We start from the raw sequence: 72,089 nt of genomic DNA, 5'->3' as shown, positions 1-72,089 counted from the left end.
GAATGTTATGTTGCGCGAAATCTGAAAATTTTAGGGTTCAGGGTTAGAAGTATAAGAATAAGAGCCAAATATAAAAACATTTAGCGCGCGCGAAAATTTTTAGAGCGCGCGCTCTTTAAAACGTCGAAAGAAAAACCATGGCGAAAGTTCTACAAGAACCGACGTAAATGTAATATTCCACGACGGAAACACTGAACGTAACGCCGTTTATTTTGACGCTTCATTTTTCGGATTAATTTTAAATTTATTTTGAATATTTTGATATAAAGACGACTGAAAAACCACGTCGGGGTTAAGAAAATGAAAACGTTGTAAATTATAATAGACGACTTACATATTAAAATGACGTCGTTTAAAGTGGAAACCATGTCGGATATTTTACTGCACGACGTAACATATGTATTCCACGACTCAACCACCGTCGTTAACAATTAATACCCTAAACCCTTAAAACTAAATTATATAATTTTAAAAATTAAGTTTATAAAAGGGTTTATGGTTTTACAGCCTAATATATACCCTAGACTACCCAAAAATTATACTTTAAAAATAAACCCCAATAAATAACAACCCTAATCTCTAAACCCTAGACTCTAAACCCTAAACCATAAAACTAGAAGTGATTTTATGACTCATCAAAACAATTTTATTTTGGATGGTCATTTTAAATTTTTGTTATTCAAAATGAATTTTTTCAAGGTTTAGGGGGAAGAAAATATATCAATGACTTCATAGGAGTTGACTTTGCATTTTTCTGATTTATTTTAAATTTATTTTGAATATTTTGATATAAAAATAATAAAATATTCTTATTACAACAACAAACCACGTCGGTGTTAATAAATTGTAGACGTTGTAAATTGTAATAGACGACTAAGTTGTTAAAATGACGTCGTTGAAATGAGAAACCATGGCGGATATTTAACTATCCGACGTAAAATATATATTCCACGACTTAACCGCTGTCGTTACAAAGTACTACCCTGAACCCTTAAGAAATTGAAGACGTTGTAAACCATAAACGACTCAATTGTTCAAAGAACGTCGTCTAAATATCCTTTTACGGTTTTTGACTTTATTAGGTCGTTGGAAAAGTAGTACACGTCGGTTAGGCAATTTGTATGTTTGTTTTTTTTTTAATTTAAGAAAACCTCAACAAATTTTTACATTATATATTATAGACAAAATTTGTACATTATACATAAATATCAAGTGTTCAATAATTCCCCTATTCCAGGTTAAGGCAAACAAACTCTGCCCATTCATTCCGGACTTCATCAATTGCTTCTTGGGGGTATGGCGCTTCCTGTTTTCCCTTGGCATACTGCATAAACAATGACTATTAGGGTTTATAAATAAAAAGAAATTCAATCACAGACGACGATATTTTTCATAACCGACGTACTATATCTATTCAACGACGGTAATTTTACATGACCGTCGTTGATAATACAAAAAACGACGTAAAATGTATGAAGGTAATTTCTTCTTACCTTCTTCTCAAACCCCAAGGAAGGATCCATGATGATGTCCCTCATGAAGCGCATCACATAATACCCGCATTCGACACTGCTGGGTTGCTTTGGTGTGCCTGACAGAGTTTTCCAAATTACTGCCTTACTGCCTGGTCTGGCTATGTGAGAATTATAAATTTTTATAGCACTGTTCACGATGTTTTTGGCCTCTTCATCGACCACACGATTTCCTGGCAGAGGATCCAGAAAATAGACGGTTTCTCTCTTTGCTCTTACAATCAGCAAGATCCAATGACGGCTGCACAAAATTAATATAAAAACGACAGTTATTTACAAAAACGACGTATTATAATATTTCACACGACGAAATAAAGTAGCAATCGACGACATTATATATTTATCACGACGATAAATAACTACCGACGTGGTTAGTAGTTTCAAACGACTCAATAAAATAAAACACCGACGTGGTTAGTTTATACGCTGTCATTTATTGAAAATCATAAAAACAAAATCCTGTTAAGGAGACTAACCCTGGATTGTAAGGCATCAGGAAAATCTGTTCACCGTCAGTCCTCTGAAGTCGAGCTGCTAGTAGGCGTGATCTGTCAGCTATTGTGCCAGAGCTGGCACTAACTGTAGCAGGGTCGATAAAGCCAACCATGCTGCACATATTTGCTCGTTTCAAAACATCGTGTAAGTACCTAAATATATAAAATAATATAAACAAGTCAGCAAAAAAAAACACACGACGGTTATGTATAACAAAACGACGTATTATAAAATTTCACACAACGTACTGAAATAGACAACGACGTTATAATATATTTATCACGACGGTACATACTAACGACGTGGTTAGTTAGTTAAGACGACGCAATAAATAAACCAACGACGTATCATTTTAGAATGACAAACCTCATATATACAAAAAAACACACGACGGTTATGTATAACAAAATGACGTATTATAAAATTTCACACGACGTACTGAAATAGACAACGACGTTATAATATATTTATCACGACGGTACATACTAACGACGTGGTTAGTTAGTTAAGACGACGCAATAAATAAACCAACGACGTATTATTTTAGAATGACAAACCTCATATATACAGCAATGACAGTGGCTCTTATTTCTTCCATGCCTGCAAATTGTGTAATATCTTCAGGCAGGAGGAAGGTATCGCGCTCTAGACCAAACACCTCCTTATCAATTGTAAAGTGCAGGGTCTTATCCTGAGGCACGAGTGTCGTTTCCACATAACGACAAAGGGATTTTAAAGAAGATGGCGCCTCCATATTTGAATAATCAACAACTTTCATAACCTGTTTAAAGAAATAAAAAAAATGACGTGGTAATTCAATAAAAACGACGGTTTAAGGAATAAAACGTCGTCTGAAAAGAATTTAAACGACGGTGAAGAAACCGTCGTGGTGAATAATTTATTACGTCTTAAAAAAAATTCCGCCGTCTAAGTTGTAAACAAACGACGGTTTAAAGAAAAATATCGACGTCTGGAATTTTGAAAAACAAATAAAAAAGGCAAAGTTATGTGAACATACCTGGTCGTCATCTTCTTTCTCCTTTTCATCTTGTTTTTCTTCTTTCTTCTCTTCATCTATTACGTCGGGAATGACTAACTCCGTCGTCTAAAAACCACAAAGTTTTAAAAATAACGACGTTTAATGGCGTGTAAAACAAGTAAACTAAATACGACGTGGTATTGAAATACAAACGACGGTTTATTTTTAAAATCGTCGTGGTATGTATTTCAAACGACGGTTTTATTAATAATAACGACGTCTAATGGTTTTAAAAAAAACAGAGAATTCAAAGTTCAGATATGTTACCTTTTCTTCCTGATGTTTCCCATTTTTGGCAGTATCATCCTCAAAATGTAGGGATCTCACATCACCTCCAGAGCAGCTTGCTTTGTCAGACATTGGATTTTTGGGACTTTGGCTAATTCTGGTTTAAGCATGCTTGGATCAAAATTGGGAATTAATTGGGAAAGCTGACTCAGGAAATGCTCCCTCTCAGCCTCTACCAATTGTTTCGTTCTAGCCTCCATCCTTAAAGCCTCTTCCCTTGCCTTAGCTTCCATCTTTTTAGTCTCTTCTTGAAGGAGAACTCTTAAACTGTCCTTCAAACGGTCGTCAAAGCTCACTCTCTGTGGTTTGGGTAAATTGAAATATTGCCTTGGTGAGATCCCAGCACCTACTCCTCTCACTCTGCCTAGATGCTCGGGGCCCAAAGCCATGGTCAGCACATCATTGCTGCCAGATACAGTGACTTTGCCTTCCGAGACTTGTTTTTGCAATTCATCCTAAAACAAAGATATATAAAAAAGTAAGAACAAAAACACACGACGGTTATTTATATACAAACGACGTATTATATAATTTCACATGACGCAATAACATATAAATCGACGTTATTATAATATATCACGACGGTAGTTATACCGACGTGGTTAGTTTTTAAAATGACGAAATGAATAAACCACCGACGTCTTATGCTTTATTTACAGATAACAGAGGGATGATTCAATATTCACACCTTTAACGACCTTGTTTAAAACATTTCGACGTAGTAATTCAATACAAACGACGCGAAAATGAACCACCGACATCTTATGCTATAATTACAGAAAACAGAGTAGTGATTCCTGATTTAGACCTTTAACGACGTTTTTTAAAAAATTTCGACGTGGTAATATCATTCACACGACGCAAAATATAACATAAGACGTAATAAGAATTATTCACAGTTTAATAAAAATTTAAAACAGAGTGAGTAGGCTTACAATTAATTTTGCTTTCTCTGCCACCTTTGGATCCGGGATGTTACCATGTTTGTCCTGTCTAGCTCTCTTCCATAAGGTGGATCGATCAATTTCTACCCCAGGCATGGTTTCCTCCAATTGATCCTCCAAACCAGCATATCCTTTTCGAGACAATCGATGATTGTACTCAAGTTTCTCCCTAATCTGTGCATGTTGAGAATGCACAGACTCAAAATCTTTGGATAACCTTGAAGCTACAAAGGCATCCCATTGTGCTTTCTCTATGAATTTATATGTTTCAAGGGGTTGGCTTAATCTCTCCCTGTCATTGGTGTATGGAAGGATATAATGCCTCGTTAGTGTAGACTTGAAATCCTTCCATTTCTTGGCAGCAGAAGCTAACACAGAGTTCTTGCCCCCTTGACCTACCACAAAAGCAATGTCAACTGCTTCCCAAATCTGCTCCTTTATATCCTTGGGGATTTGAGCCCATTTCATGTCCACAAGTGGAACTCTGGAGCGTGCCAACACACCAATGTAGGACTGCATCTCACTATGTGCTTGGCCAATTCCTTTCCCCCTTTTATTGTACTCAACAATTGGCCTCAGTTTCTGAAGTTTTCTCTTCACAACACGAGGCATTGTGCTCATACCTCGACCAGACTTTGAATCATCAGAGATTGTTGTCGTGCTGGTTGGTTCTGTCTCAGCAGATGATGAAGCAAACTTCATCTCCTTCGAAGGCTTCACTTGAGGAGGTACCATTCCAAGCTCCTTACCTCCATTTTTCTTGGAGCCAGAATCCTTACTTTGGTCTTGGTGAGAAACCATTTTTACAGACAAAACTGCAAGTGAAAATATTTCAGGAAAAGATTAAGAACACAAACGACGGTTATTAATAAAATACGACGTATGATATGATTTTAAACGACGCAATGAAATAATCTCAGACGTAATAAATGTTTAAAACCAAGGTAATTAAACAACAACGAAATAATTAACTATAAACGACGTGATAATTAACTATAAACGACGAAATATTTATATAACGTCGTGGTATTGATGTTCACACGACGTCAGTAGTAATATACCGTCGTCTATATAAGGATCCGAAACCCTTCTTTCTTTCTCTGTGAATGTTTGATTGCAGATTTGATTTTTCTGAACCATGGTTTTTGTTTTCTAATTTGATAAAATACAAGGCCAAGAAAGAAAGTTTCGGAATCTTATATAGACGACGGTATTTTAATATGACGTCGTGGTATTAACATTCACACGACGTAAAACAATAAGATACTGTCGTCTATATTAGATACCAACCCTACTTTCTTTTTCTTTATATTTTATCAAATTAGGGAAAAACAAAAACCATTGTTCAGAGAAATCAAACCTGCAATTAAACAAGCAAATAAAAAAAAGACTATAATTTTAAAAATAACTTTGTCAATTTTCAAACGACGCTAGAACGACTGACGAACCGTCGTGGTCTACATATTTAACCACGTAAATAAGAAGCTACCGTCGTCTTATTTAGTTGAGGTAGTTGTCTTCAAAGTTAGAAACTTTCCCTCTTTGTCTGTATATTTTATCGAACTTGGAAAGAAGTAAAATGATTTTGGCCAGAAAAAAGGTAAACAGATTTTTCAAACAAAAAACGTATGAGCATGCAAAACAGCAACCAAAATAGTGAAAATGAAAGCTTACCTTTTGCGTGCAATGAAAGCAAGAGGAAGATTATGTTTAAGTTCAGAGACGACGAAGAAGACGAGAGGAAGACGATGAGATACTCTGACAGTGCTCTGACAAGGAAAAAAGTCTAAAAGTTTTCTCTGGGAGATTGAAATTTTTAATCGGGTTTGGAAACAACGCATGTGTATGTCAGGTAGACGAAAAGTTGCTTACATATAAAACCATTTCAAAAAAATAATACGGCGGTTACATATAACTTCGGACGTGGTAAATAAATACGACAGTAGTGTTGTAGGTACCGTCGTAGTAAACTCAAAAATTAAAGTACATAAGTAATAACTCGCGTCATGGTAGATTATTTAACACGTCGTTTTTATTAATGTACCGACGTGGATTTCTCTAATATACGTCGGTAATACCGACGTTGATTTTACAATTTAAACGGCGGTTTGTTTGTAAGGACAGCCGTTGGTTTTAAAAATTTATTCTATAAATTTGTCGCTTTCATTCATTTTCGGTTTACATTTAGGGTTCCAAGTTCTTCCTCTCTCAGTCTCTCACGTCTCAAAGACAATAATTTGGATGTCTTTCTCAAAGATAAATTGAGCTTACTCGCATCAAATATATGTCCACAAGAAGAAGCTTGTCAACTAGCCTTCTCACTTCCTTGATCAAGCCTGATAGGACACTTAGTGCTTCTGAATACTCCTTGCTTTCCATCAAAAGAGATGCAAGCCTGGCCTCCACTCGCTGTCGAAGGAAAGTTCGCTTCTCAGGGAAATCTGCTTGATTTTCTTGGCTAAGAAGATCCGTCAGATTTGTGATAGCCTCTTCCTTTATCCGTAGAGCTTCAGAAGAAGAAGATGGGTTTCAAGAATGCGATAAAGAATAGAAATGGCTTCAGATGGCCTCTGAAGCATGAGCAATCGAATCAGTATTTGCTGGGAGATATGATGAAGACATTGTCAATGCTTTGAACTATACAAGTCCTGCAGAAAGATAAAGGACCAAACTGTTAAAGAAACTGAAACAATGGCGGTTTTCTGTTCTACCGTCGTCTTTTCTCGTCGTCTATATTAAGGTAAGATGGCGGTAGATTTATAATTACCGACTTAGATTATTTTGTTAAACGTCGTTAAGTGTACTACAACCGACGTGGATTTTATTTTTAAATTATAAATAGAGTTTTTTTTCCCAAATTCTTTCAGTTTTAGTTTTCAATTACAAAGCGTGATAAATAGATTTTTCTTTCCCGAGAAAATTTAAAATGAGGAAAATTAATGTTCTAGAATTTGTAAACTAACACGACGCAATATTACTAACCCGAGGAAATTATAAATAGATTTTGCTTTCCCGAATAAATTTTAAATTAATTCAGTTTGAAACAACGACGGTTTTTTGTTATGCCGTCGTTTTTAACTAACACGACGCAATATTTGTTTTGCGACGTGGAATCTTTTCATTTAACGTCGTTAGGTTTAATATAACCGACGTGGATTTGAATTTTTAAATTATGAATAGAATTTTTTTTCCCGTGACCTTTCAGTTTATTTTTCAATTACAGTGCGTTATAAATAGAGTTTTTTTTTCCGGAGGAAATTTAAAATGAAGGAAATTAATGTTCTGGAATATGTAAAGTTTCTTTTTTGGATGACAGATTTAAATAAAATAAGAATATAAAAACAACGACTATTTTTGTATTACTGTCGACATTTTTCGTCGTCTTAAGTAAGACTAAGACGACGTAATATATTTGTTGAGCGACGTTGATTTGTTTTTTAAACGTCGTTAGGTATAATATAACCGTCGTTGAAAATTGTCTCTCTGATTGCAAATTTGCAACGACGTTAGGTATAATATTTGTAGATACACAAACGCACACACATCATCAACTTCCAAAAAATTGTCTCTCTGATTGCAAATCTGTGTCATCTGTTAAGATTATGATGTGGAACAGAGTTCCATCTGGTAAGATTTCGTAACCCTTAGGATCTCAGACAAATCTGATTATGTCGGCGGTTTTCTATATAAACCGTCGTGGTTATTTCAATTCTTGTCATTAAGTAGATCTACCGACGTAGGATAAGAAAATCAAAGAAAAAAATTGTTAACAAAAATTCTTATTAAGACGACGGTTTAAATTAAAGGTACGACATATAAAATGAATAAATACGATGTTAAATTTTATTGTACGATTTAAAGATAACGTCGTAGAACTTACGAGAATGACGTCGATATATTTATATTTTCCGTCGTTGTACATTAATTTAATACGGCGATATTTTGTATTTTAAAGCCGTGGATTTGTTTGTAATTATACGGCGTCTTATACGAAAACCTCGTCGTGTTATTTTATAAGTAAAAATGGCGGTTTTTATTGAAATCGTCGTCTTTACTTTCTACGTCGGTCGATTCATAACTTCTGCCGTTCTGTGTTGGCATTGATTTTACACTGCGGAAATCTGTTTCAAATAGACGTCGGTTGTTTAATTAGGTACGTCGTTGTTTTTGAACAGCCATTTGAATCTCCATTTTTTAGTTGTCTAAGGTTGTATTACACGACGGTGTTTTTAGAACCGTCGTCTTTTTAAAAACCACGACGGTTTTCACTTAGACCGTCGTTGTTTTCTGGTCGTCTTTTTCATTTTTTGTAGTAGTGTCATTTGTCTCGAGATCATCCTATTCCACTAGTTTCTAGAATGTGGCATGAACAAAGAATGTAACACATTTGCACTCGAAGTACCAAGCGTGTGTGGATGCATTTCAACAACTTCTGGGAGTGGAGAATGTAGCTACTATAGATACGGTCATCTCAATGACTGACGAAAATGCACCCACTACAGAATTGAGATTATAAATCTAATAATTCTATTTGTTTTCTTATATTCCTTTTTTTGGTGGGACAAACTTCATAAGGGTCTGAATAAGTTCTAAAGTTATAAAGTTCCATGAGTTCTAATACAAACATGCAATAACTAATCAAAACAACAAAAGTTTCATGAGTTCTAAGAGACGCATGCTAGCAAGTCAGTTAACCATGACGACGTAGATATGTCATGGTAGACCATATGTTTGTACCCTCTAAAATATGCTGCAAGGTCTCAACTGCTTGATAAACTTGGAAAGGTCTTGTACGCAATGCAACTGTTTCCCCTAATGCCACGAGCGGCCTAGTAAAGGACAACATATGCTTGTCATGCTCCAGCAAAGAATTTGAATTTAATGCCTTAGTAAAAAGTACAAAATTGAAAAAGTGGAAGTTATAACAAATTTATAATTTTACCTCTGTGAGTCCTCTTCATATCTAAAAAATAATATTAAGTACAAACTCAATAACGAATTTGGTAGATGATCACTGAAACAAGAAATGAATTCACTAGAACAAGAAACGAATTCAGTAGACTACCACTGAAAAACAGAAACAAATTCAGTGGACCACCACTGAAAAACTGAAACATATTCGATGGACTACCACTAAAAAACAGAAACACATTCAGTGGATAGCCACTGAAAAACAGAAACAAATTTGGTGGGCTCCCACCAAAATAAGGTAAGTTAAGAAATGTGGTTCATGAGGGTAATTTAGGAAGAAAATGGGATGTAGTGAGTAATTTTAAATTTTACTAAAATTCAGTGGGATATAAAGAGAATGTGGGGGTGCAAAGAGCAAATGGGGGGGTGCCAATAAAATTACCCTTAAGTTTACAGAGTTCAATATATTTCAATTGATTTCTATAAATTCCACATAGAGTTTGATTGATTTCCTGAGTTGCTTAGAGTTCAAAAATGTTTTTTTTCCTTTTTTTTTTAGGCTATTTATTGTTTTTCCACATTTTCAAAATAGAAAAATACCTTTACAAATGCAGAGCTTCCAAACAGTATACATCAAAAGAAAATAAAAAAAGAGTATATGTTTTGTTCACATGTGCAACCAAATAAGGATTTATGAAAAATGCGCAAAAGTAAAAACATAAAAGTTAATTCATGACCAAAAAAATGATAAGTAAACTATAATTATAAATGCATAAAAACGAATAAGTATCTGCTTCATTGCTCATCTTTGACTCCCGCCATTCATAGCATCTCTCCACATATATGAAGATATTAGCATTCACGCGTTGTTGTTCTAGGTTTTGAAAAATTTGGTCATAATTATTTCCTTCATTTTCTGGTAACGATGACAATGTTGAATGGTCATTGTTTCCTTTCATAGGAAATTCATCATAACGATACTCCTTGCGCAAAAAATTGTGCAACCCTGCACAAGCTAAGACTAACTCTACTTGTGTCTTATATGGAAATGGAGGGGCAGACTTCAAAATTGTGAATCGTGACTTAAATATACCGAATATTCTCTCGATTACGTTTCTCACGGAAGCATATCTAAGAATAAACAACTCGGCTGCATTTTAGGGATCACGACCTTGACTAGCAAAATCCCAAAGATGATATCGAACATGTAACAACCCGATCCTAAATTATTAGTTATACATTAAATTATTCAAGGAAAAAGACAATTTTACCCCGGGAATATTGAAATGATTTAAGAGTTGACTTTTATTCGGGGGAGATTAAATGATTAAAATAAGAGAAAATAAATTTAAATGAAAAAAATAATAATAAATCGAAATAAACAACAAAATAAAATGATTTGAATTAGTTAAGGTCTTTGAAAATTAAAGATATTATTTAATATAAAAAAGGGGCAAAAAGATCATTTTAAGTTCATGAAGGAATTTGGAAATTTTGGTTCAACTGTTGCGTAGAGCACGTCAAAATGAGTCCGTAGACACGTAGTGGACTCGAATCGGAGTTGTAATGAAGAAATGGATATCAAAAGAAGTTCAGTGGTATAACCGTAAATAATTCGAAGTTCATTTTTTTTTAAACCCAAAATTTCTGCATTTTGGGGGTCTCGACCAGCCGACTTCAAGAGGTGATTCCTCTTAACTCTGACCACCAATTCAAGCAAGACCGGTCCCGTTAGAACAACCGCACTTCTCTCTTCCAGCCCCAGTCCTTCGCAGCCTAGATCTGCCGCCGTAGTCGCTAGAAACAGTCACGAAACAGGCTGTTTTGCATAGTTTTTTTTGTAAATTTTCAATGGTTCGTTCTCCTTCCTCCGGCCACCGTTTCATGCGAGTGAGGTATGATTTATTACATGTTTTTCATGATCTAGCTGATGGTGAGGTAATAATTTATCAATTTGGAGCATAGGTAGTTTGATTTTCGAATTGGATTTCAGCCAGTTTTGGGGTAGGCCCACGCACAAAAGTAGTTCCAAATAGGGTGTTTTACCTAGGGTAGGAAGCTGGGTCTTCAGTTTTGAACATTTTCGGTTTTCAAAATTTGATCAAGCCACCCACGTGCTGCCGGCGCGTTTGGCGGCACATGGGCAGCCTGGTGAGGTTACTCTCAATCCTAGAACGATTCTCATGTTGTCGCGAGCGTGTAGGAATTCGCGGATCTCAATTCAGACAACGTTTGAGCCCCGATCGGATCTCACATATTGTGCGATTTCTGGGTTCGATACATTTGAACAGTTGGGTCGTAGTTATTCTCGTATAGGTCGATCTAGAGAATTCCAGGATCGTGTAGAAGTTGATGGATCGTGAACTGGAGTCCCGAATACTCCAAAAAGGCCAGCCCTAGGGCTCGAGTTATAGAAACCGTCCGATCGTGCAATCATGATCAATCCAACCGTCCGATCGAGACCAAACTTTCAGGACATGTGTCCTAGGCATATTCGAACCTTTAGGGACTGTCGGATCGGAATTTTGAGGTCATGGACCCCATAGGACCCTGGTTGACTTTTTGGAACTTTATCGCTTTTAAGTCCCGAGATCATTTTAGACTGCTCTAAACCTTGGGAAAAGACATCGTGAGCATAGAAATGACTTAAAAGTTGGTGCATGTACTTCCAGGACCCAGGGCTAGGGTTTCGGATAAAATAACTCTATTGTTGTGTATGAGCTTTTAGGAAGTCATGTATGTGCGAGTGTTCATTGGTTTAACTATGGCATTAATTTCATGAATATGAATGATCCCGGAATGGGCACGCCTAATTGGAAGCATATTCCACTATGCGAGGGTATACCTGAGGGTTTTTACAGTGCTTGGTATTAATGCTTAAGTGAAGCTGAGGAAATCTCTAAGCGTATGAGTGTTTATTTATCTGTTTAGTTACCACCTGTTTATATATTCATATGACTAATTGTTTGTAAGATTATAAATGTAATGTTTGAATGGTATGTTAATTAGAGATCGATATGGTTAACACACTAGCTAAGTATTTAATATATGTATATCCAGTAGTTGAAAAGGATGAGTCATAGCCTTTGGTTGTTATCAGATTATGGCATATATTTATGCATATATATTCTAAGTTCAGTTAAGAACCAATTTATTGGAAGTTGATATGAGACGAGTTATGGTTTTCAAACCCACCGTGAGGGTACCCCTTAATTGCTTTGAGACAGTTTATCTTTTATGAACACTGCCCCCATGTGTTTCGAGAACACCCAAACCGTGTGGTGCTAGGATTGCGGCTCAGATTGAAGTGTTATCTCTGAGACCTGCGAGGAATGCGGCTCGGATGGACTTGGTGTCTACGGGACCTGCGAGGATTACGGCTCAGATTAAAGTGTTATCTTTGAGACCTGCGAGGAATGTGGCTCGGATGGACTTGGTGTCTTTGGGACCTGTGAGGATTGCGGCTTAGATTAAAGTGTTATCTCTAAGACCTGCGAGAAATGCGGCTCAGTTAACTTTATGTTTCTGAGACCTGAGCAGATGGAATTGACGGTATTAAAGGAATTGACGGATCATAAATGGGCGTACGCCTAGGTGGAGAAGATTTAAGCTTTAAGACACTTTTAAACTAAATTGACGATTTTATACGGCTACCTTTATTTTCTTAATCAATACATTTGTTTTATAAGTGACGGACGAAAATATATGTATAGATTCTGATTAAGTTGTTGATATATAAATATTTATTTATTTATGAACCTTACGTGACTTCGATATAAGGGTCTTCGAAGCTTATGAATCTTTAATTTATTTTATTTTATTATGTTTATTTATCTTTATCTTGAATTATTTTATACAGTATTAAATAGCTCAAGTTTTTCCAGCATATTTTGCCCCACGAGTCTTAGAAATATCCGGACCGTGGGAGCGAGGATTGCGGATCAGGTTGACTAGATGTCTCCTGAGTCCAGCGAGGATTACAGGGTAGGATATGTCACGAAGAATTAATAGTTATGACTTTCCAAGTGAGATTACCTAAATCTAAAGGCTTTTATTCCTTCATTTAAATATAGATATTACCATGTGAGTAATGCCAGGAAGCTTGAAACAGGAAAATGAGAACTACGTGTGGCTTGATCTCTTACTAAGGGTACGTAGGCAGCCTAGGGTTCTAGGTGCAGCCACGAGGTAGTAGTCCAGCTAAATTATTATGAAATCTAGTATTGTTCTGGGAATGTTTTAAGAAATTGAGTTTAATGTCATTAGCAGAATGATTTATTCATTTCACTGAGGCCTGAGGCCAGAATGTTGACATGCTTTATTTTTTTGGATAGAAATTGATATATGCTGACCGTTTGGATTATATAAACGTTTATTGACAGGTGGAAATTTCATGTTATGTTTAATTTATAGGGGGGACTCTGCCGGATTTTCGGCAGAAGTCAAACTTGAGATAATTGTATTTTGAATGGAAGGGCAAATAGGTAATCTGTGCCCGACACCTGCAAAAGTGTCGGACACGCGCAGGGTTCAGCTCGGATTCCAAAGTAAAATTTAAATCGGGTCCTATAAGAACACCTTGAAACGGAGCTAAAAATTGACATTGATTTGGAAAATATTTACCTGAATATACGATATAGGTCCAATTAATATTTACAATACTACCTAATATAGACAAAAATACATAAATAGGTACCTTGTGGCACCAAATAGTTCATTATGAACCAAAGGACAAAAGTGAAAAAGCATAAAGGCACATAAAACACAAGCAATACTCACAAGTAACACACATAAATAGGACCAAATATGGTTCATTCTGAACCAAAGTTCAATAAATTCCAAAGTAATAAAGTCTTAACACTTCTCCAAAATGGTAAATACTTCCAAACCAAAGTTATAAAAATAGTTTAAACCAAAATTTCAACATAATCTCAAAGAGCCACACTCATTCCATATTGTATAGTATCCATTCTGAATGCTCTTCAAGTCACATTTTCAGGAACACATTTTTTATTTCCAACTTATGAACCAGCCCAAGCGCTTTCTAACAAGCACGATTATCCAAGTTTGGAGTCTCCTTGATAGCATCCAAGGACGGACCTATAAGATGTACAACCTGGGCTATAGCCCAGGTGAGGTTTTTTAATTATATTTCTTATAGTTAGTGTTAATGTTAAGCCCATTTAGAGCATAAATATCAATTAAACTAATTGGATAATCATAGTCTTACCTCTGGGTGCCGTGTATGTCTATCTCACTCTATCTTTGTGATGATAAATTTTCATTTTTGAATTTTCTTATGAATTTTTTTTCCTTTAATTCATTTTTGTTCATCATGGTAGACCTTAGCTAGCATTGTTGGTGTAAAATACGCCTTTTATGACAGGACCCGATCCAAATTCCACTTTGGAATCCGAGCCAGACCCTGTGCGTGTCCAACACCTGGCGAATGTCGGGCACAAATGACCTATTTGCCCTTCTATACAAAACATGATCAAAATAACAAGGTTGACTTCTACCGAAAAACCGGCAGAGTTTCCCTTGTAACTGGCTCAATACCAAAATATTTACACCTGTCAAAACAAGTATATATATATATACAACCAACTGCCACCATACATATATATACACATGCCAAGAGTTCAAAGCTCAGTCTAGGGCAAAACATCAGAGCGACTACTAAGAATTTACAAAAGAGTGAATCTTTGTACAAAATACAAATCCTACATCAAAGAAAGGCGCGGAAGATGGGAAGTGGCCCGGTGGTGGATTCCTGTGCACGTCTACCGCCTGGGGGCGCAAAACAACAAAAAGGGTGAGTGGACCCAAAAAATAAAGTTTAGAAAATACTATATGAACATACTAACCCCACTGTAAAAACAGTTATACAAACTAGCTTATTTGCTTTATTTCTTAAATCAATGCATGTAGCTAATTATATACATTTGAAAACAGTTTAAACTATCACCTAGGTGTACCCTTACTTCCGTCAATTCCTTGCATCACCATGGGTGACACATACTCGCAGGTCTCAGTGACACGAAGTCAGTCCGAGCCGCAACTCGCAGGATTCAGGGAACCGTAGTCCACCTTTATCCGCATTACTCGCTCTACACGAGTTTGAGTACCAAGGAACTCGTGGGGCAACTGTCAAGCATGCTGACTAAACCGAAGGCAACAAATATAATCCGAAGGCAACATTTAATATCTAGGTACAAGGTAATTTAAGAAAATATAAAGTTTCTGAAGGAAATCTGTTGAATAATTAACTTTCTGTAACCTTTAGAATTCTGCTGCCATTTATCTGATAATAAACAAGAATATCTGTTTCTATATTCTTTAACGGAAATGTCACTCGGCAGCATGCAACATAAAATATTTAACAGAATAAAACAGCTGATAACTGAAACTGAACTGCTTAAATTCATTTATTAAAACAAAGAGTCCACTCACTGATAGTCCGAGCTCGCTAGACCTCTTGAAGGTCCCTCCTGCGGGTCAACTAGTGCCCGGGTGCCTGATTCAATGACCATAATATTCTATTAATACAATATAGTATTAAATTAAAAATCCTACCCCCGGCTCCTAAAAGTACGTGCGTCAATTTAAAGTGATCCCTATGCCCATAATAGCTTTCCTTCCACGTGGGGGTAGTTTAGCAGTATCTTGGGACTCAAAAAGCGCTAAAGTCCAAAAAGTCAATCCGGAACCCCACGGGTCCATGACCTCACAATATGATCCGGATGCCGCTAAAAGGTCTAATATATCTAGGACACATGTCCCGAGGGTATTGGTGTCGGATTGATCACAATCCTGTAATCGCATAAATTCTCAACCCCAACCCTAGGGTTCGCAATTTCGGAGTATCCAGGACTCCGATTCATAATCCGTTGAATCCTACACGTTTCTAAACTTGTCGAGAATAACATATCTAAAATTGATTACGATCCAACGGCTCAACAATATTGAACCCGATAAGCGCACAATATGAAAAATCCGTTCGAGACTCAAACCGTATCCAAATTGAGATCCGCGAATTCCTATGCGCTCATGACGACCTAAGGATCGCATCAGAACACAGTGTCACTGCACCACACTCGCCCACGCGCCACCGCACAAGCCGGCAGCGATGGGTGTCCAAAGCGATAACGCATCGCCGGAAAATCTCAAAACCAAGGCTCCAAACTCCTGTCCTAGGTATAACACCACATTTGGAACCACTTTAATTCTTGGACTAACCCCAAAAACTGACCGAAAGTGGCCGAACACGGAGGCCGAAAACCGGCCAAATTTCAATTCACAAACTAGGCAATCTACGGCTAAAACTGATGAAAACCTATCCAACCATTAGCTAGAGCACGAAAAATAGGTGAGAATCCATACCTTACTCGAAAGATTTGGAGGAGAATTGAAGGAGAACGAACGGTTTGAAGTTTAGCCCGAAAACCGGCGGTTTTCTCCTTTTTCCGGCCAACTCCGGTCGGCTCGTGGGTGGAGAACGGTCGGGTCGTGACGGCGAGGGCGAGGCGGTCCCGTCGGTACCGGCGCCGTAGGTCGGGGTGGCCTATAGTGGTGGCTGGGCTGATCGAAAGGGGAGGGGGCGACGGACGTCGCGCGCGGGAGAGAGAGAGAGAGAGAGAGAGAGAGAGAGAGAGAGAAAAAAAACTGAGGTTATATAAAAAATCTGATTTTTTTGAAATTACCATTATGCCCCTCGTGATATTTTAATCGTATTTTCTTCGTTAAAACTCCGATTCGAGTCCACTTCGTGTCTATGAACTCGTGTCATCGTGCTCTACGCAACGGCGTATGTGAAATTGTCAAATTCCTTTTCGGTCAAAAAGTCAACTTTGAGTTCATAATTTAGTCAAAGGGCAAAATTGTCTTTCCGCATAATAAATTACTAATTAAATATGAATTTTAGGTTTGGGTCATTACAACCTACCCCCGTTATACAAATTTCGTCCTCGAAATTTACGCACCTGTTACTCGAAAAGGTGAAGGTACTGTTCCCGCATTTGGTCTTCGGGTTCCCATGTAGCCTCTTCTACAGTATGACTCCGCCATAAGACTTTCACAAGTGGAATCTCTCTCGATCGCAACACTTGCGTCTTCCAATCCAAAATCTGAACTGGTTGCTCCACATAAGTGAAATCAGCCTCCAACTCCACTGGTTGTTCCTCTAACACATGGGAAGGGCCGGAAATATACTTTCGGAGCATGGAGATATGGAAAACATCATGCAATCGAGCTAGATCTGAAGGCAAGGCAAGCCTGTAAGCTACTGGACCCACACGCTCTATAATCTCATAGGGTCCGATATAGCGAGGACTTACTCTGCTATTGCTTTCTTCATAAAAGGCCACCAGTAGTGTTCTCTCAGAGTATGATACATTTTTGTGCTTCCAGGGTGCGTTGCAAGCGCTGATTCATGAGCCTCCTCAAGAATCTCCCTTTTTAAACTTTCATCATTAGGGACATATAACCTGTTACCCACCATTAACGCTCCATCATTTCTTACAGAACAATCAGTTCTGTCGCCATTTGCAACCTCCACTCGCAGCGTGCAAATCAAAGGATCCTGAGATTGAGCTGCGAGTATTCGTTCTACTAGTACTGGTCTCACATGGAGAGTAGCTAACAGTGCTCCCTGATTATCCACATCTAGCCCAACTCTGAGCTTCCTCATTTCTACCATCAATGGTAAATATCTTCCTCGAAGATAAGCTATAGATCCTGAAGATTTTCGACTGAGTGCATCAGCAACAACATTAGCTCTTCCTGGGTGATGCTCGATGGTACAGTCATTATCTTTTATCAACTCTAACCATCTTCTTTGCCTCAAGTTTAATTCCTTCTGAGTGAATAAATACTTTAAGCTTTTGTGATCTGTAAAGATTTGGCATGTTTCCCCATAAAGATAATGTCGCCAAATCTTTAAGGCAAACACTACTGCATCAAGTTCCAAATCATGAACTGGATAATTCAGCTCATGCTTCTTCAGTTTTCTAGAAGCATAAGCGATCACCCTACCATGCTGCATCAGCACACACCCAAGTCCTTGTTGAGACGCATCACTGTAGATCACGAAGTTTCCACTATCATCCGGAAGTGCTAAAACCGGAGCAGTGGTCAGCCTGGTCTTGAGTTCAATGAAACTCTCCTCACACTTATCTGACCACACAAATTTAACTCCTTTCCTTGTCAAATAAGTAAGAGGTGCCGCTATGGTGGAGAACCTTTCCACGAAGCGACGGTAATACCCGGCTAACCCCAGAAAACTTCGTATCTCGGTAACACTGGTTGGTCGTAGCCAATTGACTACTGCTTCAATCTTTTGAGGATCAACATAAATGTCCACTGCAGAGATCACGTGCCCCAAGAAACTCACTCTGTCTAACCAGAATTGACACCTGCTGAATTTGGCATAAAGTTGCCTTCTTCGCAGAGTCCTCAACACAAGGTTTAAATGCTTCATATGTGCCTTCTGACTCTTTGAATACACCAGAATGTCATCTATGAACACAATCACAAAGCGATCCAAATAACGTCGAAACACTCTGTTCATGAGATCCATAAATGCAGCTGGCGCATTCGTTAATCTAAATGGCATCATCAGGAACTCATAGTGTCCATACCTCGTTCGAAACGCAGTTTTAGGCACATCCTCTTCTCTAACCCGTAACTGATGATATCCAGAACTCAGGTCAATCTTAGAAAGACCTTAGCACCCTTCAGCTGATCAAACAAGTCATCAATGCGAGGCAAGGGATATCTATTCCGCACTGTGATCTTGTTCAGCTGTCTGTAATCAATGCATAACCTCATGGTGCCATCCTTTTTCTTAACAAATAAAACTGGAGCACCCCAAGGAGAAAACCTGGGTCGGATGAAACCCTTATCTACCAGCTCCTGTAACTGCGTCTTTAATTCCCTCAACTCTGCTGGTGTCATTCTGTATGGTGCTTGAGAAATAGGATTTGTTCCTGGAGCGAGCTCAATAACAAACTCAATCTCCCAATGAGGAGGTAATCCAAGAAGATCCTCAGGAAATACATCTGGAAAGTCCTGTACGACTGGAATATCTGCCAATCGCAGCCCATTATCTCTGGTATCAATGACATGTGCTATGTATCCTGAGCACCCTTTTCTCAGCAACCGTTTTGCCGTCATAGCTGAAATGAGGCAAGATGGAAGCACTCGGTGTTCGCCATAAAAAGTTACTTCAGGTCGTTCGGGACTACGGAATACAACTTCCTTCCTGAAGCAATCTACTGAGGCACGATGTCTGGCTAACCAATCCATCCCTAAGATGACATCCAAGTCAACCATGCCCAAAGGAATTAAATCTGCTTCCAAAAACACATTTTCCACCATCACTGTACTATCGCGATACACTGTACCTACCCTAAAAATCTCTCATGTAGGTACTGAGATTGCCAGTTCAGTCTGTAGAGCCGAAAGTCTAACATTGGCATTATGGGCAAAACTAGGTGTGACAAATGAGTGCGTAGCCCCAGGGTCAATCAAAACTCTAGCAGGAATGCCAAAGACCGGTACAATACCTGTAATTACGTCAGGCGATGCATGTGCTTCATGCTGGGACATGTTATATACTCTGCCTGTGGCTTTGGAACGTCCACCACGTCCCCTCTGCTGACTACTGCCTCGACTGGCAACACTGGTCTGGGCACCACCACTAGACGAAGCCTCCACAAACGGTGGTATCTCCTGTGATCGACCCTGCATAACTGTCCCTGGAGTTGGCGCATCTGTGGTCTCTCTAGTCTGCAGGAACAGCGGGCAATCCTTCCGAAAATGTCCAGGTTGTCCACAGTAATAGCATCCAGTAGTACCCTGCTGGCAAGGCCCGGAATGGTACCTGCCACATCTAGCGCATTGGGGGCGACTCCTCCTGCCAGAGCCTGACAGTAACTGTCTTCCAGCACCTCTTGCACTACCCCCAGAGCGGTTTCTAGAACTGCTACTTTGGTTGGAACCTCCGCTGGAGCTGAATCCAAGTCGGTAACCTCCATAGCTGCGACCACTGGATGATCCCGAGCTGTAACTGCCTCTCTTAGATGATCCCTGACTAGGACCACCTATGTCAAACTGCTGCCTACGGAGTTCACCCCGTGGTCTGGCCATCATTTGGCTACTTTCAATCAGCGAGGCAGACATCACCACATCACCAAAATTGGTCAACCGCTGACTAATCACAATATCTCGAATGGAGGCCTTTAACTCCATAGTGAACAGCTGACACTTCTTACTTTCATCCTCCACCAGTGGAAGACAATACTTAGACAGGTCATGAAACCTCTTCTCATACTCTAATACAGTCATCATCCCCTGTTCCAGTTGCAAAAACTCTTGCATCTTCAAATTCTGGTACGCTTATGGGTAATACTGACTGTCAAATGCAGCTCTGAAGACTTGCCATGTAATGGCTAAAGGATCCCTGTATCGCCTCTTGACTGAATCCCACCAATGTCTGGTATTTTTGATCAAGAAGAAGGTGGCCAGAGTAACTCTACTGTTCTGTGGAACAGCCATGACGTCCATGATCCGCTCCATCTTTTCAATCCACTCCTCAGCTACTGCTGGGGTACCATCACCATCAAAGTCAGTGGCCCCTATCCTCTTTGCTTAATCAGCATATCCCAGGGAGGGATCTCTAGGCTGCCCAGTCCTGGCTAAAGCCTGCGTCAGCAACTCCAAGGTCTGCTGAAAGTGGGGATCTCCCTGCATAGGAGGCATAGCAGGTACGGCTCCTGACGAACCTCCAACAACAGATTGCTTTACCGGTTCAGGTACCGGTGCAGGAACAGGAACTTCCTCCTGCCCGAGCTGGGGATCCTATCCCCTCTGTCGGGACGACTGTCTAGTCCCTCTACGGATACCACCACGCTTAGGGCCCATCTTTACTGTCACAAGAAACAGATTTTCAGGAAACGAGGATGCACAAAGTGCGAAGTCTAAAGGAAATTAAACCTAATGCTCTGATACCAAGTTGACAGGACCCGATCCAAATTCCACTTTGGAATCCGAGCCAGACCCTGTGCGTGTCCAACACCTGGCGAATGTCAGGCACAAATGACCTATTTGCCCTTCTATACAAAACATGATCAAAATAACAAGGTTGACTTCTACCGAAAAACCGGCAGAGTTTCCCTTGTAACTGGCTCAATACCAAAACATTTACACCTGTCAAAACAAGTATATATATATACAACCAACTGCCAGCATACATATATATACACATGCCAAGAGTTCAAAGCTTAGTCTAGGGCAAAACATCAGAGCGACTACTAAGAATTTACGAAAGAGTGAATCTTTGTACAAAATACAAATCCTACATCAAAGAAAGGCGCGGAAGATGGGAAGTGGCCTGGTGGTGGATTCATGTGCACGTCTACTGCCTGGGGGCGCAAAACAACAAAAAGGGTGAGTGGACCCAAAAAACAAAGTTTAGAAAATACCATATGAACATACTAACCCCACTGTAAAAACAGTTATACAAACTAGCTTATTTGCTTTATTTCTGAAATCAATGCATGTAGATAATTATATACATTTGAAAACAGTTTAAACTATCACCTAGGTGTACCCTTACTTCCGTCAATTCCTTATATCCGTCAATTCCTTGCATCACCATGGGTGACACATACTCGCAGGTCTCAGTGACACGAAGTCAGTCCGAGCCGTAACTCACAGAATTCAGGGAACCGTAGTCCACCTTTATCCGCATTGCTCGCTCCACACAAGTTCGAGTACCAAGGAACTCGTGGGGCAACTGTCAAGTATGCTGACTAAACCGAAGGCAACGAATATAATCCGAAGGCAACATTTAATATCTGGGTACAAGGTGATTTAAGAAAATATAAAGTTTCTGAAGGAAATCTGTTGAATAATTAACTTTTTGTAACCTTTAGAATTCTGCTGCCATTTATCTGATAATGAACAAGAATATCTGTTTCTATATTCTTTAACGGAAATGTCACTCGGCAGCATGCAACATAAAATATTTAACAAAATAAAACAGCTGATAACTGAAACTGAACTGCTTAAATTCATTTATTAAAACAAAGAATCCACTCACTGATAGTCCGAGCTCGCTGGACCTCTTGAAGGTCCCTTCTGCGGGTCAACTAGTGCCCGGGTGCCTGATTCAATGACCATAATATTCTATTAATACAATATAGTATTAAATTAAAAACCATACCCCCGGCTCCTAAAAGTACGTGCGTCAATTTAAAGTGATCCCTATGCCCATAACAGTTTTCCTTCCACGTGGGTTAGTTTAGCAGTATCTTAGGACTCAAAAAGCGCTAAAGTCCAAAAAGTCAATCCGGAACCCCACGGGTCCATGACCTCACAATATGATCCGGATGCCGCTAAAAGGTCTAATATATCTAGGACACATGTCCCGAGGGTATTGGTGTCGGATTGATCACAATCCTGTAATCGCATAAATTCTCAACCCTAGCCCTAGGGTTCGCGATTTCGGAGCATCCAGGACTCCGATTCATAATCCGTCGAATCCTACACGTTTCTAAATTTGTCGAGAATAACATATCTAAAATTGATTACGATCCAAAGGCTCAACAATATTGAACCTGGTAAGCGTACAATATGGAAAATCCGTTCGAGACTCAAACGGTATCCAAATTGAGATCCGCAAATTCCTATGCGCTCGTGACAACCTAAGGATCGCATCAGAACACCGTGTCACTGCACCACACTCGCCCACGCGCCGCCGTATGCGCCGGCAGCGATGGGTGTCCAAAGCGATAACGCATCGCCGGAAAATCTCAAAACCAAGGCTCCAAACTCCTGTCCTAGGTATAACACCACATTTGGAACCACTTTTGTTCTTGGACTAACCCCAAAAACTGACCGGAAGTGACCGAACACGGAGGCCGAAAACCGGCCAAATTTCAATTCACAAACTGGGCAATCTACGGCTAAAATTGATGAAAACCTATCCAACCATCAGCTAGAGCACAAAAAATAGGTGAGAATCCACACCTTACTCGAAAGATTTGGAGGAGAATTGAAGGAGAACGAACGGTTTGAAGTTTAGCCCGAAAACCGGCGGTTTTCTCCTTTTTCCGGCCAACTCCGGTCGGCTCGTGGGCGGAGAACGGTCGGGTCGTGACGGCGAGGGCGAGGCGGTCCCGTCGGTACCGGCGCCGTAGGTCGGGGTGGCCTGTAGTGGTGGCTGGGCTGATCGAAAGGGGAGGGGGTGACGGACGTCGCGCGCGGGAGAGAGATAGAGAGAGAGAGAAAACTGAGGTTATATAAAAAATCTGATGACTGAGGTTATATAAAAAATCTGATTTTTTCCAAATTATCATTTTGCCCCTCGTGATTTTTAATCGTATTTTCTTCGTTAAAACTCCAATTCGAGTCCACTTCGTGTCTATGAACTCGTGTCATCGTGCTCTACGCAACGGCGTATGTGAAACTGTCAAATTCCTTTTCGGTCAAAAAGTCAACTTTGAGTTCATAATTTAGTCAAAGGGCAAAATTGTCTTTCCGCATAATAAATTACTAATTAAATATGAATTTTAGGTTTGGGTCATTACATTTTAAACAAATAAAATAAAAATGATATGTTCTTAAATTAAATTTATATATATTTATGATCAATTTCATAAGCCTCACTTAAGGGTTTAGTCGAGCTTAAAATCTAACAGTTCAATAAGGTAAATCTAGCCTACCTCATTTTGAAATCCTGGGTCCGTCTCTGATAGCATCCCAAACATTGTTGGTTTTCTCTCTCTCTTTCTCTCTTTTCTCCATTAGGCTATGCAATCCTCGAATTTCAATGGTAATTGCAGCAATTGAATACATGCCCATATAAATTTTTTGTACCAGCTCATCTCGAGTTATGGTCTCAACTGAACTTAGTATTTGCTTCAGACTCGGTTTTAGGTTTCTTTCTTGGAGAGAGCTTTTCTAATGGAGCCTCCAAATTTGTGTCTAGAAAAGGTGATGAAGTAAAATTACCAGATGACAAAGTTTGGTATGGCGTTTCATTTTGACTTGGTACAAATGCCTCATTGGTATCCTGCAATCTGGTAGGTCTACTTTCTCCAACTTGGTACGTTCTAGCATCGGTATCATCACCAAGTCCAATTGAGTTTTTCCCAGTAGTCGTTCCATTGCCAATTGCAATTACCAAATCCTCATAGTCTGCAAATGTTTCTCTTTGAAGATGCACTTGACTTGGGTGGGACTAGCAAAAACCAAAAATATAGAAGAAAGAAAAATTAATAACATGCAAAAAGTACGAAAGTGAAAGTTATCAATATAGAGTAATATTTAACAAAATTGAAATCTAATCTTAAAGTAATCTTGCCATACTTCTTTAGTAGTTGTGAATTTCTTTGAGATGGAGTCCCACTCAAATTCAAAACAATGACGCATAAGCTAAGTAAAACTATGATGTCTTGTCTTAAACCATTTCAAACGGCTTTGATATTAAAGATAAGTTTTTTGGCATCCAAGTTTTGCATTAAGAACAGGAAGTATCTTGCTTTCTACTATTTGCTTGCTTGGCAAATCATTAGAATCGCACCATCCACGGTTGGCAGCATCAACCATTAGTTCTAATAGCATATTGCTCTCTTTCGAAGTCTATGGGTTATAAGGTGTTTTTCCTTTTCCTTGTTTGAATCTTCCATTTATAATGTTACTAGATAATACATGCAATTTTTAATTAGTTCATAAGAAAAAAAATATATGAATATTATTTTTTCCTTTCGTTTTAGCATGGACTAGTTATATATATATACACACAGTCCCGATCTCTTGGACCACAGGAGTCCAAGAGATTTGTGGTCACTCACCGTTGGATGTAAATTCAACGGTTCACTCAATCTTGAACTCCTTTTAAGAAACTTTTTTGAACCATTAGATTAATATCTAACGGTGAGTGACCACAATCTCTTGGACTCCTGTGGTCCAAGAGATCAGGACTGTTTCATTTTGGATTGATAAAGAAGGCCATTATATATAATTGTTGCTATCATATATACAGTCCTGATCTCTTGGACTACAGGGGTCCAAGAAATTTGTGGTCACTCACCGTTGGATGTAAATTCAATGGTTCACTCACTCTTGCACTCATTTTAAAAAACTTTTTTCAACCATTGGATTAATATCCAACAGTGGATGACCACAATCTCTTGAACTCCTGTGGTCCAAGAAATCGGAACTGATCATATATATTGTACATAAACAAATACCATATCACAACAATTAATAGATAAATAAAGAAGGAAAAGGCATAACCAAAAGAACAAGAATGCTTACTGTATGATATGATGTATAGGAAACGACGCCATGGTTTGCTTACTCTATATATATATATATATATATAGAGAGAGAGAGAGAGAGAGAGAGAGAGAGAGAGAGAGAGTAATTAGTTACCTATATATCTAGCCATGGTTTGCCATCATATATGTACTGTACAGAAAACGACGCCATGGTTACCCACAATCAAAATGAAAAATAAAAAAAACAATTGGGATGCTTCTGTATATGAATATATATATATATACAACAACAACAACTATTCAAAGACTATCAACCATACGATTGCAAGAAGAGGGGTATCAAAGATCATACATGTATGAAAGCGTAGAAAAAGAGAATAAATTTTTTTATCCAAACTTGACAGGACCCGTCAAGTGTTTCCTCTAGGAATTCATGACGAACCCTGCTTCCCATTCGACATCTACCCAATCTCAGACCCACTTTATTAAAAAGCCTTGTAGCCTTAATTTAAATGGATAAATAGTTTGACTTCTATCGAAATTTTGATAGCATCTCCCCTGTACTTGGAACACTTCCCAAATTACCGTTCTTGCAAACAACACTAGAACAATCTAACTTTCAACATGCACAAGGTAAGGGCACGCACAACAGTTAAGACTAATCCAAAGGGCTTCACATACTCAACCAAAACTCGAAACGAGCAAGCAGAGCATCTAAAGATTTAGTTTAAAACTAGGTGAAAGTAAAGTAGAGAAACATAAAGGAGGAATTCCTACAGTGCAAACAGCGGTGATGCCTTGACGTGGTGGTCTCGACTTCGGATATCTAGGATATCTAGGACTTATGCAGAGTAGTCTCAATGCACATGCTCAAGAAACCTCAAACCTAGAAAGTAAAATCCACATATATATATATATATACAGAGAGCTTCCATTGAGGGATCCCTCAAATAAGCTTATTTGAGGGACATCCTTTGTAGGACCCACTCCGGATTGTATTTCACTAATCTAAATCGTCTATTCTGTAGATACTCATTCAAAGATCATCTCTACAAAAAATTACTTGAATCCGATATCATTTGACCACTCAATTAAGTTATTGAAATTTTAGTACTTTCTAGAAGCACCGTGTTCATTAATTTTGTATGACACAATTGGATGTCGAAAAGGTTTCTGATTTGTCTAATTTTTTGCAAGGATGATCTATGAATGAAGACCTAAAAAATAGATGTTTTGGATTACTGGAAAAAAAAATTGTATGGTACCCTAAAGGGTGTCCCTCAAATAAAATTATTTAAGGGATCTCTCAATAGAAGGGGACTGTATATATATATACATAAATAAACAGATCACCAATATGTACCAGGAGAAATAATCCAATACAGGAATTATTTTACTAGACCACATGGCAGAATCCTCAACACTCATTTGGCTAGGGAATGAGCAGTCCAATTGGGGGATTATTGCTCCCTAGACACGCACAGTAGAATCCTCAATACATGTGCTGCTAAAATGAGTCATACGAGCCCAGACAGCCAGTCAAGGCCTTTAGTACACCCAGTCAGGGGTGCCCAGTTCTCGACACACCTTCGAAGAGTTACCGTATGTCTAAAATATCCCGAGTGTTAAAGAAATATGTGAACCTCCCAACATAATTTCACCACAACTAATTAAATAATGAAATTTTATTATTTTAGGCTTGACCCATTCGAGATGCGTGTCTGTTAATTACAATCCCTTACTTCAAGGGAACACCCTTTGATTCCATCATAAAGAAACAAAACGTGTGTGTTTGATTTTGCTGTTGCCCCTAACTCGAACCTCGGGGTGCCTACGTATCCCTTAACGGAATCAGGCCACTCGTAGTTCAAAGAATTGCAATGAATAAATGACTCATTGCGAGGGAAATTTGATTTGTATTGAGAAGTGTTTAAGTGAATTTAGCTAAATAAAACAGGGATTCGATATGGAATTGTGTTTGGGGGCAAATTCAATTAAGAATAAACCAGGGATTCTGTTCGGATTTAAGATTTGGAAATTAATGGGTAAGTGTGGCCCACTAATTAAGCATTTGTGTCTTTGAGACAATTTGGAGATGTTCAAATTTTCATAGGTAGATGACACATGGAAAAAATTAGAAATTAATGGGTAAGTGAAGCCCACTAACTGAGAATTTATGTTTGAGAGATTTGAATTTAATCTCATTGAAATTTACATGGGTAGATGACCCATGTGAAAAATTGGATGGTTTTGTACCATTTTTGTCAATGTCCAAGAAAAAATAATGAGCCATTTTGATTAACCCATTAATTTTTTAAAATTGACACTTGCACTTGGAAAACTGTTTTGGTGAATTTGGTTAGGATAAACCAGATATTGAAATTTAGCTGTGGTTGCATCTATTGGGATGCTAGACTGCCTACGTACCCTTGATGGGATCAAACCAACATAGTTCCAAAAATTTGATTTAATTTGCGTGGTTTTGTACCACTTGAGCCTTTGATATGGTTTTTTTGTACTATTTGGGCTTCAATTTGTTGATTTGGGAATTAATGGGCATTTTAGAATTTAAGCCCATTAATCCATAATTGGTGGACTTGAGACTCTGCACCAACTGTTCTCCAACTAGATTTTTTTTTAATGGACAAGTCCATTGGGCTTGAGATTTGTAATTAACGAGCCCATTGTATTTGAGATCATCGGGTCTTGCGAGAGGTGTACACTACGCCAGTCCCAATTGATTTTTATTTAATGCATTTACTCCAGCTGGTTCTTTTACGGCTTGGTGCCAAAAGCAAAGGTATTTTAATTTGATCAAGACACTCAAGGATAAAAATCCTTCTCCAAGTGAAGTATGAATTAGCCTCCTTATCGCATTGGAACCCTTTGAGCATCCAGGAAAGCAGTAAGCCCCTTGTCCATACAGGATTGGGCAATATGAATTTCTTTTAACAGGGGTATATGTGTACCATAACTTGAGACCACCAAAAATCAAAACAAGAGCATTTGAATTTTTTTTTTTGTTGTTGTTGTTCCAGACCAGTTCGTACGACCTCCCAAGCCGTCTGCTGCATCATCAAAAGAAGAAACAAGTTGTTTCTTCCTCTCTGGGATTTCACGTGGTAACCCGCATACTCATAATCTTCCTTTTCTTCTATTTTCTCTTTTGCTTGATTCCATGTTGCTGACTTTTTGTCTTCTCTCTTTGTATGTACAGACTGTGCCTTGCCGTGGCCCATATTGAAGGCTTTGATCCAATTTGTCTTCTTGCTTTAGAAACCAAAGAGAAAGCTTGCTTGAGTATTTGCTTTGCCTACTCTTCTTTTCTTTCTGTTTGCTGTAGCAGTCCTTTCCCTATTGCAAATCTTTTTCTTTACTCATTTTTTTTAGTCAAATTATACCAAGCACAATCATCCAAGAGAGGGAGGGGCTGTGGGACAACCCCCCCCCCCCCCCCCCCCCCCCCCCCTTCTTTTTTTTCTTCTTCTTCAATCTGTTTTCCTCTTTGTTCTATTTTTTTGCAACTAAACACAGCAGGCAAACCCACCATTTTTCTTTTGCTCAATTCACTCTCGCTCTGCTGGCTCTCTTTTTCTTCTTCTTTTTTTTTTATTTTTTAGTTGACTTGCTAGCAGCAAGTGCTCATAGAGAGGTAATTCAATTGCCGTGAAGGCCCTTTTGGTTTTAGATGCTTCATACAAAGGCTTCATACATAGGCTTGTAATTACATGCTTTCCTTCTTTGATTTTGATTCCATGGCGGATTCACCACCATGTCCTCATCAACTCTTTACATCCATGATTTGAGGCATCCTCTGCTCTTGGAAGCATTTATTCAGAGTTTCCTGTTGGAATAGACTATGCCATAAAATATGATGATTGAAATCATAATGGAAGCAATCTTCCCTGTCGGTTGTGGACTTGATGTTTTGAAAACATTGATGGAATTACTTGAGCGGAGCCAAGCCTTGGAGAGATTCTTGACTTTGTTTATGATGATAGAAATCATCATAGCCAAGAATCTCGATCAAAAGCTGGATGCTGAATGTATCCTCGGAAATACTTGAGCGGAGCATGCCTTAGAGAGATCCCTGACCTTTTTTATGATGATAGAAATCATAATAGCTAAAAACCCTTGGGTTGATCAAAACCTGGAGTCTTGGGCAAACAAGAAAACTGTGCCATAAAACTAAGATTTTACCTTGAGATGGCTCTTGCTTTCTCTAGTGTGTTTGTTGCCTTTTTTCTTCCTGCGACTTCTCTCTTCTCTGCTCCTCTCCCCTTTCTTTAATCATAGGCATGGCTCTTTTATAGGCCATGAGTCTTGAGGAGTTTGAGATTGAGTGAACTATCATTCCGTGGCCTTAGTGTTTGATACAAACACTCTAAGTACAACCATTGCATCAAAAGAACTTTTATTCCTTTTAAACACATGCTGGATGCATTATTGTTTTGCCATTCATTTTTAATAAATTTTCACGTAGGCAGTCATCCCCCTTTTTTCTTGTACCTTATTTATTTATTTAATAAAAATTATCATTTCAACATAGAGTAATAGTAATAGGGGAGGTACATATAACGGTGTGTCATTCCCAAGATCCAAAATCTACTTTCATAAATTAATGTAAATAGTAAACAGTAAAATATAATACACCCTCAAAATCCAATTTCCAAATATTCAAAGGTACCTAAACCCATATATATAAACATCCCGATAATATCATAGTTGAAACAATAATATTCAAATAACTTAATCAACATAACCAACACCGAAAATCTCATAAGACAATGATAAAAATATCCAAAATCCAAATAGCCCAAATCCTTTATTCAAATTTCATAAACAAACCCCATATCACTCAAATCCCAAAATCACCAAAGTTACTTTAATACTAATAATAATAATAATAATAGTAATAATATTATTAAAATAATAATCCCTTGAAAGTCACTTATTACATTGTAAAAGCTAAGACTAGCCCGATAATAAAATCTCATTGCCTTATTAACCCAAAATAAAAGCCGAGACTTGCCCGATAATAAAATCCCAATCACAGTTATGCAAGCAATTCCATATTTGAAAAACAATGCACATTTAAAAACATATGTCCAATCACAACAGGTCCAACGCAGCTCAATCCAGAGAGAGCTCTTCCTCTAGAGTGCGCGAAGCAAGAGTACTTATTCGATAGAATAAACGGGCTTAATTAATAAATGTACCCAACAAAGAACTTTAACTTAAAACTCTAGTTCCTGAGTCTCAAAGTGTGCACAACCTTTAAGAAGGTTTATAGGTCATTCTAATACTTCCTGAAGGATAAGCTGGTCTCGGAAGACTCACGGTCAACCGAGCAGTCAAACTTTCCATATGCGTCAAAGGGCCCGCGGGACCTATGACCTCTGATTTCTAATTTGAAAGTTCCTATAGGTCCAACAAAGTCTACTAAACAAGTCTTGAAGGTTTGGTCTCGATCGAATGGTTGGATCTAAGCCAATCGCATGATCGGATAGCGGTCGATTCGTCTAACCTTGAAATCATTGACTCGGAGTATCTGGGACTTCGATTCTCGATCCGCAAGATCTTACACAATCCTAGAGGTACAAGGAACAACATGTTTGAAATTGGGGCCGATCGAACGGTCCGAACTTATCGAACCCGGATATCACATAATAGGTGCAATATCCGTTCGACTGTCAAACTAAAACCAATTCCAAATCCGAGCATACCTTCATGCTCAGGACGACAAGGGGAACATTTTAGAACCTCATGGGCCTCCACAAAGTGGTCCATGTGCCGCCACCCGCTGTGGGCAGAGCGTGGGTGCCTTGAGTAATTTTCGGCGACAGGAAAACTCCAAATCATCGGTCAATACCCATACCATTAGAATCATACTACCTAGGGGATCAACTTTTGTTCTTAGACCATGGCCAAAAACTAACCAGAACTTGCCAAATCGAAGCCGAAACTGTCGGCCTAATTGGGGGTTAGAAATCTATCTCCAAAACCTCAAAATTAACCCAAACCAAGCACATAGGCAGGTAGAGCACGATGAGAGGATGAATTTTCATACATCGTTCGACAATTTTGGCAGCCAGAATCACCGAAAATCACACAAACACCGTCAGCAATGAATGAGGGTTTTGGCTCGGTTTTAATCCAAAATCGTGACCAATCTTGGAGTTTCAAAGGTGAAAATTGATATGTACATGTAGAGGAGGAAGAGACGAACGTTTTGTGGGTTGTGGCTTCGCCAGCCATGACCGGATGGAGGAGAAAACGCCGGCCAAAGTGGCTAGTCTGTTTTCCCGAAGGGGAGAGAGAGAGAGAGAGAGAGAGAGAGAGAGAGAGAGAGAGAGAGAGAGAGAGAGAAAAGCTATCCTTTTTTAAAAAAATTTGACTTTGCAAAATTTACGGTTGTGCCACTGCATTTCCGTAGCTTATAACTTCTTTGTTTTAACTCTAAATTAAACCCACTACGTGTCTACAAACTCATGAGAAGGAGCTCTACACAACGGTGCCACTCCATTCCCAAAAATCCTTCCGAAATAAAAAGTGACCAAAGTGCCCTTACTCTCGAGGGTAAAAACATAATTGCGCAAATAAAATAAATTGAATAAGGCGATTAAACTGGGTCGGGGTGTTACACCACTTGACAAGCACACCCACTCTGAAAAGCGTAGAGCACGTTCAAAGTTTCTAGGGTTGACATAAGATTTTTCAGTGCCTTTTCTATTTATACTTACCACTTTTTTTTTTTTTTATGATAAGCGATAGAATATTATTGATGTAAAAAAGGTAATACAAGAAGTTTGAACTCGTATCAAGGGCAAAAGAAATTCCTCGGTCACGAATTACAATCTTCGTACAATATGTCAGAAATAAAATCAGAAGGTTCCTCGAACCAGTATAAAGAACCCCAATATGCAAGGCAAAACGGGCTAAACGATGAGCCACACCATTAGCAGTACGACGAATATGGGTAAAACTTTCCCCAGTGATCTGTGTCAGCAAGCTCTTGGTATCCTCCACCACAGGTCCTATGACGGACCTATCTATAGAGTGATTTCGAAGTGCTGTAACGATCTGGAGAGCATCACTTTCAAAGACAACATTTTGATAACCCCTTTCCATCGCCAATATTGTACCTGTTCTTGCAGCCAAGGCCTCTACTTGTGGCGCAGAGAAAACATTAGTCAATTTAGTTGCACAACCCGCCACAAATTTGCCCGTGGAGTCTCTCACAACCACACCAACGCCACCCTCCGTGGTCCCTGGCTTCCAAGCACCATCCACATTTATTTTAAGACTGTTCTCATGTGGTGGTTGCCACATTTGTTTTATTTGACCTTGCCTACTTTGAGACCCCAAGCAATTACTAACCCGCAAAAAATCCTGTAGCCTCAGAGATGCATGCAAGCTGACTTGTTCAGGCCGACTTTTCTTATTATTCCATAGCAATCCATTACGTGCTTCCCAAATTGCCCAACCCACCATGAGAAAAGTTGCAAAGTCTTGAGAGCTTAGTTGCTCTGCACAGCGAAATACCCAATCCTTGGGTGAATGAGCACCATTGTTCCACCTGCTACTACTTAATGTCGAACTACGCCAAGCACAGATTGCAAACGGGCAGTCACGAAGGATATGAATTGAAGATTCGACTGGGCCCTCACATAACATACATTCCTCATCTAGAGACACCTTTTTCCGTGCCAAATTTGCTTTCTAGGTAATATTCCAGAGATAACACGCCACCAAAAAGTCTTGACTCTAGCTGGCACAATGGCTTTCCAAAGTAGAGACCAATTCCTAGCGACTGCATCCGAATTTGAGGAGGATGCCCTGCCAGTAGAGGAATGCAACGATCTGGCTACGTGGTAGGCACTCTTAACTGTGAACATACCTTTTTTATCATAATGCCACACCAACATATCGGGTGTCAGACGCAGACTTAGCGGGATAGAGCGAATGAGCATCACTTCTTCAGGAAAGAAAACATTTTGCAGCAGTGGGGCATTCCATTCCCGTGAGTCGCCATGAATTAAGTCTGATACTTTTGTGATAGCACTGTGCTCAGGCCTGGGAGAGAAGATCCGGAAGCTATTGGGTTGTGGCAACCACCGATCCTCCCATATGCCAATTGTATCCCCGCTCCCCACTTGCCATCTGGAGCCTTGAATAATAACTGTTCTTGCGTCACAAAGACTTTTCCACACAACAGAGGCATAAGGACTTACCGTAGTTTCAAGAAAAGAACGAGTTGGAAAATATTTGGCTTTAAGTACTTTCGTGACCAGGGAGTTCGGATTCTGGAGAAGGCGCCACCCCTGTTTGGCCAACAAAGCTAGATTAAAAGCGTGCAAATTTCTAAAGCCCAGGCCTCCCTCTTCTTTTGGAGCGCATAACCTGTCCCAAGCCATCCAATGAATTTTCTTGTTTTCAGTAGAGCTATTCCACCAGAATTGTGCAACCAGCTTGTTGAGATCCTCGCAGACATATTTAGGTAATAAAAAACAGCTCATTGTATAGATTGGTATCGCCTGTGCTACCACTTTGATTAAGATTTCTTTTCCGGCGCCGCTTAACAACTTTCCTTTCCAGGTTTGTAATTTTTTCCAGAGCCGCTCTTTTAAGTGGTTAAAACTAGCACCCTTCTTCTTATCCAGCACCATAGGAAGGCCTAAATACTGACTATGGTGATCAACACAAGGGATACCCATAAATTGCGCTAGCATCAGTTGATCTCCCCTATGAACATCATGTTTTCTCCCTTTTTTAATTGTCAAAACTGCTTTTTTTTCCTTCACTTTTACTAAACCCATAACTTTTTACCAAAAATTACGAAAATTTACCTATGATGAAGGAAAATTATTTTTAAAAACAATGGAATATTTTTTTTTTTTTAGTACGGAGAGAAGCATTGTCCTATGTTTATCATAATGCACAAAAAAATAAATTGATTTTTGGTCTGAAAACTAAAATTAACTAAAACTAGACGAGCTCAAGAGACCGATCTTTTGATAAGGTAAAGCCCAAATTGTTCTTCACTAGGCCACATGTGCCAAAATGGTTATTTATTTTTTTAGATTTTTAAAATTTAGAATGAAAATGCATTTAGTTGTGTCCTATAGAAGTAGACCCATGTTCTCATATTTTCATTAATTTTTTTTATATACAAAACTATTAAGTTGTTATATTATGCTCTTGTGATGAATAGTTTCGGGGCATTTTGAGCTGTTTTAAATATGTTATAAAGATTCCATGGTTGTTCTCTTCAGTGTGTTTATGCCTAAATTTGTCGACCAAGGAGCCAGCCACGTGGTGGTATATTAACGACCGAACCTTTGAGTCAAATGCTAAGAGTAACTCCACTCGTTTTTCCTTAGCCATGGCAAGGGGGGAGCTAGAGCTGCCACTATTCATGTGAATAGTGGTTGCCCTTGCAAATAGTATTTTGTGTTTCTACCCGTTGCCAAGGCAAAGGGCAATTACTATTCATTTTTTTTGTTTTTCCACAAATTTTTTACCTCAATAATTAATTTGGATAATATTTTCGGATAAGATTTTCGGGTTCCTACGTGTCAAGACTATTCATAATCGGATAAATTTCCGGACAAGATTTTTGGGTTCAAATTTCGGATGAATTTCAAAATTCAAATTTTAGATAAATTTTTTGGTTCAAATTTCAGATAAATTTGGGTTCAAATTTCAGATGAATTTTAATATTCAAATTTCAGATAAATTTGGGTTCAAATTTCTGATGAATTTTAAATTTCAGATAAGATTTTCATCCAATCAAATCAAGCCACGTGGCATCTCTATCTTGGCAAAATTTTCTATAAAACCAGAGGCTCAGCTCATACCTCTCACACCACATCTTTCTATATTTTCATTTCTCATGGTTTAGAATTCATACTTCATTCATTCTCAATGGAAGATTTTAGGAGATGCTTGGAGAGGCAAGAGCAAGAAACAAATGAGAGAAACCGTAGAGCAGATGAAATCAATATATTACAGAGAAAAGTCGATGAACAAGTTGTTATAGCAGTGACTTTGCAAGATGAAGAGAACCAAGGTCGCCGCCGTGGTTCACAAGTTGGCCGCCACCGGAATGTGGACAGACATAGGCATTCTCGAGGTAAGAATCTTTTGGAAGATTATTTTATCTCAACTTCTTTGTACTCTGATGTTGATTTTCGAAGGCGATTTAGAATGCAACCCCATTTGTTGAATAAAGTCATGCATGATATTTGCAATTATGATGCATACTTTGTTCAAAAGTGTGATGCTGCTGGGATTTTGGGACTTCTTCCGGAGCAAAAGCTTACAGTTGTTATACGAATGTTGGCGTATGGAGCATCTGCTGATCATGTGGATGAGATTGCCCGGATAGGGAAGTCCACTACGTTGGAGGCTTTGGTAAGATTTTGTGATGCAGTTGAAATTCTGTACACTAGGGACTACCTGAGTAGACATACTCCCAAGGACCCCCAACGACTTCTACAAAAATTCGAAGCTCGAGGATTTTCAGGAATGATTGGTAGCATCGACTGCATGCACTGGCAATGGAAGAATTGCCCAACTGCCTTGCAAGGTGATTACGAGAATAGAAAAGGCCAAAAAAGTATTATCCTTGAAGCCGTTGCTGGCTTCGACACATGGGTTTGGCATGCCTTCTTCGGAGTTGCTGGATCCGAAAATAACCTCAACGTGCTGGGTTAATCCCCCGTCTTCAAAGATGTTTTGAGAGGTTAAGGCCCCAATATCACCTATCAAGTCAACAATACAGTCTACCATACGGGGTATTATCTAGCTGACGGCATCTACCCGAGGTGGACCACATTTGTCAAATCCATTCTGAATCCCCGATCCCAGAAGCAAAACTTATTTGCTACCTATCAAGAAGGATACATGAAAGATGTTGAAAGGTGTTTTGGCATCCTTCAAGCTCGGTGGTTGATTATTCGAGGTGCTGCTCGTATGTTTGATGAGGAGATCCTCATAAGCATTATGATGACTTGCATCATCCTCCATAATATGATTGTGGAGGATGACTACGATTATGATGCTTTAGAGGTCTACGAACCGAATCCAATGACCACGACCTTGACATGGATTTATGAAAGGCCCATGGGGCCAAGTGGAGAACCGTTTGAGCGGGAACCGTTGGTGAGGGATGGTCGTTTCATGACCCGGATGATAGATCGATATACAGAGATGCAATCTTCGTATATTCATGAAAGGCGTCAAGTTGACTTAATGGAGCATCTATGGACGGTGAAAGGCAATCTTCGTTCTAGCTTCCAAAATTGTTTTGTTTCAGGGGACATATGGCTTGTATCCATCGCCATGGTTTCCCGATCCGTCTTTTGTATCTCTTTTTTGCTCAAATACTCCCTTTCTTGTGCATACTCGGCTCGAATTGTCATCTCGGCCTCTTGGCGTTTCTGCTCCATTTCAATTCTAGTTTGGTTCTGTCTTGCAATTTCCTCCAAAAATTTTGATGTATTATTGCTCGAATTACCCACTTTCGTTGCCTTCGCAGCCTTTCGGCCAATGGGCCTTGGCTCCTTTTCGATGGGTGATCTTGACTCATAGGGGAATCGATAGGTGAATCCGATGTCATTGAATCACGGAGTAGCGTTTTGTTTAATTTAACAACGGGACCCGTGGGAATAATTCTGAAGCGTTTGCAATTTTTCACCACCTCCCAACATTCATGATGGTTGAAAATTTTTTTGCCTTGCCCAGTTGCACCAAACCACATCTGTGCTTGAATCCTCTATTTTAAAAAAAAAATGGAAATGCAAGAAATATTTAAAATATATTGGGTATGCAAGTAACAAAAATAAAAAAATTGGAAATGCAATTAACCTTACAAATAAATTCGAAGTGCAAGAAATATTAAGAAACAATTGGAAATGCAAGAAATATTAACAAAATATTGAACATGCAATAAATATTAACAAAATATATATATTAGGACATTAAACTTAATAAAACGAAAATTACAAAATACTTACCTAGTTACTACGATTTTTCCCGCTTCTATAGTTGTCCATCGCTTTTGTCAAGGCATCTCTCCATTTTTTCAAATCTTTATTGAGAATTTTCCACCTACTAGACAATGCCATTTCTGTACGAGTCGACCCCGGAATTTTTTCACAAAATTTGGCATGAATTTTTTTCGACATATGAAAAAATTTTATCTCATTGCCTGACACGGGACAATGACAAACTTGTAGCCAAACCTCAGACAAGGAAACATCTTCCATGGTGCTCCATGCCCCTCCGATTTCGTTAGAAGAAGCCATAAAGATAAGAAATAAAAATACAAGGTGAAAAAGAGGAAAATGTTGAGTAAAGAGTGAATAATAGTAGAAGTAGAATAAAATGTATGAGGATTGATGTTGAAAGTGAAGGGTATTTATAGGTATTTATAGGGAAAAAAAATCAGAATTTTTTAGTATTTTTTAAAAAAAATTTCGATTTTTTTCATAATTTTATTATCAAAAAAATGCCAGCCGTTGGATTGGAGGAGGAGAAGCAGATCGGAGCGCTGGGGGCGTGACACCTATTTTCTACCCATTGGAGCTTGCGCAGAGCTAACGTCAACGCACGTTGGTTTAAATTTTTTTTACCGTTGACGTCATCAATCCTCTGGCTTGAGCTCGGGGGAAACTGGCCTTAAAGTACAGAGCCAAATCGGTCAAGCTTTCCCATGTTGAGGCTATTTTTCGGCCCAATGGATAAAAGTTGCCTAAGATGACGACCTAGTTGTTAACACACGTGGTCACGGTATGAGAGGTCTAGGTCGAGCCACCAACATACAACATATGGGAGAACGCAATCATGGTACGCAGGGTCGAGAGCGAGCAGACAGTTGAGAATGGCCAATGACCTACCCATTACCTCGAGACATGCGCAAGGGTCCCACTGAAGGAAACCTGGAACGGAGTTTTAGAAGGGAAAAAAGCTTTCTGCCCCTTGATTAAAGGCATTAATTCAAAAACAGCTATAACATAGGCAGATCCACAACCCACTCAAGTTGGCATCCAATCAGGATAGGTCGTAGACCATGAACTCTGTCACGACCCAGATCGCCAGAGACCGAGGATAAGACTGAACAGCAGGGGAACATGTCCACTGTTTTGGGAAGCGCACTGATTGGCAGCCACTCAAACGAAAAATTAATTAATAACTCAAAGCCATGATGACCGAAGGACCCATAGCCAAAAGCAAAGACTAAATGCAGCCCCTTAGATCATCCCTGTTATTTTTCCGTCCACTCCATATATCATACAGCCTTAACAATCTAGTGAGGCGCTGGAGCACCATTCAAATCCACCGACCGTCTTCTGCCATTGACCCCAATCAATGACCTTGTAGTTCAGGCCGTGAACCTGACAGCTCAGAACTGTTCCTCTATAGGCCACAATCTCTTTGAGCGAAGTCATATCCAAACAAGCGCACTCAATCCATCCATTCTTCCATCAACATCATATTCGAATGCATGGTATACCATGCTGGCATGCCTGCACACACCCATCTAACACAAAGTAGGACGACCTGTGTTGGCGCATATCTCCTTTGCCCGAAGCACCAGCTTCGAGTGTGGGAACACCTCGTGGTGTTTACCAAAAAAAATCCCCCAACACCTTAACATGCTATAATCGGTATTTAAAAAAAACAAACAAAACAAAAAAACTCAATTAGCGCTTCATTAAAAATAGATGGTGCCCTATGGTAATCACACAGGACATGTGAAAAGATACATGGGTTTAGCTGGGTTTGCTCTCCAGTTCGAATCCTAATAGTTGCAACATCTGGTGGCCATCGGCAGGCTCAGTGAGTGAGGATTTGTCGAGGTGCGTGCAAGCTGGCCCAGACATCTCATGGTACTTACCAAAAAATATAGAGATTTTCTATTTAAACCCCACACTTCTCTTAGTTCACCCCATGTTCTAAGTTCACCCCAACTTTTAATTTAAATTTTCACAATTTCTAAGAAAACCCCATTATCTTCCCAAACTACCCTTAAATACACCCAAAACTGAAAAAATAAGAACTAAAAGAGATTTTCTATATAAACCCCACAATTTTCTTTGTTCCCAGCAAAAAGAAAAAACACAAACAAATGAAACCCCAAATCCAAAATTTAATACTTTCTAGATAGAGAACAGCTTTATCTCTCTCCAAAAATTGTAACTGGAATTCTAACACTTGGGTATTGTTGAGTTGAGAACTTGAGAAATAGAGAGGGAGAGAGAGAGAGAGAGAGAGTTTGTAAATAGGAAGTTGGAAGGAGGTTTCTAAAACTTAATATGAAGAGTGGTAGGGTCTATGGGGTGTGTGTATAAATGTACTTAAGTTGGATAACCTTTTTTTGTCTTTTTATACGATAATAAAACTTACAACTTAATGATTTAAGTATTGAGGTGAACAAAAAGAATTGCAAGGTTTAAATAGAAAATCTCAATATATATATATATATATATCCATGTATGTTGAATGATACATCCCATGTATACATACATGGAACATGTGGAAATATTTTATTGGCTTATTATCACAAAACGTCCACAAAGTTTATGAAACTATCATATTGCATTCTTAATGTTTTTTTGTATTACTTATGGTCCTCAAGGTTAGTATGTGCAATCACAAATGGTTCCTGCCGTTAGATTCTGTCAAAAACTCTGTTAGTTTGTTGACGTGGCATACATATATATCACAAAACATCCCTGAGGTTTACACATTTATCACAAATGGTCCCTATGAATTTTTTTTTATTTTTTAATTTAAAATTCATAAAATTTTAGTTTTCTTTTTAAAATTATTTATAAATGAAAAAATCATTTGTAGAAGGATTTTAATCTTGAGGATCATTTATGAACCCTAAACTTTTAGTTTTTTTCATTTTTAAATTTTATGAATTTTAAATTATTTTAAAAAAATTCATTAGTTTGTTGATGTGGCATATATATGGAGCCAACATCTACAATAATATAGTATCACATGTATTTAAAATTTAATATATATTTTTAAATAATTATAATTCATAAAATTTTAAAAAGAAAACAAAAATTTTATGAATTTTAAATTTAAAAAATTAAAAAATTTCATAAGGACCATTTGTGATAGGTCTGTGAACCTCAAGGATGTTTTGTGATATACATATATGTCACGCCAGGAAACTAACAGAGTTTTTGACGGAACCTAACGGCAGGGACTATTTATGATCATACATACTAACCTTGAGGACCACGAATAACAAAAAAAACATTAAAGATATAATCTGATAGTTTTATAAATCTTAGAGACGTTTTATGATAATAAGTCATATTTTATTTTGATGTTTTATTGAAGAATACTTCTACATGTTCTATGTGTCATGTGTATTGGAAGGTAGTACACAGGACCCGAACGTACAAAAATTACACTTGTATGTTCCATTAATAGCAGAAGCTCTTTCTTTATCGTCATTGATTCATTATCAACAAAAAAAGCAATGGCAATTCTGAACCACTGTCTCTCAGTGACCTCCACAGCAACACCCATCTCCCCAGACTCAGCAACTCCACCTGTACCAGACCCAAGACAGACCAAGATCCTATTGCCCAAGAAGAAGCCCATGAAATGGTCCACTGGGGTAGCTCCAGGGGAGTATGGTGGCCCACCAACCACAACCAAGCTCCGAAAGTACTGGGGAGGCGAAGATGACCCGCTTACCTCTGATGATTTCATTTGGAACAGAGAATTCATGGACCGCATGAAAAAACTCATTCAGGACCCTGACTCTTCCACTCAAGCCACTACTGTTCAGGTTTCAATTTCATTAGTCTTTTCTTTTTTTCTGAGCTGATTGATTTCGTATCTGGGTTTGTTTCGTTTAGTGTTTCTTATGTTTGTCATTTGATTGGATGGTTTGGTTGGGTAATTTGATTGTAAATATTGATGTTTGGGTGGTTGGAGAATAATGGGTTATTCAAATGTATGGATTTTGATATGATATTAGATTTTTTTACATGTATGTTGATTTAGCTTAGTAATCTATTAGATGGGTTTTTGTTTGTTCGTCAATTTGGCGTCTTTCTTGTTACTTAGACATTTTGGTTTGGTTACTGAAGAACTGAAAGGAAAGAAAGAAAAGGAGGAATTTGAACATTGCGTTACTGGCTATCGTGATTCGTCGTATGATATCTAAACCAAGCCCCTTTCATCGTTTTCTGGCTGAATTTGGCTTAACAAGGAAAAAAGAAAGCACGATAATAATTCATGTTCCTTTCCTTGTTTTTTCCTAGCAATGAAAACATAGTCTTGGTGAATGCTCATGTGGTCTTTTTCTTTGTGAATGGTTTATGTGGTTTTGCTGTGTGATCAAGCGTGTTTGGTGTAATCAGGAAAAGCCTTCTGGGTTTCTTAGCTTGAATAGAGTCATGACTCTTGACAGGTTTGTTCTCACCAATAGTTTCAGTTGTTTTCCTTTTAAAAAAAATTTAAAATAAAAATTTTGTTCTCAAAACTTGACTGAAATATGGACATGCAGTTTAGAAGTTGATTTCAGCAAAGAACTCACTGCTTCTCCTGCCCAGCCCAAGATAGAACCTGTTGAGGCTCCAGCACAAGTATGATGAATGTCTTTAACTTTTCAATCCAAGTACTTTTATCTCAGGGTAGTTGTGCATTTACAACTTTTCTTTTTCTGAAATTTATTTATTGCCAGAGTGCCAGCAGCACTAGTATCAAATGGAAATTGGCACCAACACGGCGTGAGCAAGATAAGTGGGATAGAGCAACTAAGGCTGCAACTGGAGGCAGTGTACGTCTGATATTTAATAAAAGCCCCATTGGTATCCAGCCACTTGGTCATCTATATGTCAAGGCCTTTACAGCTTATAGAAGCGAATAAGGCTTTTTATATTTAAAAATAGAACTTTCAGTTCAACTTTTGTTACTTTGAAGGATGTGCTTCTTGTTTTGCTGCTTCTCACTTTGATATAACCTGCAGGAAGTGATGTTTCGGGAATTAAGGCGCTCTCAGGAGGACCCAAAAGTATTGGCTGAACAGTATAGGAAACAGTATTTTAAGGTACTTCTCTGCAGTACTGGTCCACTTTATCATCTATACCATCCTGCCTTTGTTCATATTCATGCTCCTTTGGCACTTCTAGAATTTAAAAAAAGAATAATATTACTTTTCGTTTGATGTTGCTATTACAGTTAAAGAAGAGGTTGCAATTCCTTACACTAGGTTTAGGCGGTGTTGGGTTAGTCTCAGCTTATGTTTCATATTCCCCTGAAATTGCAGCTAGGTATGGACTTTTCGGTTCTTATTTATTTATTTATTAAAGTCCTGTCATCCCAGATCTTGGTTGCCAGGTTCATTTTCTACTTTTCCATTCCTGCGAGCAAATTTGTGAACTGCATGGGAAACGTCTTAAGATTATCTTCTTTCTACATGCTTTCTGTTTCTTTCTTTTTTCTTCCCTTTTTGTACCGTAAAAGTTTTCATGGCAGTCCTACAACTATATTATATGTACAGAACTTGTAGTTTAAGAAAATTTTATACTGCTTATTTAAAGTAAATAAATGATTAGGAGGGCAGTTTTGTTGAGTTGACTGTGCAATTTGAGATCGTACATATGGGTTCAGGGTGTTACATTACTTGTATGTTGCCTGCAAACTAAAGTGCAATAAAAGTAACTCCATGGTTTAACGATTAGGATAAGTCATGACAATGACATTTAAGGTTTCTAGCTTTTTTAAGGTTCAATAAAAGTCCATAGCTTCTATTTTTGTTCAACAATAGAATGTGTCCTGATAGTTTTATCTGTCAGCATGCAACCAATAGAATATTTCCTGATAGTTTTATCTGTGAGAATGCAACCAATAGAATTCGTTCTGCTTAGTTTGATACTAAAATTTGTACTGCCTATTTCGTTTATTAGTATGTGAACAAATGTGAGCCCTGCTAATTGTTTTTTTTTTTTTTTTTGGGTGTGTTAATTCTAAAGAGATTCACTAGTGAAAGGTAGTTCTTACGACATTTACCATCTCAGGACATCTGATGGTGTTTCATATACATTTTTTATAGATTATAATTTGTTGATGGCATTCAGCTATAGTGTTGGATTGCTCATCCATCTCTTATGCATTCAGCTATGGTGTTGGGTTGCTTGGTTCTGTGGCTTACATGCGTATGCTGGGGAGTAGCGTGGATTCCATGGCAGATGGAGCAAGGGGACTTCTCAAGTATGTGATAAATGACTATTGCCTAATAATAAATACATCAGCTGTATGTTTTGTACTGAGTAACTAATAGGCCAAAATTTGATTAATTAATTGAAGTTCCTTCACATATATGCGCACGTATTCATGAGGAGTTCAATACGCAATTTGATGTTTTCTTTAACTTCATACACACATCCATCAAGATGTTGGGAAAATTCACTCTGAACAACAACTAGCTACCTTCCCTGATCTGCTATCAATTTATTGAAGCTTCAGGTGAAGATGCCTGCTAGCACCAGTATTACCTTATGTTGCTAGTGCTAACCAGGTTTAGGCTTCTTGTAAGCTTCCAACTTACAAATCTTTTTTGAAATCTTTCAACCTCCACACTGCCTGTTGATCGAGTGAATTGTCCTTCCATATTTGTAAATATTACTTAAATAAATGGTGTTTCAGCTCAAAGCAGCTCCTTAAAAGGGACATAAAAAGCAAGATCTTACATATGCTGTTTTTAAAGAACAAAGAAGAATATCATTTAACGTTATGGACTTTTAATGCAGGGGAGCGATTGGGCAACCGAGGCTATTGGTTCCTGTTGTACTAGTCATGATCTTTAACAGGTGGAATGGGTAAGCATCTGCACTGGCATGTTCCTCTTGCCATGTACTGTACTCATCTTCTTTCTTTAATAGACACTTCCATTGGTGGTTTCTGCAAGTTTCTTTTAAATGCCTTCCCTATTTTTATTGGAAAATTTTTACAGTGAAATTGGTATCAAATAACCATTTGTGATTATGCTTTTATCTACAGTGGTTGTGCTTAATGCTTCTGTGGATATGGCTGAAGACAAGAAATTCAATAGCCATGACTCTTTTTCATTGACTAACAGTTTTGAGTTTGGGTGCAGGCTCGTCGTTCCACAATATGGATTTATGCAACTGGAATTGATACCAATGTTAGTGGGATTCTTCACATACAAGATTGCTACTTTTATCCAAGCTATAGAGGAAGCACTTCCTGTAGCTGAGAAAACAGACACAAGTTCAAGCTAAACCTTCCCATCTTCATAGATCAGCAGAATATCCCATTGATAGTTCTGATGCAGCTTTCAGAGGTTTGTTTTGCTCTCAATTGTTTCCAGCTGGTTAGCACGCTTTCACTCTTTTGGCTGAAATTGAGAAAACTATATGGCCAAACTTTCACCAACCTAACATTTTTCGAATATGAAACTATGCGATTTGAGTTTCGAATTACAAAGTTCGTGAATTTTGTATTATACTCGCAGATAATTGATAAATGTTAAGAAAGATGGCCAACTTTCCTCCAATAGAAACTAACTACATTGGAATTACTCTGGGTGGTGTGATCCCATATTTTCAAGTTACAATTTACGACTTGAAAATCCTTGAAAAATTATTGTGCATAGTTTCTATTTTTTATCTGTTTTTTCATTTAATTACCTGAATGTACAGATAAGCTGCTCGGAAGTGAAGACGTGTAGTGAATTGAACAGAACTGTATACTAGTTATTGATGTTAGTTGTCTTTTGTTCTGTATGAATGTTGTAAAACAAGGGAATTGAATATATTTGTCTATAATTTGCCTCGTACCATTTGTAATATTTTCAGATAACTACATTTTTTTTTTCTTTTTTAAATTTATTGGAGGGGCAAGCATTGACCTCTTGTCAGCAAGCAATACATGTTCCAGTCAGAGCTAAAATCCTCAAGATTTGATTACTTCAACTGTTTCAGCATGAAAAACCTTTATTATTATTATTTTTTTTATAGAAGTAATATTCTACTTTAATATAATCAAATTTAGACTATGAGGAGGGGGATTTGAACTCGAGGGCAGAGTGGGGAAGCTAAGACCATGTATGCTGAGAAACTTTTATTTTGTTCTTGACTTTATCCAAATCTACATAGACAATTAAATCCTGACAAAGGAAGAATTATACAGTTAAATTGGATGAGAGTTGTTGACGCATGTCCAGTCCATTAGAATTTAGATAATGATTTTTCTCTCCACTTATATAAGTAAAACTAAAAATACCATACGAGTTCCCTTCATGCATCACGCATGTGCCAATTAATTTTATTTTTATTTTTTATTTTATTTTTAAAATTAAGAAAAGATAGCATAGGTAGTTATGTTTTATAAAAGTAGGATTTAATATCTGATTTTGTTTTTAATTTTAATTTTTTTTAGTATGTAAAAATGTGAATTTACCAGATTATCCTCGTTTAATTTATAATATCAATTCTTAATGTTTGAATTAACCAAGGATACTTTTTGGTATTTTGAATGTTTCACCATTCTTTGCATTTTGCTTTATATATATAGATTTGTTCCTTCTCCTAAAACCTCAAAATATATCTATAATATATTTCATATATTTTTTAAACATCTCTATCAAGTTTCTTCATAAAAAAATTGTATCAAAATTGAAAAAATTCACCAATTTGGTATGAAGATTTATCTCATATTAAAATAGCAATATTTTAGGCTTTTTATCACGAATGGTCCTTGAGGTTTACGAAATTATTGCCTTTCACCCTTTTTTTTTTTGGTGACATTAATGATCCTTAAGGTTATCCTACGAACATCAAAATGGTCCTTCCCTTGACTTCCATCAATTTTTCTATTAAAATGCTGGCGTAGCACGTATATCAAACCACACATCCAATAGAATATAGGCTTAAACAAAAGGTGTAATATTATATTAAAAAGAAAATTAAACTTTTTTTAAAAAGATAAATATTAAAATTTTTATTAAAAACAAATGACCTGCCAGTTCTACCACCAGCCACCTCCCATAATCCCACCCAGCCAACCCCAATCTTACCTTCCTCCAACTTAACCCCCGCGGATCCAGCCCACACCCACCTCCACTGCCGCTCTCCTCTCCAACACAGCCAAAATCCACCTCGCCCAGATTACCGCGAGTTGAGTTGAGTTGGCACTTTCATTTTCAACTTACCCAACTTCAGCAGAGATGAAAATTGGGCAGCAAATATTACCAAAAAGAAAGAAAAGAAAAAAGGGCAGCAACAGCACCTTTCAAGATGCCAAGATGGAGAATTCAAAATGCAAATTTCAAAACAAATGTCCAGAGAGAGAGAGGGGCGCCGGAAGGGAGGTGCTGCAGGGATGGGTGTGGGGTGTCAGGGCTCAAGAGGATGGGGTGGGGGTGGCGCTGGCTTTTGTGATTACTCTGTTTTTTTTCTTTTCTCCATTTTAACGTGCAAGGTGTAACCTTAACAAAACCATTGGTGTCACAAAAAACTGTCAAGGACGGAAGGTGATAATTTTTCAAACCTCAGAACCATTCGTAATAAAAAGCATTAAATATTTTCCTTTTATAAAACAAAAGGGGAATACAAACAACGAAAATTTGAACAGATGGAGAAGCACAAAAGTATGAGCATATGGTTTATATCATAACCGGTATGTTCCCGGCTGCTGTTGCAAAAAGAAAACCTCAAGTAATAAATTTCCACAACATGAAAGCCATAGAGAAGGAAAATTCTAGTTCACACAAACCAAAACGCTATTTTTATTAAACTTATTACAAAAGTTTTTATTCGATAGAGGTTTAGAGCACTTATAAGCAGAGAGCATCCATTTCGTACAATACTTCATACGTTCCAACATAAGTTACTGAAATACAAGATACCTAAACTTCAGCCGGTATTCTGCATTCCAGCAGCAATACCCTTCATGGTCAAAATAAGTGTGTCTTCTAGTCCAGGAGCATACTCGCTTGTTGGATTAAGCTTTACGAGCTCTGCCGCTGGCTTGCTTGTTGTTTCCATGTACTCCTTTGACAAGTGTGGCCTTACTTTAACATGGTAGTTCGGATCACGAATCTGCTTCAGTGTATAGGCTTGGCACACATTAAGTGTGGTGATGTAAGAGTCACGGAGGAGGAGTCTCTGCCTTAAATAAGGATCTCCTTCCAGAAGAGCCCTATGTCCAGCAACCTACAAAATTAACAGAAAATGATATTAGTTTCTTAAGATAACTGCATGTGCAGTCAAACTAATTATATTCGCTCAAAAAACTTTAAACTTGTAGAAATAAGTAATAAAACAACACCAATAGCACTTCAGAAATTTTTTCATAAAATTGATAATTTACATTTTTAAATTAACATTAGCCTCAGATATATGCTCTTATGGTTTTACAATCAAGTTAAGGAAAAAGTAAGAAGGTGGTTATGGACACAGATGTAGAGTAATTTAATTTGTCCTTTGCAAAAGTAAGTGTAAAGGGCTGCCTAAACTGCATTACCTGGAGGACGAGGCTCTTAGTTTCTTCATAGTTGGCCCTCAATCTCTCTCCAAATGACCATAGGTCTTCTGACACAAGCAGCTTGTCATACAGAGAGGCAATACCCGGGTCGCCCTTGGCAAACACCATCTCAATTAAATCAATCGACACTCTGAAGAAAGGCCACTGATTATACATCTCTCGAAGCATATGGAGATTTTTCGCATCCTTGTCAATAGCATGCTTAAATGCTGCCCCAAACCCAAGCCACACTGGTAAATGAAATCTTGTTTGGGTCCAAGCAAATATCCATGGGATTGCACGTAGTGATTCAATGCCTCCACTTGGCTTTCGTTTTGAAGGACGACTCCCAATGTTCATCCGGCCATACTCCATCTCTGGTGTTGCCTGCATTATCCAAGAGAAAATTATTACAGAACAATCTTCATCGGCCAATTCTGTCCTGATCGGATAGGTAGCTTTAAAACTAATAATGAACAAATTTGATGTTAAGGTAGGCAAAGCATGTAAGAGGAAGACAACAGAGGAATGATTCTTGAAACTCAATTTCGGGATTCAACACACTATCTTTCATAAAGGATTAAATTAGTAACTAACATACCATTGACCCAAAAGAGAAACTAATACATTGTTGCTAATGCATCAAGGGGGATTCATGTTATTGAAATGGTTAGTTTATACACACAAACACACACACACACATCACTCACTCACACACACACACAAAGTACATATATATTGAAAGGACGATCACGTTGGATAAGTAGGATACTTACACGGCGAAAGTATTCAACAAAACGAGGTTCCTGGAAAACTATTGAACGGTGTATTCCTTATCTCATCCATTAGTGCACGCCATTCAGGCTTTGGTGAGACAGGAGGATGCATTCCGTGCTCAAGTGTAGCTGCTGTGAAACGCTGGAGTGTTCTAAAGCACAAGTGCTCCTCCCCAAATGATTGTTCAATAACTTCACCTTGAACTGTAACACGAAGTGAACCATGAATTGTGTCTGGTGGCTGAGACAATATAGCAAGATGAGTGGGCCCCCCTCCTCTTCCAACTGTTCCACCTCGACCATGAAACATTGTAAGCTTAACCGCATATTGTTTCGCAACCTTTATGAGCTCTTCTTGAGCCTTGTATAACTGCCATGCTGCAGATAGACGGCCAGCATCCTTTCCTGAATCTGAGTATCCTATCATGACTTCTTGCTTCCCATTGATCCTGTTTTTGTACCAATCTATTGAAAAGAGACGGCCCACGGCAGCAGGAGCAGCCTCAAGATCAGCAAGCTTCTCAAACAATGGGACAACCCTTAGTGGTTTCTTCACACCACATTCACGTTGCAAAAGCTCAACAGCAAGCACATCAGATGGTGCTGTCGCCATTGAGATAATATAAGCACCAAAATTGTCCGAGGGAAGTTCTGAAATGACATGGAATGTGTCCAGCACATCAGCAATTTCTTCAGTCTTGGGAACATCAGAACCAAAAAGGGGGCGCTTGCCACTAAGCTCAGACAAGAGCCATTCTTGTCTACGTTCCTCGGACCATTCTCGATAAGACCCAATCTCCAGGTGCCTTGTTATAGCATTGAGGACATCAGTGTGCCTGTCTGATTCTTGCCGTATGTCTAGTCTCACAAGAGAGAGCCCAAAAGTGGAAACTTGCCGTAAGAAATCAAGAAGGCTTCCATCAGCAATTGGCCGATCGCCACAAGAGCAGAGTGACCGGTAACACAGTTCGAGAGGCTCCAGGAACTACAAGGGAACAAAAAGACAAAATCAGCTCTAATACGAAACATTGTTGCATGAGCATGAAAGATGGGGAACAATCAAACATGATTTCAATACTGAATGTCAATTGTAATTTATTCAAAGACTACCCCAAGTTTAAAGCTGAACAAATCTTAAAATTGGGTAGACTTTGGCAATTAAGTTTGTTTTATAACTCTACAACCAAATACATAATGCTGGTGGTTAGGAGAGACCTGTTCAACATTTGTAAAGGTTGTTTCCTCAGGAATTTCAGAGATTCCATTGGCTAACAATTGGCGAGCACGTTCACGTGTACTGTATAGCTTGTCTCTTACATCACCAAGAATAACACGATAAGGCTCATTTGGAGGAATTTGCTTCCAAAACTCTGCATCCGAAAAGCATAGTTAATAAATAAATCCATTGCACACTTGAATTTTAAAAAAGTCAAAAAAGTTAATAGAACTAAGAATTTTCAGCTAGTTTTGACGATTAGGCATGCCATTCCGCTAAAAGTTCAACTTAGTAAGCCAAAGATTTGAAGCTTTACCAACTATTGGAAAAGTTTCAATCCAGGATGATAAAAACATGAAGTCATCTCTATTGCATACCTATATAGTGTTTCGCATCCTTCTTTGAAGACCTATGAAGTTCATGAGCACGAGAAAGAAGCTCATCATTGCAGCGCCACATAGATAACTGTGAAAAAAAATGGTAATAAGAAATACATTATGGAAAGAAAAAGAAAAAAAAGTATTCAAGTACTCTGAACAGAAGAATCATATAACAAATCTAAGTGGAAGTAATGATTCTTTTGACACCTCAAACATAAGATCCTCTATCTGGGAGAAGTACAAGTTAGCAGCCATCATTCTAGCCAATAAACATACATCCCGTGTAACCTCAGGAGTGACCCTGGGGTTTCCTGCAGTCCATATCAAGCAGATGTTAAGGTACAGAAGCATCAAAATCATTCTAAGGCATGATTTTAGAGTGAGTGTGGAGTGATAGGCCATATAGATTATAAATAATAAAAAATAAAAATAATAAAAAATAAGGCACTGTGTAAGGACAGAATAAGCTCATCCAGTACTTGCATGAGATGAACATACCATCACGGTCCCCACCCATCCAAGAAGAAAATTGAATGAGAGGGGCATTGTAAGGAACACGTTCATTTATCCCTATGTTCTTCAAAGCAGTGTCAACACGACGTAAGAATTTCGGTACACCTTTCCAAATTGTCTCATGAAAGTAGCTCATTCCCGCTCTCATCTCATCTTGAGGGGTTGGAGGAGTCCTTCGGATTTCATCTGTACGAAATGCAGCTTGAATCTACATGAAAGGCGAAGTTAAATTATATCAATTTGAAACAAAAGCTTCTTTTGGTTATAAAATAAAAGCTTATTATTATAGAGCAATTATTCTACACTAGAAGAAATTATTGGAGAAATCAAATTTGTGGAGGCACGTGTTGGGGAAGCAATTTTCTGTCGTGAGAGAGAGAGAGAGAGAGAGAGAGAGAGAGAGAGAGAGAGAGACAGAGAGACAGACAGACAGACAGACAGACAGACAGACAGACAGACAGACAGACAGACAGACAGAGACAGAGACAGAGAGAGATGTATATTGGCATCTGGGTGCAACTGCATTGGCAATTCCAACAACCTTAAGGAAAACATTAGCATAGTCCAGAGAAAATGCGTTTTTAAATTTTAATTTGGCCAAGAACATAACAAAAATCTACAATGAGTGTACAAAGCATCAGTAAACAACATTCCATCATTGGTTTCCACATACCTCTCTTTGTAGAGCCTCATCGAGTTCCTGTTTATCATCAGGTGTAATGTCCTTAGCATACAACTGTGTCAAACAATTTCTTACCCTGAAATGGTCCATATTACACAATGTCAGTACCAAAATAACATACCATCAATACAACATGTCTAATCCTACACAATTTTCTTTTAGCAGTCCAAAGTGGATCTGGATAATAAACATATCCTGGGCAAGTTGCTTAACCAGTGGGCTTCTGCAATTTGTCTTCTTACAAAAGAGAAATGAAAAAGGTAAGTGGAGAGTGAACCTTGCGTGCTTTTGAAGCAAGGATCTTCGAACAGACTGAGTAGGATGTGCTGTTAGGACCAAATCTACAGTCTGGTTCTTCAAGGCATCAAAAACTTCTTCCGGGGACTTCTTCAGGTCTCCCACAAGCCTCTTGAGAGTCTCTTCAATGTCTGACTCTGTAGTAGCTGAAGCCTCATCAGCGAAGTCTCCCTTCTTCAACTTGATCCTCCTTCGATAAGCAATCTGAACTTCCTCGGCCAAATTGGCCAAGTTAAGCATGTGAGAAAAGGACTTAGCAATGACAATCGAGTCCCCAGGATCCAAACTCGTTAGAACCTTCCCAAGTTCCTCCAATTTTTTAGGGTCCTGCTTTCTTTCATATTCTGCGGAAAGTTCATAACAATCTTGCACCTAGTCCAAATTAAATTACAACAGTCAATAAATTACTCGTTTATCATCACATAATCTCATGTAAGAAGTGCCCCAGTTATCTAAAATGCAGAACCTTTTGAATGAAATTTCATATGTTAAAATCTAAATCATTATTAAACCAAAACGCCATCAACACTACCAGCGCTAAAGGAGTGAACTTTTGAGTCTTCCAAAATGCAGCAGGACTAAACAGAAAGACGAATGAGAATTGAAAATTTAAACGAAAGAGCAAGTTGGTACACAAGATAGTTTCTTCCACAATTTTCTTTTAAGAATAAAAAAGAAAAAAGTCAAGATATTCCCAAACAAGCATTATAAAAACAAAGCGATAATATCAAGGTGAGAAACAAAAACATAGATAATAACCAAGAAAAACGATGAAACTTCATCAAAACTAACATGGGTATCCATCAAATTCGCTTAACTATCAAACTTTAGCACACTAAGCTAAAAGTAGTCAAAGATTACTAACAAATAAATTGATTAATTTAAACAAAAAACAAACCCAATACCGTTTCTCTGAGACTCTCTCCATGTAAATCCTGAAGAATGTCAAGGAAGCGATCCAATAACAAAGCATCATACTCAATCAGTTTGTCATCCTCAGACACCTTCCCTGGTGCCAGCAGCCTCAGCTGTGCGTCAATTGAAGCCATCTTCTCCAAGTTCCTTGAAGCCATGGGCACCTTCTCTGTCTCTGTCTGTCTCTTTTCCTCTATCTCTCTCTGTCTCTGTCTCTCACTCGCTTGGTTTCTGGGTTGCTCTGCTCTGCCTCTGACTTTTTAACCAACCCAGATATGCATGCTATTAATAATGAAAAAAAGAAAGTAAATCCGGAAGGAGAAAGGTGTAGAACAAAGTGAGTTTCAGAAGGACTATAAAACCAATTGAAGTAGAATTCAAACTCTATTAATAATAATAATAAAAAATTATATATTGGGGAAAAAAAATAAAAAAGAAGAAAAAAGAGGAGGAACCAAAGCAAATCCCGTGAGACCCAGATGAAGAAAGAGCGGGTAGGTTGCAGGAAAACAGGTCGCTTGTGAATTACGATCTGAGCACGAGAAAGAAAGAAAGTAGAAGGAAGAAGAAGAAGAAAAGCAAAGTGCTTGGTTGAGAGTTCGATCACGGAAGGGTCAGCGAGGGAGTGTGTGATGCAAAGCAAGCAGGACTCATTTCTGTGTTGTTGGCCCTTTTATTTTATTTATTTATAGTCAGTGAACCAGTTTACTTTTACGAATCCGACAAGGATTCCTGAAATTTAGTAATTTACATCACACTGTGTCTCCATTAATTTAGTTATTTTTATTTACATAATTATGGGGTTAAATACAATTTGTTTGGATGAGGAAATGTAAAGTGCAAAGGAATTTATAAATGACGGAAATTGATGTTTTAGAATTTATAAAGTTTTTTATTTGGGTAATGGATTTAAAGTATATAATTTAACCTTTATTTGTACAATTATTTTTTTTAAAAACTCAATCTCTCTTAAAATTTTAGAAATGACGACTTTTAGATAGAATTTAAAGTTGGGATTTATGACCTCCAAATTCTATGTTTTTCCTCACAGAATTTCTAAATTTCTATATTTTTTTTATCCAAATAGGAGAATTAATTCATGCTAAATTTTGTTAAAATTTCAAGTTTATTTTTTGTGGGAAATTATTTTTCTCTTTTTGTTTTTGTTGGAAGTGGGAAATTCATCTACTGTAAATATCAGATAGGTGGAAATGAAACTAATACCCTAGAAAACCCTAGTTGTTGAGAGAGAGAAAGAGAAAGCTTAGATCCGGGGGAACCCCCTGATCTCGTCAGATCTTCAGTGTTCTTCGATTTTTGTGTGGACCTATGTTGATCTACTCTTCTTTTGACAGATCTATTGTCTCATATTTGGGCAGGTTTTGGTCATCTTACCAGGCTACTCTTTAAGGTGTTGTGGCTTGGTTATGGTAGATCAATTGTTCATTGGTGCGTTGAGGCCCTGGAATAACTAGGTGACGCTCTGTATGTCATGTTATAAAGGAATATTACTGGTGGTTGGTTTTCCTTTTGCCAACGTTGTTTTAAAAAAATAAATAAATAAATCTTTTGGTTTAATTTATTCAATAAAGTCTAGAAACTCTATGAGTTTTCTGATTTCCTTTTTCCGTGATTCCAGAAACTTAGTTGATTTTGATGGTGTTCTTAATGTCTTTATGAGAGTCATGCTGGTTAGCAGCTAGTTTTTCTCATTGATGTCATTGGACTAGATTCGGGGAAATCACGGCGGTTGGAAGCGGTTATAGAAAAGTTATTTTCGAGAGTGATGATTCTGTCCATATTGTTTCAGCTTTTTGGCTCGCTCAAGTCATATGGGAAGTTTTACCCATGTCTACCATATTGTTATTTAGATGGCTCTCTTTATAGTATATGTTGTATGCTTTTTCCTTATTGATCTAATAAAATTGTATCGCATTTTTATCAAATATAATATATAGGTGAGATATAACAGTAGGAAAAGTAAAACTTGGTTAATTATAAGGATGATGGGCCATCAAAAACATATTAAGGATATTAATGGAATATTAGTGGAATAAGAATCACTTGCCACAAAATCTAAAATATGGAGAAACAAATTGGAATCAAAGGATTTAAGAATTAATAAAAGTGAAAGAAAATACTTAGGTTGTGATAAATACAATGGAAAGAATATTACAAAGATAAAATAGGAAAGAATAATATTTTAATGGGCAGAATGCTGAGGACTAAGGTTATTCTTATCATATTTGCATACCATATTCGCATACCATTTTATGTGACAGATGAGGTGAACAACCACATTAATTAAAATTAATTTAATATTTTTTTTTCTTTTATGATTTATTGATACTTTTTAATTGATGTGGCTATCCACTTCATGTGCCACATAAGGTGGTATGAAAATGTGATATACAAATATAGTAAGAGTAGCATTACTCTTAATACAAATACAAAGCTGATATGCATTTGTGGTGAGTTCGACGTTAAGTTGTAATTAGTCCATTGTAGTGGTGTAGCTTTGTTGCGGATGAATTATCAAGATGTAAAAATAGATAATCAATATATTATAAAGAAACATTAGAAATTCTACCTTTAATGATAAGATCAAATAAAGTAGGTTTAATTATTACTGGCATACATAGCAAATATTTGGACACATCTTTATTTTCTAACAAAAGAAGACTCCTCAAGTTTAAAAGTAAAAAAATAAAATTAAAGGAAAACAGTTAAAGTAAAATTACTAAGAGGCCTACCAAAACTAATATGCAAAGAAGTAAATTTCGGAAAAAAGTAGATTTAATAGCAAATGCTACAGATAGCACAAAATGAATGTAATATGGATATTCAAGGACATATTGCACCAAAGTTAAGCATAATTTCAAAGCGTTAACAAAATTTAAAACATTTCTAAAACAACCAATTAACCTAAATGAGCATTAAAGTTAAGTATCAATTGATTGTTTTGAGGGTTGTGCTTTGCAATTAATTTATTTCATTAGCGAAAAAGAAAAAAAAAAAGTTATCTTTTTCGATTTAATTGTTCTCACAAACCAGTCAACGCCTATACAGTCATGTTTTTTTTTTCTTTTTCTTTTTTTCATATGGTTAGACAATCACTGTAGGAGTGGAACTGGAATATGCCTTAAAGAGAAGTATATGCTATCGAGATCTCAAAAGAAAGAAAAATCCTTATCAAATAAACAAAAAGAAAGAGAGAGATTCTAATTCCAACCTCATTGGATTGTTTGACCAATAAAAAAAACCTCACTGGATTTTTTTTAAAGATACTATTATGCTTAAAGGACAAAAGTAAGAAAAGATGAGTTAATAAATAAAAAAAACATGATAAAAAAGAAAAGATGAGAGAATCAAATGTTTTATCATCATGGTTGTTGAGCCTTATATTTGTAGATTCTCGGATGATTAAAAATAAAGTCTCAAGTAAGAAAGGAATTAAGAGCTAGAGCCCACCCTAGCATGAGAGTGGTTACGCCCTTGGTCCCAAGGACTCCTAACTTGCATTAATGTGAGGTACCAAATTTGGAAGTGAGGTTAATTTATATTTATGAACTCAATTATCTTAAAGAAATGACTTAACATTGAATGAATTGTCTTGATAAGGGTTAAGTTATATTTATAAACTCAATTATCAACCAACACAAACCCTTGCGAACAAGTTATAATGTCTCATTCAAATTCAACTACATATAACCTTTCAGTAATAATTATTTGAATGTTTCTCATGTCGACACATATATATTATTTATTTATGAATTGACTTGCATTTCCATATCGTTAGTATGTGTATATGGGTGCCCACTTTACATTTCATGGTGCACTTTCACATATAATACACACATTGTAACAACCATGTTATCATAATCATATTGAAGGAAACTTTGGTTTATTCAAAGATTCATTTAAAAACATCAACATGAAAACATACATCATACATGATATTTCCTTCTTTTCAACTAAAGTGTCTGATGGAAGAAACTTTTGATCCTTTTTGTTTTGGATGTATAGGCGTGCCACCACCAAGTACTGATTGGCTTAAATAAAAAAAGGTCGAATTGTTGTGTTCGTGCTTCTGACTTGTAATCAGCAGATTGATCGATCAAGCAAAGAACCTCATCTTGACCTATGTTCTTTCACTTCCTCAACATCAAGGATGGTTGAGCTTTGTATGTCTATTTTTAGGGTTTGAGGATTTTAGTGATATGATGTAATTAAATTAAAACTGTGATTAAACTAAATGACAAGAAAGTAAATGTAAGAAAGTGGATTAAAGGGATAATTAAACTTAAATTAAGATAAAGCATAAATAAGAACGATAAATTGAAATAAACTTGAATGAAATTCGATAAAGTAAACTTAATGAAAATTCAAGAACAATGGAATCTAAATTTCAAGAAAATAAACTTACACTAAGGAATTGGAGTGCTTGGAAATGTAAAACCTAAACTAGGAATTCAAAAGTGCAAGAAGAAAAAAAAGATAGGTTTTGTGTTGATCAGACATGTCCTTGTGTAACACCCCGACCCAACAAATTATTTTTATTTAATTATTTAATTGTGCAATGTAAACCCTTGAAGGTAGGGGCACTTTAGTCACTTTTTGTTCAGAAAGGAATTTGGGGAATTGAGTAGCACCGTTGCATAGAACTCGTGAATACGAGTTCGTAGATAGGCGACATGCTCAATTCCGATTTAAAATGGAGAAGTTATGATATATATAAGTGCAGTGGTACAACCATAAATATTGCAAATTCCCAATTTAAAGTTCAGACCCAATTCCTTTTTTTGTTTTTCTTTTCTTTTTATTTTTTTTTTCTGGTTATCTCTCTCTCTCTCTCTCTCTCCCCCCCGGTGAACAGTGGCACCGCCGCTTCTACTTCAAATTTTGGCTCCGTCTGACCTCAGTTGCCATCGCAATCTTTACGAAATATCTTCCTCTCGTCCTCCTCTACAAAACCAACCCAAGATTCAATCGAGTTAGCAACTGAAGAATTGCTTGCATAAATGTGATTTCATTGAAAAATGGTTTATTTTGGGTTAATGAGGTTGTGGGATTTCATTCTCGAGCTAGTCTTGGCTTTGACAATGTGATATGAGATTTTCAGGGATTATTTTTTTATTTATTATTATTATTAAAGTATATGGATTTGGGTTTCAGACTATGGTGATATGGGTTATGTTTATGGAATTTGGATATATTTTGGGATATGGGATTTATGTGGCTACACACCATTTGTTATACCTTTCCCTTGGTTCGACATGGAAAGGATGACGGAATTATGGAAAAGAATTAAAGTTGGTTTTTGGGACCCATCAGGGCACACATGTACTCTTTGGGAGGTGTGTTAGGATGTCAGTCTATGCGTATGACTGGATCAGCCACACGTGCAATGCAGGTCCTGACGTGCATGTTGGGGAGCAATAGTCCCACTGTTGGAATGCTCATCTCTAGCCACATGTGCGATGCAGGATCCCAGCATTTGGTTGAGAATAAACAATCCCCGAGTTGGATTTTTTTTCTCTAATACATATCTTGGTGGTGTTGAATTTATGGTTTTATAATAAGGATTAAATTAACAAGTTTACATTATTTTCTAAAACGGAGGGGGTAATTTATGTTCAATATAAATTATGTTTAATGCTTTGTTTTTGTCCACTCACATTTTCTGTTTTGCGACCCTTAGGTTCTAGATATCCAAGGTCGAGACCACCACGACGAGGCATCGCTGCTATTTGCATTGTAGAGATTCCTCCTTTATCTTTTTCTACTTTTATTGTTCTTGGGTTGTAAACTTAATCTTTAGTTACTCTGCTTGCTTGTTTGAGTTTGGATAGAGGTTGTGAAGCCCATTTGAATAGTCTTAATTGTTGTGCGTGTCTTACCTTGTGCATGCTGGAAGTTTGATTTGTTCTAGCGCATCTTTGCAAATACTGTAAATTAGGAAATGTTCCATTTACAGGGGACATTCTGCAGAAATTTTGATAGAAGTCGAATCGTCTATTAGTTTAAATTAAGGCTAAAGGGCATTTTAGTAAAGTGGATCTAGCATCGGTTAGATATGGGACGGGAAGTAGGGTTCGTCAAGGATTCCGAAGTGGAATCCAGGGAGGGTCCTGCCACCTTGCTCTTTATCTGGTGAGGTATTTATAGAATGATCGTTAGCCTTTGGCTGGCCATTAAATGGCCAAAAGTCAAATTTGTTCAAATTATTTCCTTGTGTGGTATGAAAGTTCGTCTTCTTAAAATTAAGAATAAGATATATACACATACATAATAAAATAAGATATATATATATATGTATTAGTAAAATAGTTCTTGTTAATGTAGTTACGTGTCAAAGAAAAAAACATGTTAAGTAAGCATACTAGCTTTGTCAATTCACCAAGAAGAATAGAATAGGATTGGAGGAATTGGAAGAGTCACAACGTAAGACATTCTTCCTTATCTACTACATTAATAACTATATATCTTACTTGGATAGTAAGCATATAAACCGCCAATACACCATCCAATATGAAAGAAGTTATTGCCGACTTATTCCTTGTATATATATATAGGATATTAGTTGCACATCAAATGAACAAAGAAAGCGAGAGAGAAATAGTGGTAGAGAGAAGTAAGAAAAAAAGTGAGAGATTGAGTTTGTGAATGCGGTGGAAAATTGGGAAACACCTTACATTTCTACCAAAAGCTTTGGTGTCAGGTAGGGGTTTCTTGGGAGCCTTTTACTGAGATTGATTAAATTAAATTCCGTGAGCATTATATTATGCGTGGTACAGTTTCGTTGACATTCCTTGTATTGGGTGTTTATGTCCTCTTAATTATTTGAACAATGTTGCCATAATTATATATACATTGGTGATGTTTTAAATGACTACATTGTTGTGAAGGGCATAATTATATAATATCATGGAATTTGGCTAGAATTCTTGGGTTGAGAAAATAATGGTGGAAAATAGGGTAATGAAAATGATCTTTTGTGTAGTTGAGTCTAACTCTTGGCAGGTACCAAATCTCAAGGATTCCACAGTGCACATGATTTTTATTGGGTGATACAGGACTGGTAACAGGGAGTTAGACAAGATAACTAACAAAAGGGGATTTACGAGATTATTGAGATGGGGGTTAGTTTATATAAATTGGCGTTCGAGACCAAGTGGTATAAGCATGGTATGGGACGTGCAGGTCTGCTAGTCCAGTTATATGAATGAATGAGATTAAAAGAAGAGCATTCATGCATTATTATTAATAATGTGATATTTGGCTATGTGATTGTATGTTACTTAATTTAGTTATATCAATTTCCTATAAAAAAGTTTATGTCCCTACTGAGCTGTGATTTCGCTCACCCCCTAACAGATTTTGCAGGTACTGAACTTGAAATCTAGAGCTTATGATGATTTTGGCATATATATAGAGTGTATTGTGTACATAGCTTGTGGATGAATAATGAGCTACTCTTTTAGTGAACTCTTGAATAGTTCTAACTTCTAAAATAATGTAAATTTTTTAAGATTGCAGATGTTGTTGTTTCCGCTGAATATTCTATGTAAAATATTTATTTTATTTATTTAAATGTTTATTCACATAGTTTTTATTAAATTCTATAATAAATGTGTGAATCACGTCTTAACCCAAAGTTATGTAAATTCGTGGGTTGGGACGTGACATGTGGATCTGCAAGATTGGTTTGACGAAGATCGTCGAATTGCAAATCTGATCACTTGATTTCCTCCTCCATAGGAATATTTTGGATTGACATCAATCCTCTTGATTACTTTCCTTATATGACCTCAATCACTTGCATGTAAATTATCCGGAAGTCTTGGGTCTAATTTCATAGGGTTGGGTTTGAACCTCCGAGAATTTAGTTTAGCATATGGTAAAACATCGTAACTTCTACAGCTCTAGTCTTGATTGAAAAACTCACTGATGTTGAGTGACCTGAAATTGCTCGACCCCAACTTAAAGTTGGTCGACCTCCACATGAAATTGCTCGACCCCGACTTGAAATCAAAACCTGACTTGGAGTTCTCGACCCTGACTTGGAGTCGAAAACCAGCTAATTGGATGCTTTAATCCCGCCTAATTGGAGAACTTATGTTTGCAAGACAAGGTGACCATAGGGTGGCCCAAGGGGCACTTTTTCCAATTGACCAAAAAAGGGCCACTTTTTCCTAATTTTAAAAATCTTTTTTAGATGTAATTTTTTTTGTAGAATATGTATTATTGTTGCTTTTGATTGACAAAAGTTGATGTCGTGGATTTGTCCGCTAAGTGAGATCATGTGGTCAATTCTTCGCCGTGTAATTTTGGTTGTCGAGACGTCGTAGACTCGTAGTGATACTGTTGTTCTTGGGTGGTTTAGGGATTATCGGTGATAATTCTTTAATATTTAGTCATAATTAATTAATTTTAGTGAAAATCACACCTCTAATTGACAAAGAAACTTGTTAGCATCACTTCAAACTAGTCCAAAGCAACCTTGCATGTCCTTCCTTTAGCATCGAGTCTCAATACCTTTTAGGAAAATATTTTTCTCCTTCCTATATAAATAGAAACTTATACATCTCTGTCAATATCAGTATCCTATATATATATTTTTTTCATAACGAATTTTATGTTCAAGTAATGGTCAATTTTAAATGACGCATTTTCTTGCAAAAAAATAGAATTCATGTTTAAAAATTGAGGTGTATATATTTATTTTATCTTCCCTTTGATAGTGAGGGTCTGTCTATATTACCTGAACCAGATAAACAATATTGCTGATACAAACGGATAATGGTCTATTTATTCCATTATTTATTTATTTATTACTTCGATTTTATTTATTTATTTATTTATTTATTTTTCAGAATGGTAGCACTTCGATTTTATTTATTGAAAAAATGAAAGTTCTGTCATGTCACATTTATATCCATACAATAAGCCGAATGAATTTCATCTCAGAAAAGGAAACAAATCCTCACTGAGAAGCTATATCAAATACATCCAAGGAGTTCATGCAACTTATCTGATACGTAGTGGGATTGTGGGATTGATCTGTGGCCATTCGTTTTATAAGTCAGAGTAAGTGATAAGAAACCTTTGAATTAGAAAGACTCAGCACATGCACTTTCATACCACATTTTTCCTGTCCCTCTTTCCGTGGATGCACACCCAAACACAACTCATATGTTTAACAATTAAAATTATATTTTTCTTGACCAAAAAAAAAAATTATAATTATATTTCTCACCATTTTTTTCAAGTCAGTCTTGGTAAGAGAAAAGAGGTCAATTTATTAGGTAGTCACTCATGTCAGCTCAAGTAGAGAAGGTGTGTAAATTCCACACCCTCTTGAAAAGACTTGTATAATGTCTTAACTCGTGTAATGTGAAATTCAAGAAAGAAGAAAATTGAGTCTTTAACATACTAGTGTTTTGGTGTGATATGATTCAAAAGACTTCTGGTACCTAAGTTAGACTTAGAATAAGCGATTGCAAAGAAGTAAGGTTTTTAGTTTTATTAACAATTAACTTCGTTTGATGGAGGTTTGGCTTTTATACAGTCTCTGGGTGGCTGGTTTCTTGCCTTTGAGCCTATTGGATATGTTGAGACCCTTTATTCTGGCTATCATGTTCAATTTACCATTGGACTTGGTATGTGGGATGATTAATGAGTTTAATGCACGTATAATATTTGGTCCACCACTCACGTAACGGCTATAATGGCATGTGACTAGGCCAAATTGGTTGGGTGCCATTATTCCAGATTGATCATGTTGGGTCTTTTCTTATATGGCCATGCTTCGGCATCATAGATATTGGGCCGAAGCATGGTACAACTTCTCAAATTGATATGGAAGAGGAAATCTCTGGAAGTTGTTGAAACGATGTCGTCCACATCTAATCAACGTATTATTTAGGTGCGTATCTCTTTTCCGCATGTGCTTAAGGGCAGATTGGTTTGATAGTCTCTCATTATGTCCTCGTGTGATTATGTTATTGGCTAGAAGTTCTTACTCTTACAATGAGTTAGCTAGAATTAATAGAGATTAAGGTTTCAATATTCTATGACTAACAATAAAAAAAACTCGCATTAGGTATATATTTTGTTTCTTGTCTTAGACAAATTTTTACAAATAGACTTTTTTTCTTCATTTAAAAAAATAATAATAATAATTGGGATGCTAGTTAGGGTTTTTTGAGAGGAAGAGAAATTACATCAATAACCTAAGAATATTACATAAGAGTCAAAATGTTAACAACGACCTCATTAAAATCTTCTTAGGTAAACCACATGGGAAAATTCCGAGCAAGGAAAGAGTGTCACACATGCAGCATGCTAACAAGAGAGTCCAGACAAAACAGAAATACAGAATAGTCGCCTCTAAAACAAAACTACCCCACCAACAAACACAAACTTTGGGTTAAGAGTGTTATGAACTATTTTATTTAGGAGAGGTAGGGCATTAATACTTGTATTGTACATTTGATTTTAAAAAATATGTATTTTACATAGTCTTTCAGATGTATACGAAAAACGGAAGTTATTTTTTTGGGTATACAATGCTCAAAATGAATATAATTATATTTGTTGGTTTTTGAATTTTTTTGTGGATGCACACTACAATTTGCAGAACATAACTCACATGTTTAACAATTAAAATTATATTTTTCTCACCATTTTTTCCAAGTTAGTCTTGGTAAGAGAAAAGAGGTCAATTTATTAGGTAGTCACTGGAGTCAGCTCAAGTAGAGAAGGTGTGAAAATTCCACACTCTCTTGGAAAGACTAGTGTAATGTGAAATTCAAGAAAGAAGAAAATTGATTGAGAATTTAACATACTAGTGTTTTGGTGTGATGTGATTCAAAATACTTTTGATATCTAAGTTAGACTTAGAATAAGCGATTGCAAAGAAGTAAGGTTCTTAGTTTTATTAACAATTAACTTCGTTCGATGGAGGTTTGGCTTTTATACAATCTCTGGGTGGCTAATTTCTTGCCTTTGAGCCCATTTGGTATGTTGAGAACCTTTATTCCGGCTCTCATGTTCAATTAACTATTGGACTTGGGATGTGGGATGATTAATGAGTTTAATGCACGTAATATTTGGTTCACCACTCACGTAACGGCTGTAATGGCATGTGACTAGGCCAAATTGGTTGGGTGCCATTATTCTGGATTGATCATGTTGGGTTTATTCTTATATGCCCATGATTCGGGATCATAGGCATTGAGCCGAAGCGGGGCACAACTTCTCAATTGATGTGGAAGAGGAAATCTCTAGAAGTTGTTGAAACGATGTCGTCCACGTCTAATCAGGGCATTATTTAAGTGTGTATCTCTTTTTCGCATGTGCTTAAGGGCAGTTTAGTTTGATAGTCTCTCATTGTGTCTGTTGAAGCCCAAAAAATCTACGTTTCGGCCCAAATGAATTCCCAGCCCAGCATAATGCCTTATTAAGGAAAGATCCGATTTGGAGAACGCAAAAGTTCGTCATTCATGCTTGCACAAGCCACGACCACGTGCCATACCAAATAAATATGCAATTCGTCACGCTAAGAATTGAAATGAGCCTATAAAAGGCACTAGCTCTACAAGCCCATGCTAATTATCCCGTCAAGCATCATATCCCTTTTCAAAGACGATAAAATTCAAGCACGCCAAGCGACATGCAATGCCAAGCGGAAAATCATTATTTTTACACCTAGACACGCTACAAGCTTAAGTGGGCCCAAGCCAAGCAAATGCCCAGGGCTTGCTGAGTGGGTTGTGGCATGGATGGTAACAAGCTTTCATGAGGCCCATTGATGAGCCGAGAAACGGAAGTTTTGGGCTGCTTGGGAGCCCCAAAACTCAACCTCATTTCTTGAGCCCAAATATGTGGGTAAGCGTAAAGGAAAGAAAAAGGGAGCCAAATACCCTAGAAAATTAGCCCATCACTTAAGGAAATTAGCCTATTCCCTTAATGGGCTAACCACTCACTTTAGAAAGGCTTAAGCAAGCCAAGAAAAATATCTATAGTCTACAGTACTTAGCTAGAAACCTGAACCACGATAAAAAGAGAAAATGTTTATGTCTGTAAGTTGCTGGGAGGCTCCAGCACATGGGCAAAAACAAACATCAAGGTAGAACACGCAAAGAACCAATGGGCATTAGCGTGCGCAAAGCAGAGGCACCCTTCAAACCAATGCCCTTACTAATTTCTTTCTCTTACCAGCTCTTGCCATGAAAGAGGGAAGGAAAAAAGGTGAGGAGGTAGTCAAAAATAGGAGTTCAACACTGAAGCAGCTACGGGAAGGCCTTAGAGCTCCCAAAAATCTTGTCTTTGTGTGTTTGGACAGAGGAAGATTTCACAAAATGGGGTGAATCAAAAGGAGAGAAGAGAAATGAAAGGAGAGACTTGGCAAAATTGGAAAGAAACCATTAGGGTTTCTTGAAAAGGAGGAGCTTCCAGTAGCTATAAAAAGGGCCATCTCCTACCCATTAAAAACAACCACACCCACTACTTCACTAGCTACAAACCACATCCAAAGACAGCAAGCATCACCTCTCATCCCTGGAACCCTTCAAAATCTAGCCCTATTCCTCCATCTCTTCTTATTTTCTCTTCTGGCAAGCCATTCCAGAGTCTGACAGAGCTTTTGTTAGGCTGCCGGAAACTACTCAACACACTCATTATTCTTCCCCCACCTATCTCTCTTCAACGAACTCTCTTAAAATCCATTCCCCCTTGCTTTGAACCTCTGTTTTTCATAGGAACTCATAGCTTTCTCTCTCTCTCTCTCTCTCTCTCTCTCTCTCTCTCTCTCTCTCTCTCTCTCTCTTATGCTAAACACATGAATGCTTAGCTTCCATGCCACAAGCTTCTCATTCCAAGCTAAGAATCTATCTGTAAGCGATTATTGTTTTTGTTGGTGAAGATAACCAAGGTGCTTCCTAAGGCTTCACTACCCTTTCGAAGCATTCTTGGGGTCTGATTCTTGAACTCAGATACAGGGGGTAATTTCACCCATTTGCTCCTTACGGCAGCTCAACCCATCTATAGTTGCTGGAACGAAAAAGCCCCACATAAATTGGCGACTCTGTTGGGGATTAGGCTATTATCTTCACCAATGCCTCTAAAGAAGAAAACCAGAAGCAATACCATGGCTTCCCAAGATGAACCAAACCATGGTGACTCAGAATCAGGCAAAATGCCTCCTCTAGAGAGGAAGAACGTGCAAGTGAGGGAGCTTTCACCCTCACAGACCTCGTTGCAGCTATCCATACTATGGGAGATGGCAGGCACAATCAAAGCGCTAGAAAGTTCAGTCTCCAAGCCAAGCGAAGAATGAAAGACCCCCTCAAGAGGAGTCTGCTACTGTCAGAAATGGGTCTGAATAAAAAAGTCCACATTTTGTCACCCAAGAAGATGTCATTGCCATGCTAGAGAAAGAGTTAAGCTGAAGCTAAGAGGATTGGAAGTATGTTCCTCAGCCACCGTATCCATCAAACTTACTCTAGCAACCGTATCCTAAAGGCTATAAGGCACCAAAAAAGTATGTCAACTGATTCATTGACGCTTTGGGACCACATGCTGGTGATTATAATCTCCGACTCCGAGAGTTTTCAAAAAGGCTTACCGATCGTGCTTATACGTGGTACACAACATTGGCACTAGGCTCCATTCACTCTTAGGAAGATTTGGCAAACAAGTTCTGTAAGAAATACTTCCAGCATGAGGAAAGAGTTACTACCACTCAACTCAAGAACACTCGCCAAAAACATGGGGAAGATCCCATGGACTTCGTGCCCAGGTTCCGGGACCTGGCTCTAGACTGCTATGATGAGAACGATAAAGAAGCGCTTGTCAAAATTTGCATCAGCAACATCGTGGCAAATTACAAAGTTTATTTGGAGAACATTGGTATCAACCAATTTTCTTGGTTGTTGGAAGCAGTGAGGAAAATAGTCAAACTAACTGGGCAGGAAGCTTGGAGGAGTGAAGAGACAGAAGCACACTAGACATTAGATGAGGATGCCAAATCATCTAGTAACTACAATTCAGGCAAAAGAAAAGACAAGGAGATGTACCCACCACTGTCGTGCGAAGATGAAGTGTTCCATGCCATTCTTGATACCATGTTTGCTGATGGTGTAATCAAACCCTCCAGGCCTTACAAAGTCCCTATCGAAGAGGAAAAGTGTGATCTTAAGTACTGTTGTTATCATCAGTTTGTGGGTCATCCAACCACTGCTTGTCAAACTTTGAGGAAGATCTTGCACGCCGAGATACATGACGGAACTCTTGAGCTGCCCTTTAGGAAGCAAGCTTTTGATGAAGACCCCTTGCCAAAACGAAGGGAAAAGGAGATGGCTACTGTCATTACATGCTTTGATGACTTGCTTGACAATGACGTATTGTGCCACCCATGGAAGAATAACCCAAAGTCATCAGAGGCTATTTGGGAGCCTTGTGGAAACATGGAGAAAGCTTACTGGTGTAAATATTCAAAACCTTCAAGTTATAACACCCCATGGCCACTTGCTGATGGATGGGAGGATGGTTCCAACAGCAAAGTATTCACATTGGACATGCTGGAAGAACACCACTTGGGGGCTTCATTTGGTTAGCAAGACTATAGAAAGACAGTTGACATAACCTCTCAGAAGTTGAAGAAAGTGTGATGGGTAATGAGCCACAAATCACTCTCTAATCAGTTGGGTTATGAGTTGTATGCAAGTAAAGCATCAGCTGTGGCTCTGTTAAATATCTCTACGGAGCATGGCAGCCTAGTACAACACGTGCCAACCTCAGCCACAATCTTTCATGCTATTGCAAGTCATGCACACTCCTTGGCCCTTTCATACTTGGGGGCTTAATTTGATTGGAGTATTCATCAATGCAAAATAGCTCAAAGCCTTACTATTGCTGAGTAGCTTTTGCACCTATCCTTTTGTTTTTGGCTTTTCAAATTTATTTCAAAGATAAAATCCTTATATGTTTTCACAATATGCTTTCACAACTTTTGTAGAATGCACCACCATTATGGCATGCCGAGGTGTAAGATGATATTTACAATGAGAATGGAGTATTTTGGAAAAAGAAAAAAGCCTCTAGAATTCTTTTCTTACTTTTTACCTTCTTCTGTTTTGCAAAACATGTTCTTTGACTTTAAAAAGCTAAGCCTCTTAGCAGTAACTATACCAAGCAAAGCCACTTAGATGGGACCCCAAGTTGTTAACAAGCCCCATGCACAAGCAATATCATGTGTCAATCTTGAAAAGAAAAAATGAAGGTCAAGCTATCAAGGAAAATCATTCCAGTCCCTGCGATATTTGAAGAGAGTGTATGTGTTGGGGTGCTGTGAAAAGAAAAGAAAAATCGGATCACATAAGGTAGGCCTTGTGGAGGAAAAAAAAAACGTAGAGGCAATGAGGCAAACACTTTTGTGATCTTGTAAAAATTGGCAGCATGTACCTTGCACCTACCACAACCCAACCTGTTAAGTCTCAAGCAACTCATGCATTTGATCATTTACAACCAAGCGAAGTGTACAGAACAAGCTGGAAATCATTATATTAATGCATTATAAACCCCAACAATTCATGCATTCTATCATTTCCAACCAAGCAAGGTGTACAAAACAGGCCGAAGCTTAATATCTCAAGCATTCTACATCAAAAGTTATGAAAGAAAGTATGCAACAATGTTGTGTTTCAAGTTTCCAACAACATGAGCTTTAGGCTCTCCGAAAAAAAAAAAAAAAAGGTTACAACTCAAGCCCAAATGCAGTCAATTGTGCTAAAGATTGATACACCTTGCAGTTTCAAAAGGAAAAGCTACTATGCATCGAGCCAGCTCCCCACAACAAAGAAATGCAACTTGCAAGGCAAAATAAGGATGGGCGTTAGAGAATGATGGTGCTGGAAGATATAGCCTTGCTGAAAAGAAATTTTATATATATCACTGTGCAAATAAGGAGAACTAGGTACCTCAACTAGATCACGGTGCATGACTAAAATGGAACAGAAGAAGAGCAAACAGATGATCCTTTCAATGTTTCCACCACGCACCAAGCACCATTATCAGTAGCTCATTTGTAAAGGAGAAGGTCTCGTAGCTTATGCCACCGACTCTCCAATTCGTGTCTTTAAGGCTTAACGCATTAACGACAACTCTTGCTTAAGGGGATCAGGCGTGCAACTTTACGCTACAAGCAGCTCATGCTCTAAAAACAGTGTGTGTGTGTGCTATAACTTCTTCTAAGTATCAAACGGGAAGTCCAGGCAAGGTCCTAATAAGACACATGCTCAAACCCTTTCAGTACACTACTATAAGGTCGAAAACGATGTTTCCTTTGCAACCTTCAATCATTCACAAAACATCATCGATAGTTGGGTTTGCCAACTCACAATCAAACCACTCTGGCCAGCCCTTAATGATGTTGCAAGGGTATTGAAAAAATCAGGTGGCTGCCGAAAACAAGCATTTCTTCTATACAGCACCTGGAAATAAGAGTAGCCTCCAAAGCTTATCCAATGCCTATGATCAAGTCTTGGCAAGTGTTTCTAAGCGATGAAGGTAGTCGTCTTTTCTTCAGCCCATCGTGCAAGGGGAAATAGGCCATCGCTCATCACAGAGGTCATTATGACTTGTTACGTGAAATCCCTGCAAGAATTGCCAACAAAGAATATGTTGCAAAAGGGCAAAGTATAAAGTTAGTTATATGTATTAAACCCAAGCAATCTCCACACTAGCATGCGAGCAATATTAACTTCATAGGCCAAGCAAAGCAAGCTATCTCATGCCAAGCAAAATACATAAACAAAAACAAAAAACAAAAAAGTTTCGAAGCATCATGCAATCTATTACTCGAGCTCATGACAAGCAAAGTTCCCATTCCATGCTCAATCAATCATTCCAGCAGACCTTTTTTTTCACAAAGCAATTGTTACAAACTAAATACTACTTACCTCCTAGTAACCTTTTTCATCCAAAAAAAAAAACATCCCTATGAGTTACACGACATTCTTACAGAGCCATCATACACATGTTTATATATATCCCTATAAAGCCAAAAAATAAATAGTTATCCATGTCCAAGCGCTAAGCTCATAAAAAGAAACCAATGGTGTTTTCCTCAAGCTTTCAACAACATCTAATCCTATGTATTAATCATGCGGTTACAAGCATACGCTTGTGATGCATATAGTTCAACAACAATCAAGAAAGGTGGTCAAGAACGTACCACACGCAAAATATACGCCAAGCATGGCAAGTCAAGTTCACACAAAAAGAAACGCTTAAGCAAATGCCCAAGCAGTATGCAATTTACCCATGGCAAGCAAAATCCTCGTTCCATGATCGACAAGCAATTCCCATGGTAAGCGAAATTCTCTCCTAAGAATACAAAATTCAAGCATTGCAAAACATGCATTCTGCTAGTTTCTTAACAGCCCTTTTCCTCGCAACATAAAAGAAAGCCCAAAACCAATCAAGCACATGTTCACAGGAAGAATGAGCCTAGGCCAAACACTGGTCTATGTTTATTCCTACAAAGTCAAAAGAAGGACTCACAATCCCAGCAAATGAGCAGAACTACTTACCAAAAGACTAATATAGAAGTCTAAATGCCCAAGTTACGGAGCTGGGTAGCTCAAAGCTTCAAGTAGCAAGGAATGCGACACAAGGTTTTGGCACCTTCACCTTTCCTGTGCCAGATACGTATAAACCTACAATCACGGGAGCAGCGCATCACGCAAAGTTTAGCCTTTTCGCTAGCACAAAGAGGCCCAGTACACGATAAAATGAAGAAAAGAAAAGGGAGCAATCCATAACGACGACTTCTCCACACAATTGCAAAGGCACCCTTCCAGTAGATTGCCCGAAAACTGACGCAAACCCTGCCTTTTCCAGCTACTATGTCGTGGGTACTCTCGTCACGGCGACAACAAAGAATGGATAGGTCGAGAGGTCGGGCACTTGGCTGTCAAAACAAGAAAAGAAAAACCCCATGAGGATGAAGAACCCAACAAGCCCCACAATAGATTCAAGAAATTGCAAAGAGGAAAGGGCATACCTTGTTAATCACCTCAAAGGACGGCCTCAGATGCACTAAGAAGGAAGGAATTGGGAATTTTGGAAGAAAAGTCTGCACATAGACAATCTCTTCCAGCAACGGCAAGTGGGTTCCTTCGCGCGGGGAATGATAGAGTCGAGTTTGGCTTGAGCTCCCTTCCAGCAACTGCAGACAGGCGGTTCTTCTTGATCTCACTCTCTCTCTCGCTCTGACTTCGTTGGAGGAAGAAAAGGAAAAAGAAAATAAAGGGGATGGGGAGAGGTTTACTCTGGTACATGTAAAGAGGAAGGAGAAAAAGGAAGAAATAATAGATGAACAAGAAGAAGGAGGAAGTTGGTATTTAGGAAACCACAAATAATTGTGGAAGCCTATAAATTTGATTTTTGGGTTAGGTTTAATTATTGGGCCCATTCTAGTACTTATCCATGGCCCTAATAATTAAGGGGGCTAATGTTTAGGCTCAAAAAATTCACGGTTCGGCCCAAATGAATTCCAGCCTAGCGCAATGCCTTATTAAAAAAAGACCCGATTTGGAGCATGCATAAGTTCGTCATTTACGCTTGCATGAGCCACGACCACGTGCCATGCCAAATAAATATGCAATTCGTCACGCTAAGAATTGAAATGAGCCTATAAAAGGCACTGGCTGTACAAGCCCAGGTTAATTATCCCGTCAAGCATCATATCCATTTTCAAAGACGATAAAATTCAAGCACGCCAAGCGATATGCAATGCCAAGCAGAAAATTATTATTTTTACACCTAGCCACTCTACAAGCTTAAATGGGTCCAAGCCACACAAATGTCCGGGGCTTGCTGAGTGGGTTGTGGTATGGATGATAACAAGCTTTCATGAGGTCCATTGAAGCTCATTTCTTGAGCTCAAATATGTGGGTAAGCATAAAGGAGAGAAAAAGGGAGCCAAATACGCTAGAAAATTAGCCCATCACTTAAGGAAATTAGCCCATTCCCTTAATAGGCTAACCCATCACTTTAGAAAGGCCCAAGCAAGCCAAGAAAAATATCTATAGTCTTCACCACTTAGCTGGAAACATGAACCAGGATGAAAAGCCAAAACGTTTATGTCTGTAAGCTGCTGGGAGGCTCTATCACATGGGCAAAAACAAACATCAAGGTAGAACACGCAAAGAACCAATGGGTATTAGGGTGCGCAGAGCAGAGGCACCCTTCAAACCAACGCCCTTACCAATTTCTTTCT

The 72,089-nt window shown here is 37.9% G+C and overlaps 2 protein-coding genes across 3 annotated transcripts; one reads left to right on the top strand and one right to left on the bottom strand.

Annotated features, from left to right (window-relative positions):
- Positions 40,948-45,448, top strand: LOC18784096. 2 transcript variants are annotated; one of them, XM_007215586.2, is made up of 10 exons: positions 40,948-41,318; positions 41,896-41,945; positions 42,042-42,120; positions 42,219-42,314; positions 42,504-42,584; positions 42,716-42,807; positions 43,655-43,747; positions 44,287-44,355; positions 44,634-44,840; positions 45,199-45,448. In XM_007215586.2, the coding sequence occupies exons 1-9, from the start codon at positions 41,004-41,006 to the stop codon at positions 44,776-44,778; spliced, it is 1,020 nt and encodes a 339-aa protein (XP_007215648.1). In that variant the 5' UTR covers positions 40,948-41,003; the 3' UTR covers positions 44,779-44,840; positions 45,199-45,448. The 2 variants fall into 2 exon arrangements, with proteins under 2 accessions (XP_007215648.1, XP_020416459.1); XM_020560870.1 differs by having other exon boundaries at positions 40,954-41,318; positions 41,878-41,945.
- LOC18781777 (phosphoenolpyruvate carboxylase 2) lies at positions 47,247-53,466 on the bottom strand. The gene is given in 11 exon segments (XM_007214924.2): positions 47,247-47,712; positions 48,023-48,409; positions 48,799-48,856; positions 48,858-49,783; positions 50,014-50,168; positions 50,392-50,479; positions 50,602-50,705; positions 50,893-51,115; positions 51,581-51,665; positions 51,867-52,258; positions 52,792-53,466. Coding segments are annotated over 11 exon segments (2,886 nt in total). The 5' UTR covers positions 52,960-53,466; the 3' UTR covers positions 47,247-47,412.

The sequence above is a fragment of the Prunus persica genome, chromosome G3 (assembly GCF_000346465.2).
Source record: "Prunus persica cultivar Lovell chromosome G3, Prunus_persica_NCBIv2, whole genome shotgun sequence".
In the NCBI taxonomy this organism is placed as follows: domain Eukaryota; kingdom Viridiplantae; phylum Streptophyta; class Magnoliopsida; order Rosales; family Rosaceae; genus Prunus; species Prunus persica.
The sequence above is the reverse complement of the archived record's forward strand: the minus strand, read 5'-3'. Positions and strand labels throughout refer to the sequence as shown.

Coding starts and splice junctions, on each gene's coding strand:
- LOC18784096 (XM_020560870.1), top strand. CDS start 41,004: ATGGCAATTCTGAACCACTGTCTCTCAGTGACCTCCACAGCAACACCC. Junction 41,946..42,041: donor AGAGTCATGACTCTTGACAG/GTTTGTTCTCAC, acceptor ATGGACATGCAG/TTTAGAAGTTGATTTCAGCA. Junction 44,356..44,633: donor ATCTTTAACAGGTGGAATGG/GTAAGCATCTGC, acceptor GTTTGGGTGCAG/GCTCGTCGTTCCACAATATG.